A 72,089-nucleotide genomic window follows, 5' to 3' on the forward strand; every position below is an offset into this window, starting at 1 on the left:
AAGGTGTGAGAGGAGGATCCCTCATTACAGGTTTAAGTGAAGTTGATACACCCCTGCCATGAACATTCAGCCTTTGTTTCAAGGCGCGTCATGTACCCGCCTTGGGTGCCACGTGATATTATAACCCCATGAATTTTCCCCCGAACTAGCAAACCAAGACCTTACCTTAGTGTGTAATTTAGGATTAAAATATGTGTTTATAAGGCATCTTTGACAATATACCGAAAAGTGTTCAGGTGAGAACCATAAGAAACAAAAGTTAAAATTAAGGATTGGAAACTGTAGGCCTACGTGATGAGGAGCGGCGGGGCAATGCCCTCAGTCTTCCTCGTTTTGCCGTCACCTCAGGTCAGTGTCCTAGCGGGCTATATCCCGCCCTATAATTAAGGTTTAGAAATAGAAGTTATTACAGTTTAAAGCTTTGCCGGATATATAAGTGTAATAGGAATGTGTTAAGGGGTGGGATGACCGCCCGTCAGGCATTATTTCTCAGTCTTCCTCGTTCTACCGTCACCTCAGGTTCCATGCGGTCGGAGTGCCTTGCCGCCCGGCCGCCATTATCCCTTTGAGCGTCACAACAGGTGGTGACTACTCCCCGCTATGCCAATCCACTGTGAACCTGTAGATTTCCAGCACACCACTCCAAATGAATAGTCACAAATAAGGAGACCGTGAGAAACTCTGCGGTCGTCACTAGGGGCGACCTATAATACCAGGCGTAGAAATAGTGCTGGTATGCCTCTAGGTGAAGCCCTCGTCTTTACCCACCGAGGGCGGTGTGCGAACGAGGTGCCTGTTGTGTATACCTAAAAGTCACAAGGAGTCCCATACTTGCAGGTATGGAGTGTAACATATGTGTTGAGATGGTGCTACTATGTATGATAACCGACGGTGCTATATTCCATACAGGTGGAGCAGTCTGATGTGTTAAGGGATAGTGTAAGAAGGAATGACCGAGGTAAGGGGGTCACAGATTGTTATGCAATAAGTAGGTGGACGACACGCCATCAATGTAAGAGTCTGGGGCCCATCTGGGTAACCACATTTTCGTTGTTCTTCTGAGGAAGGCCAATTCATGTATGTTTTTTATCAGTATGTTTCATAAGGAATAAATCAATTAAGACATGTTATGGTTTCACCCTTCTTTACCCTTATCGATCTGGTCAATGGAAAACCTAACCCAATGCCTAGTCCACTCTGCACGCTACCTAACGAGCTACATGCTGTCCAGAGGGGGTCTGGTGGCAGCGACCCTTAGAAATTAAGATAAGAGTTAAGTTATCCCCTTAGACTTAGTGACCCCAGAATCTGGCAGTATACACCAACCAGGTGTACTACCACTGAATGCTAGTAAAGTGCCATGTTGTTCATTCCAAACTAACAGGATATATTTTATAATATCTTAAATTTGGGATCTTGTCGAGTGTTATATAATCATCTGTATTGGCAATGAAGTAATATAATGAGTGTAATGTTGTAATCAAGAAATGATCTATTTTGCTATTAATGTAAAGTAAGGCCTAAGTGGTCCAACCTTGTCTGAGTGTAATTAATTAACATCTTTTTTACTCCATCCGTTAATAAATATTGGATAAGGAAACTACAAGTATCACCGCTCTATTTCTTCTACCCATTGGTTCTCAGAAAATAACTAGTAACTCACGTGCCTAGAAACTCGCTAACACGCTACCTAACAGTTCACTAAGCTATGTTATATTCTAATAAAAGTCTGGGTGGTGGCAGGCTACTGTTGTAAGTAATAAGTGTTATAATAATAATAATGATATGGTTTCCCAGACTAATCCATGGTTTAGAATATACCTACAACAAAATATAATTGATAGAAGTTAAGGACATAGAATTCAGAAAATACAATAAAATATATAAAACAAGAAATGAAAAAAAAATTAGACTTAGAAAATATAAGCAAAGAAATTTAAGATCAATACTTATATAAAAAAAGGACTGAGAATAAAAGAATATGAGTATATAAGTATATTGAAGAATAAAAAGAACAAGTATATGAAATAGTATATTGTAAGGAAAGTGGCACCTTACACTGTTACTTTTCTTTTTCTTTTGTCCTCTTCACCAAATGATCGGCTCGTTAGCCGCTTGAGCGATCGGTCACGTCTCTGTTACGCACTGTTGGCAAGTACTGGGCATGCACCGGCTCCTGAATGTACCTGAACCTGCTCCAGTGTTCGCCAAGTCTGGTCTTGAAAGAGCTCACACTCAGTGCCGTCAAAACACTTTCTGGTAGATTGTTTCAAGAGTTCACAACTCTCACTCCGAAAAAGTTTGCCCAAACAGTTTTCTGGACTTGCGGCTTCTTCAATCTTGAGCTGTGACCAGTTGTGCGGCGAGCGTCCGCCAGCTCCAAGTAAAGACACTCGACTGAGTAGTGCCCCTTGAGATGCTTATACACTTCAATTAGGTCGCCCCTTGCCCGTCTGTAGTATAAGCTAGGCAAGTTCAGGTGCTCCAATCTCTCAGGGTAGTTGAGGTGCCGAAATGCAGGCACCAGTCTGGTGGCCCTCCTTTGAACATTTTCAACCAACTGACAGTCCCTAGCATATCTCGGGGACCAGACGGGGTGACAGTACCCCAGATGGGGAAGCACTTCACTCTTGAAAATCGTTACAAGGGACGGCCCGTCTAGATATCTGAACGACCTTCTTATGAGACCCAATAATTTATTTGCCTGATTTACCTTGCTCTCGCAATGGCCCGAGAACTTCAGCTCATTGTGAACATACACACCTAGGTCCTTCGCACATTGTCTCAAATAGTGCAGTTTCTTCATCATGTTGGGACATATGATACGCCTCCTTATCATTGGTACGCCCGAGGTGCATCCTCTTACACTCCGTGACATTGAATCTCAGCAGCCATTTCTTCAACCATTCTTGGAGCTCACAGTGATCCTTCTGCAGCTCTTCACAGTCCACTTGGTTCTTGATTTCCTGAAATAACTTGGCGTCATCGGCAAACATTTGTATGGAGGAGTGTATACAACGTCAGGCATGTCATTTATGAAACAAACAAACAACAGCGGGTCCAATACACTGCCCTGTGGTACCCCGTTTGTGACAGGTACGCATGATGATTTTGTGCCATAAATCACCACACACTGCTTGCGGTCATGTAGAAAGTCTTCTATCCATGCAAGGATGTTTCCCCGAATTCCGTACACTTCCAGTTTTATTTTCAGCTTTTCATGGGGTACACTGTCGAAAGCCTTGGCAAAATCTAGATATATATTGTCGATATTACCACCCCGTTCCAGAATATGGGTCCAAAAATCCAATACCTTGAGCACTCCTGCTTAACATACAGGAGTGACCTGTCATAAAACCGTGTTGGCAATCCTTTACAAGGTTGTTTCGTAGTAAATGTTCCATCGCGGCATCCCTAATAATACTCTCAAGTACTTTACATATTATGCTGGTCAGGCTCACCGGTCTATTGTTGTTCGTGGAGTGACGATCGCCCTTCTTGAAGATAGGACTCGCATAAGCCACTTTCCATTCACTGGGGACCATTTGTTCATCCAGGCATTTATAAAACAGGATCTTCAGGGGCTCTGCAAGCTCGTTGCACAACTCTCTTAGCACTCTAGGATGCACCATGTCAGGTCTGGGACTCTTATGGACCTTTAGCCTGGACAGTTTATTTCTAATACCCTCTTCTGTGAACACAATGTGGGTCAGTGCTGTGTCGAACTGTCTATCCTCAAACCTCAGGAAGGTTAGTTGCATCCTCTCTTGTGAACACCGAGGAAAAGAAGCTTTTCAATGCCTCAGCTTTATCCTGGTCAGAATCTGCGTAACTACCATCCACCAGCCTCAGGTCTGATACTCCTACTATCGTTTTCAATTTCGACTTTGCATAGCGGTAAAACGCCTTTGGGTTTGACTTGACCTCACTTGCAACCAGCCTCTGGAACTCCTTTTCAGCCCTTCTAAATATACAAGTTTTTTATATTTTGCAAGGCATAATGAAGGAGTTAAATCAATCAGTAACCTTAACATAAGCATTTCAATGGCAAAAATATGTCTAATGAATAAGCAATTTGTTTTACAGTATTATAGCCGGAATTGCATAATGGAAATCTTTAATTGTCACACCTTTTCTCCCATTCATAAGCACAACACACAGCCCAATAAATGAGTTCAAATTATCAAGGAATCTTACAAATATATCGACACAAATTTGCATCTGGTAACAAAACTGTGTTTAAATATTCATGCATAAGGCACAGCTCATGCAAGGTAAACACAACTGCTGTACAGCACTTGATAATTTGAAAATATATTTGATTTCTTTTTGTTTACACACCTTATCTACTGCAGCTCAAACACTTTTAGGGTGTGATAAATAAAGAAATCTTCATCAGTAGTGCATATTATCTACAGTACTGTACATGTACTGTACTTTCAACCTACATCTAAAATCCCTAAAACATAATGAGGTCTTGTATATATTTTGTTAATTTAAATGTTGGAATAAAATATCTTTACTAATATTGTGTGAAACAAGTTATAGCTTGCAACTTTAGTTACTGCTAAGAAAGTTATTAGCTTATCAGATATTGATAAAGCAGCTTTCTACGGATAACCTGTTAATATTAAGGCATATGAACAGGTAAAAATGCAGTATACCATATATATTTAGTCATTTAACATTACTTGTAATTATTACATTTATATTTATGGATTAAATTATATTGACACTAATGGCCTCTGGTTTGCTTCAAGAGGACCCAAGTTAACTCAGCTGTGAATGGATATTTGACTTTAATTAAGGAAGTGACGGGTCATTTGCAGTGTGAGCCACTCTACGTCCTTGTGAACTGAGGATTAGTATTGTATGTATTCATTGGCTAAAGTATTATGAAGCCTAGCTACCCAACACAGTGAATGGTGTCCCTGGCAACCCCTTTCCAAGGTTCCACAGACCTGTCAACATGCATGTGTTGCATTGTTCAACCATTCACATACATACCATACTTATAATTAAATTACAGTACAGTACTGCAAACACCTTTACTGTTTACTCTGCCTCAATGTTTAAGTGATTTTGACACCTTTCAACTTGAGTAGATGCTCAAGTTATTATACAGGTATCTGAGATGGAACATCAGTGTGTGTGTGTTTAAGTTTACACTGCAAATTTTAAAGTGCGAGTCCGGTTTACTGTGTTTAACATGAAGCTGATTTTTAAGAAAGAAGTGAATGGGCATACTGTACTGTACACGGTTATGGTTATCAGTTTTATTAATGACAAATACCTCTGTAAAGGCACAAAGCATAATGGGATTTTTCCTTTATCAAGGGGGTAGCTGTCATATTAAGCTTACTAAATGGAAATGCAAGACATTCAATCTTGGTACTGTATAGCATTCTGTGCATGATTCCTGTCACTGGTTGCTATTTTAATCATCAGCAATAAGACTACTGCACATGATTTATTAAATAACATGTTTTTTTTTTACATTTTGTTATGATTACATCACCATATTGAAAGGGTATCATAATATTAAGAGAAAACGTTTATAATGTAGTTAAAACTTACATAAATTATATGATATTTTAAATAATATTCTAGCCTTCTTAAACTAATCAGAAATACAGGTAATAACTTGACTGGGTTTATTAAAATCAGACATTATCATTCTCTTGTGAGCTCTTCTGACTTTCTAATACAGTACAGTACCTGTACAGGGTACTATATTTTGAACTCATCTATTAATTTACATATTATACATAACTAATAAGATATCACTTAAAAATGTACAAAAATTAGATTTGGTTCTACACTGTCTGGCAAAAGACATGATCATGGTATTTTGATGAATGTGGTGTTCTTCCATCTTGACACGAGCTTTCATAAATTTTTTTTAATTATTAGTATAATAGAACTGTACTGTAATTGTGATATCTCCATTAGCCGGAATAATTGGTGTAGAACTCTTCCAGGGATGAGAGATTTCCGGGTAATGAGACGACTCTCTCAAACCCCTGAAAAATCCCACATCCCTGGAATTTTTCTGGGTACTATAATGAGAAAGGTTTCCGAGAGTCTAAACATTATTTGGTCCACGGAATTTCAGGGGAAAAATGGAGTTTCCAGAAGTTTTCTTGGACTTTTCCAGAAAATGCACCTGATTTTCAGCCTCTGAATTTGCTCCCAGAGGCTCCCCCCCCCCTCCCCCCCAAAAAAATAAATGTGCCTGATTTTCAAACCCCAGAAACTTTTTCACAGACTTGGAATTGAGAGAATTTTTCCAGAAAAACTCTGAGCCAATTTCAATTCCGGGTATTGGAGAGTTCAAGCTAACGGAGATATTACTGTACAATATACTGTACTGTATTAAGGTGCTTTAGCTGCCAGGATAATTAAACACCATCTACTAAACCTTAATTTCTATAGTAGACAATGAAGAAGACAATCTATTTAATGTGCCTTAATTTCATAAAAAAATTGCCCACTTACAGTAGCAACTCTGTAAACCAATAAATTCATGTAAAAAGGGTTGCTATAGATATCAAGAACCTTCCATTAAATAAAACTATTGGCACATACAAGGTAAACTACATAAAGCCATGGATAGAATCAGTAGCTGCATTCATCACTGCATTAAGCTAAGTGACTAGTTGCAGTATAGTGGAAGAGCAAACAGGGATGAGAGGAAACAAAAAAAAGCAATTTAGAGGCCATAATTCATTTTGTTTGAACACCATGAGTTGTAGATGAGTGTTATGTTAGTTTCTGTGATACATGGTGGGTGCAGCAGTTCAATTTCTTTTAGCTAGAATTGGAGTAAGCTAGAAAAATATATCATATTTATGACAAAAGTACACAGTATAGTAAAAACCTCGTAATTCATTCCCCTCTAATTCAAAATCACTCATAATTTATACTGTTTTGCTGTTACAAAATATATATTACAAATTCATAATATTTAGTAAAATTTCACAATACAAGACGTTTTGAAATACAGTACAGTAATTATGATTATATATACAGTAGTACCCCGCTTAACGCGGTCAATTGAACCCACAGGGTACCGCGTTAAGTGAAAACCGCGTTAAGTGAAAACCGCGTTAAGTGAACAACAGAACATATGGGATTAATTCCAATAGAGACTGGCCGGACCCCCAAACTCTACTTTTTCCGACACAATACCTATGTTCTAGTAAAAATAACATCTTAATTTTATGATGGTACATGCACACAATTAATACTTAAGAGAAATAGAGAAATACAGTTGCCAAGTTAATGTCCATTCAAATAATGGACTCAACTCCCTCCCCCTCTTCTCACACTACACTGCTGGCTCTTCCCTCTCTGAGAAATTTTTGGGGGAAAACCACTAAATTTTAATAAATAATACCTCAAACTAAAGTTAGGATAATACAATTGACATTGCTGGATTCCTTGTAAGACCAGGAATATTTTGAATATAAATGTCATATATTTTGCACAAAAGATAACATATTTACTCAGAGTAAACATTATATCTAAAATTTGTATGTCTAATGCAAAATCTATGATGTTTATATTCAAAATGATCACCAAATTGTAAGAATTCCAGCAATGTAAATTATATTCTGGCCGGGTAATTTGTATGAATTTTATGAGCTAAAACAAATATCTTCAGTTAATAAAAAAAAAATATTCTTCACGACACTATCTGTCAATCAAAGTACCCCACCTTGCCTCCCCCCCTCTTCCAACCACGCCAGGCGGTCAGTCCGTCCCAACCCTCCCCCCCACCCCCCACCAATCCTCCCTTCAAGAGATGTTGGGTGAAAAAACTAAATTTTAACATTTAGTATTAAATAATACCTCAGATTAAAGTTAGGATAATATAATTGACATTGCTGAATTCCTTGTAAGACCAGGAATATTTTGAATATAAATGTCATATATTTTGCACAAAAGATAACATATTTACTCAGAGTAAACATTATATCTAAAATTTGTATGTCTAATGCAAAATCTATGATGTTTATATTCAAAATGATCATCAAATTGTAATAATTCCAGCAATGTAAATTATATTCTGACCGGGTAATTTGTATGAATTTTATGAGCTAAAACAAATATCTTCAGTCAATAAAAACAAAAAAATATTCTTCACACGGTAACAGATGGTTGGTCGGTCCCTCCCTCCCCCCACCCCCCACCAACCCTCCCTACCAGATGTGTGGGAAAACCAGAATATTTACCTTTTTAGTAATAAATAATACCTCAAACTAAAAATAGGATAATATAATTGACATTGCTGGATTCCTTGTACGACCAGGAATATTTTGAATACAAATGTCATATATTTTGCACATAAAATAACATATTTACTCAGAGTAAACATTAAGTCTAAAATTTGTATGTCTAATGCAAAATCTATGATGTTTATATTCAAAATGATCATCATATTGTAAGAATTCCAGCAATGTAAATTATATTCTGGCCGGGTAATTTGTATGAATTTTATGAGCTAAAACAAGCAGGCAGGCAGGCAGGCAGGGATGGGGATGGGGCGAATCTAAAAATAGCGTCTCCAGCCAGACACACTGCGCGTATACGTGGAAAAAACCCCGTGTTACGTGAAAGTTCGGCTCTGGCGAGGCACCACGTATACGTGAAATCGCGCTAAGCGAAACTGCGTTAAGCGGGGTATTACTGTGTATGTATATATATATATATATATATATATATATATATATATATATATATATATATATATATATATATATATATATATATATATATATATATATATATATATATATATATATATATATATATATATATATATATATATATATATATATAGTCAACCTTCGCTTTACGCGGTCCCACTTTACGCGTTTCCACACGTTTACGCGGTACCCTGCCGAACACGGAATGCTCACTTTCCGCGGTGTGTGTACCCTTTTACGCGGAGCAGCGCGAGCAGGGTGCGCACAAGGTCGCCCAGTCATCAAAACATTACCTAGTTCTTCACCCGCCACCCACCACAGCTCGCCCAAGTCAGTGATAATGATAGTGAGGATATGAACTTATATGGACTTTGAGGGGTTTGACAAAGAGGCTCTGCAAGCCTCTGTGGTGGATAGTGATACAATTGATACAAGTGATACAGGTGAGGGCCAATAATCTGCCCTCTGCTTCGGAACCAACCCCCCATCCCAGTGTGCCCAGCCATCTTTTCTACTAATGTAAGTGTTAAAAAACCTAATATTATTGGGCCAACGTGGGACCTAAAGGTGAACCCATAGCAACACCATCACCTGTATTTTTAAACTTTTTCAAAACTTTTTTAGGCTCTGATGATGGAAAAGGATTATTTCCGAAACGTAAGCAATTAAAAGAAGCCCTACTTCAAGATGTTTGTGTTTACCCTGGTTCTCCTCTTCATTATAAAACTACGCTTTCCACGTAACAAGTCCATTGCTGAAGTTATATATATATATATATATATATATATATATATATATATATATATATATATATATATATATATATATATATATATATATATATATATATATATATACAGTATATATATATATATATATATTTATTTATTTATTAAAATTTTCATATTTGGTAAAATTTTGGATTATGGGAGAATTACGAATACAGTATACAGTATATGATGCACATGTCACCGTGGGATGCAACCGCAGACCTCACTGTAAGCAAGTACAGTGCTAGACGTGTGTCGGTCATGGTCAGTTGTGGAAAGTACATCTACAGTCTTCTGCCCAAGCCTTTTTCCCCATCATTACCGAGTGTTTAAGCCATTATATCTGATAACCATGGACCAAGTAGTGCTGTACCTCAATCTGGTACAGAGGTACTGTGCTCAGAAACATTTAAATTTTGATTGGGGCAGGTAATGAAAAAGTACCATTGTTATGTTTTCCCAAGGGAGAAAGTGTCCCTCACATTCCGCAAAATCTCAATTCGTTAAGGCTAGAACAGCCCAATATTAAGCAAAAACCATATATATATATGAAGATAGCTTTTCACAGTAAAAGTGGAGTTACATTTCCAGCCACAGCCAAAGTCCCCATTTTTATTGACTTGGAACAGTATACAGTACTATAATAAGGCTTCATGTACAGTACTGTACAGCATAATTACAGTAAAAGTCCAAAAATCCGGATGCCAGAAATCCGGACCACCCGAGAATCCGGACTTTTCAAAAACTATTTTTTTTTTTTTTTTAGCGGGCTTTTGTGTGTATGTGCGCATGCGTGAGCGCCACAGCTGCACAGCGACAACAGGCGACCTCGTGGTCGCCACTTTAAAACGAGCAATCAAACTGTGACAACATACCGTATATACTCGTCTATAACCTCCCCTCGTTTATAGGTTGACCCTGATTTTTTGACCAAGAAATCGTTAATTCATGATATTCCTCGTTTATAGTTCGACCCACGTTTTTGAAGGTAATGGAACAACAAAACCTTCAGTAAAAACACTACATCCTATAAACCGAGGCTCGCCGTGCCTGAAACACGAGTGCCGAAGGCAAATTGTTTACCATTTATTATTACGACACTTTACACTGAAACGCGGGTAATTTCAACAAAAATATTGTATATTTCCATTCAAATATTTATTCAAGTCAATTAGGAGGGAATATTATTGTAATACAGTTTCTTAACTAAACCATTTGAAAAGCGATTACGGTAACATCTTTTGAACGAAAGAAAGCGAAAGTCATTGTTTTCGTCACAATTTGATCCCACTTTCCACTGTAATACGTACGTAATTTCAGCAGAAATATTACATTTCCGTGAATGTATTATATCAAGCACAGTATGAATATCATATCATTGTAATATAACAGAATTTTAACCGAAAACTATTAAAAAAACGAGTAACATCTCAAGAACATCGGAAGCTTAGGTAAAGTCTTTTGTTTTCGTCATGTATTTTATCCTATTTTACATTGAAATACATCACGTTTCAGCAAAACTACTATATATTTCCGAGAATATATTCATTCAGGCGCAGTTTAGGTAAAATTTACGTGTGATGTAATAATGTTTTAACTGAAAACGATTCGAAAAACACGTACCCTCTAGCCCTGTTCAAGGAGAGGACTGGGAGAAGCTGTTTGGTGTTGCAGACGATGAAAAGGAAAATGATTTTGATGGATTTTAATGAAAATATTCAGAAATATGGTATCGTAGTATTTATTCAAGTCAATTAGGATAGAATATTATTGTAATACAACAGTTTTTTAACTGAAAACCATACGAAAAGCGATTACGGTAACATCTTTTGAACGAAAGAAAGGGAAAGTCATTGTTTTCGTCACGATTTTTTCCCACTTTCCACTGTAATACGTATGTCATTTCAGCAAAAATATTACATTTCCGTGAATGCATTATATCAAGCACAGCATGAATAGAATACCATTATAATATAACAAAATTTTGAGTCATACTCTTTCCATTTACAGAGTACTGTACAAGCCCATAATAATGGCTCCTAAAGTAGATAAACTTCGTTGTGTGAAGAGAAAGAAGAACACGTTGAAATTGAGTGACAAACTTGAAAAAATTAAGAAACTAGAACATGGTGTGAGCAATACTGTTCTAATGGAAACATACGACATTGGAAAGTATACAATTTATGATATAAAAATGGCAAAGAATAAAATTCTAGAATTCACAGCTTTTTCATTAAAACTGCTCGTTTTGATAAATGAAGCACGCTATATTTGCTAATGAATAAACTATCAAAATGTACCTGTTCATCTCTTCTTTATTCCTCCTTAAATTTGAATTTTAAAAGTACTGCCTGAGAATCCGGAAAATCCGAAAATCCGGACCAACCCAATCCCCAAGCAGTCCGGATTTTTGGACTTCTACTGTATGTTGATAACAGCTTAATTACTAAATCTGTCACTTTTATTGAATGAATATTATAAATGAGTAAATTCAATTCACAAATACTGTACAATGTTGTTTTCTGCATGAGGAGAGGCTGGCATGGAGGATGTTGTACTGGTGCCAGAAATCCTGAACAGACGAGTTATCAGGCCGTCAGTTGCTTCAAGCAATTAAGTTAATGTCTGCCTCAAGTACATTTTAAATGTTATAATTACTCCCTCATCCATTGTAAGAGTTAGGAGTGGTATTTGGCGTCATTCAATCACACAGCTCAGTTAGGTGCATAGGTTGACCAGGGATAGATTAAGAATTATTAGGGCCCCGGGCAGTCCTTCCTTCCCTACTCAACTGAAGACACACAAATTCAGAGAACAAAAAATAACAAAGATCAAAGATGAAACAATGAACATAAAGCTGTGTCTAAACAAATTAATAATGTATAAGCAAAATTGCCAGCCTTTACCTCATCAACACATTACAAATTAGTAAGTTATTTGATAATGTTAGATATTATACATTAACTTTGCCTAGTATGACATTATGGAGTCAATAACATATCGAAAGATATGGTAAAAGCCATGAAAATAATCCATTCAGTTGATCCCTGTCTATTAGTGTCTGTTAGCCTGGTGGCCTTAGGTGCAGTGTGTGTGTGTGTTCAGATGTTCATTGTACTATTCCTACTTGTGGGGTGCAGCCAGATGTCACTATTCTTGCTATGTAGGAGTTAATTTGAATCATATGACCATGCAACGTATTTCTTATTTACTCGGTAATAATTAGAATTTCTGATGTAATGCTAAGTAAACAATACAGAAGTAATATACTGTACTGTTGTAGTGATAGGCTCTGTCTAACTTGGGTTTTGGTCTGCTGGCTGCCCCCCACCCCCTTAATCCTGCCCTGAGGGTGACCTGGATCATTATTGATGAGCATTATGTACTTAAAACTTAAATTAAAATTATGACGGTAGTGCTCCACCTGCATACATATAGTACACAAACCCGTCTTCAAAGAGTTGTGCTGTTAACCAGCACAACATTTATGGTGACTAAGATCCTTTAAAGCCCAGGGGTTCCAGGAATGATACTCACTTAAAGGCTTGTTGTGTAAGAAATGTTTTCTAATGGTATATTATGTGCAAGGAGCATTGTGTGAACCTTAGCTTAGTATACACTCCTGTATATGAAATTTGGGTGGTAAAGAGTACACCCTGTATTGTATGTGCAAATCCTGTTTTTGTAGAGCCAGTATAAATGAAAACAACCTGTGAGTGTGTTGCATCAGCACTTGAATCATATGATTCTAAGGGAGTCACATAGATGATGGCAGTTTTTTATTTTACCAAAGTTTGTGGTCACAGGGCCCTTGTGCACCTCTGCCTATGGGTCTGTAATATACATGTAGATGAACATTGGATTGTATTTAAACTACTGAACATTCTAAATAAATAATAACACTAAATGTGAACCATAGAAAGCAACAAAAACATTCCCAAAGTGTTTCACTGAATATTTTTCATCTACTGTATAACTCACCAACACCACAATTTATTAAGTTTGGTTTACTATTTTTTAGAGTAAAGAGGTTTTGCCTGTCTTAATACAGTAAAAGTCCAAAAATCCGGATGCCAGAAATCCGGACCACCCGAGAATCCGGACTTTTCAAAAACGATTTTTTTTTTTTAGCGGGCATTTGTGTGCATGTGCGCATGCGTGAGCGCCACAGCTGCACAGCGACAACAAGCGACCACGTGGTCGCCACTTTAAAATGGGCAATCAAACTGTGACAACATACAGTATATACTCGTCTATAACCCCCCCTCGTTATCAGTCGACCCTGATTTTTGACCAAGAAATCGTTAGTTTATGATATTCCTCGTTTATAGTTCCACCCACGTTTTTGAGGGTAATGGAACAACAAAACCACTAAAAACGCTCTACGTCCTATAAACTGAGGCTCGCCGTGCATGAAACACAAGTGCTGAAGGCAAATTGTTTACCATTTATTATTACGACACTTTACACTGAAACCCGGGTAGTTTCAACAAAAATATTGTATATTTCCATTCAAGTATTTATTCAAGTCAATTAGGAGGGAATATTATTGAAATACAACAGTTTTTAAACTAAACCATTCGAAAAGCGATTACGGTAACATCTTTTGAACGAAAGAAAGCGAAAGTCATTGTTTTCGTCATGATTTTATCCCACTTTCCACTGTAATACGTATGTAATTTCAGGAAAAATATTACATTTCCGTGAATGTATTATATCAAGCACAGTATGAATAGAATATCATTGTAATATATCAGAATTTTAACCGAAAACTATTAAAAAAACGAGTAACATCTCAAGAACATCGGAAGCTTAGGTAAAGTCTTTTGTTTTCGTCATGTATTTTATCCTATTTTACATTGAAATACGTCACGTTTCCACAAAAGTACTATTTATCTCCGAGAATATATTCATTCAGGCGCAGTTTAGGTAAAATAGACGAGTGATGTAATAGGTTTTTAACTGAAAACGATTCGAAAAACACGTACCCTCTAGCCCTGTTCAAAGAGAGGACTGGGAGAAGCTGTTTGGTGCTGCAGACGATGAAAAGGAAAATGATTTTGATGGATTTTAATGAAAATATTCAGAAATATGGTATCGTAGTATTTATTCAAGTCAATTAGGATAGAATATTATTGTAATACAACAGTTTTTGAACTGAAAACCATTCGAAAAGCGATTACGGTAACATCTTTTGAACGAAAGAAAGCGAAAGTCATTGTTTTCATCACGATTTTATCCCACTTTCCACTGTAATACGTACGTTCAGCAAAAATATTACATTTCCGTGAATGCATTATATCAAGCACAGTATGAATAGAATACCATTGTAATATAACAATATTTTGAGTCCTACTCTTTCCATTTACAGAGTACTGTACAAGCCCATAATAATGGCTCCTAAAGTAGATAAACTTCGTTGTGTGAAGAGAAAGAAGAACACATTGAAATTGAGTGGCAAACTTGAAATAATTAAGAAACTAGATCGTGGTGTAAGCAATACTGTTCTAATGGAAACATACGACATTGGAAAGTCTACAATTTATGATATATAAAAGGCAAAGAATAAAATTTAGAATTCACAGCTTTTTCATTAAAACTGCTCGTTTTAATAAATGAAGCATGCTATATTTGCAAATGAATAAACTATCAAAATGTACCTGTTCATTTCTTCTTTATTCTTCATTAAATTTGAATTTTAAAAGTACTGCCTGAGAATCCGGAAAATCCGAAAATCCGGACCAACCCAATCCCCAAGCAGTCCGGATTTTTGGACTTCTACTGTATATATAATCAATACATAGGAATGTTGTCATTCAACAAATACTGTACAATATATGTATACTTTACATGCAAATATGATTCATCCTCAAAAATAATATTCATTTAGATATACAGCTCCTCCCCGACTTACGACCTACTTGACTTACGCCCACCCGCACTTACGACCTGCCTCAGTCGTACCAAAATTTGGTCAAATTACGTATTTTCGAGTCCCAAAATCAGTACAGACAAAATTTTCGTTTGTAATTCACTTTAAAATGGCTGGCAAGCTTAAAAGTGAGTGTTTTGTGGTGCTGAGAAGAAAAAGAGACACCCATTTTAGATTTTCTATGTATTATTTAAGCATTTCCGACTTACGACCTGGATTTGGGTCCCTAACCCCGCCGTAAGTCGGGGAGGAGCTGTAGTACTATACTTCCCATGTTGGTTATCATCTCCATTAGGATTTAAAATAACTTAGTCAATTTACACCTAAAACCATATGATTAAATACAATAAATAAATAAGTCATCTAAGAATGCTAACACTAATTTAATAAAAAAGTGAATTCAGTGATCTAAATGGTTTCATCGATACAACACTTTTATTTGATGATCACAGTGCCTTCAAACCCAAACAATTATATAATTGTATTTTACTAACCAATATATATCAAGTCCATGCTATACATATATTTTGATACAAAACATCATTTCTACAGTTTTAACATTTGGCAGAACACATACCAACAGTGGCAAATCAGTAAGAAGCAGAATGCTCCTTGCCTAAAATTCCAGTAAATGAAAGTACAATAAGACTTCACTTTATCAGACTAATTTGGGCCGAAACTTAGTTGTTGTATTAGATTTTCAGCAACTGTAATCTCTTGCAATGCAGTTATTGCTTAGGTACGATACAGGGGATGCTTTGATAAAAATAGTCTCGTTAAAATAAAAGCACAATGACATTCAAAGAAGTATTAAAGTAATAATCAAACAAATTATGTAATACGTATACAGTATTCTCTTCAGTTGTACGGGCCCAGTCCTGTGCTAACATAGGAGAGACATCTTGGTGTTAAAGGTCTAGTCATAATCCTGCTACTAAACTCCTGAACAGTTATTGGAGTAATTTTTTGAAGTAATAAAACCTAACTTTTACATTTTATTATAACTGTACTGTATTTATATATTTATGATTTATATCCCCATATACTGAACACAACAACAACAAAAAATTCACATGAACTTGGGAGCTACAGTACTGTACAGTATTACCATTTTAATCCCCGGAAGACTTAAAAGTATCAATACTGTATAAGTCCAGCTAAATTTTTTATGTGTGGATAATAATATAAATTTTTATATAAATATGATATTTTTAACAAGTACACCTGCAGTAATTGTTCAGATATGAGCTGTTGTAAAGTCTCTTCACCAAGGCCACCTCTTACTATGACTGAAGTGTGTGTGTGTGTGTGTGTGTATATATATATATATATATATATATATATATATATATATATATATATATATATATATATATATATATATATATATATAAATATATATAAATATATATATATACAGTATATAAATATAAATAAATAAATATATATATATATATATATATATATATATATATATATATATATATATATATATATATATATATATATATATATATATATATATATATATATTAGTACTGTATGCTGAATAGATATCATTTTAAGTTTATATTTCTACATTGGAAAGATGGGACTATAACATAAGGTTTCAAATGGTATAGAACAGGTATAAAGGTAAGAAACTTAGTAAAAAAAAAAAAAAGGATACTGGGTAATTGGTTCCAGCTCACCAAAAAGTACATACATTATACAAAGTAAAAAAAAATGCAGTAAAGTACTTTGAAGTGTGTATGTAGAAGGTTCTTGGTTGATGATGATGGGAATTAGAAGTGGGGGTGGAGGAGAAGGGAGAAGAGAAGGAAGTGGGGATGGAGGAGAAATCACCTTTCGGGGGGACCTTTGCTTGATGCCGTCATTTCACCAATAAAATTTTAAGTTCACTAGGTGTAATTCAAGATTATCTTATTTAAATCAACACTGCGCTGCACTATATATTATCAATATGTTACATAAATTTCAGAATGACCAATAATTTCAATGAAAAATGCAAAAAATATTCAAGACACCAACAAAATAGATGCTCACTCCACTGTCAACAAAACCCAACTGACGCCTTGTGGCCGAGTCAAGCTGCTGATGGGCGAACAAAGAACTAGTTCCCTGTACTGCATATATTATCAATATGTTAAATAAGTGTTAAAATGACTAATAATTTTAATATAAAAAATGCAAAAATATTAAATAGGACAACTTTCTTGATATTTATTCCACTGGAAACGAATGTAAACATAGAACAGATTACTGAATTGGCAGACTAGCCCATCAGCTGATGCTCACAATAAAACGTGATGTTCTTAAGGATTTCGTTAATTGAATTTTTGTTCGTTAACCGAATTGAAGATTCTTATGGAAGGTAATTCGTTAACCTAACCGTTTGTTAACCGAGGGACCACTGTAGTGATAAAACTCATTTCCAGTATTTCAAGAATCTGGTAATGTAAAGTCTTACTGTCCCATAAAAAATAAGATAAAAACACCATGCATACACGTCATTCAGTGGAGGACTCCCACTAATACAGCTTGGTAAATGTAAGTCCTTTTAAAAGAACTACAGTATTATGATGAAAATTTGCGTCGGTGAACAGTGTGAGAGCCTGTACCGATACTTTTAGAATTTAAGATTGAAATCTGATATCCGGCTCCTCCTGCCAAGGACTTGGTAGCATTACCAAACTGTGTCCTGTGATAAGGGATCCTCTCTTTTGGCTTAACTGATTTGTGTATCCACAATATGATGAATGCAGTATAGTGTGGGCTAATGTATAATGCAAAAATAATAATAAAATCTTATAAAATTTAATAAAAAACTTTATCTTTGTAATTCAGTGCATCTATTACCTTGACAAAATGGGATGGTTTTGCATCTGTAAAGTTTCTCCATAGTTTATATATGGTACTGTACTTTATTTACTGAAAGTCCTCAGGGAAAATAGTAACAGCATTCTGATAAAGACCATATTACAACATATGGCAGTGATCAATATCCACTGGATTATATAATCAATAACATAAATTAACATGGAACTACACTTGTTACCTAACAATAAGTCACAGTGTAAATAAAATATATTATGATCTCTGCGGTTGAGTAGCAGATTTTTTATACAATGACAAATACCGGTAATGTTAATGCAACATGAATATCACGGGTGATACATTTCTACACTTCCAATATAACTGGTATATGACTGAAACAACAGTAATATTCCAACATCTATTATGATACATTAACCTGAAGGGGCAAATGATCAAAGGAACACAAACTCTTCAGAATCTTGAGGGAGTAGTGGAGTGTCTCCTGGCATTGAGGCGGCCATTTTGTCCTCCGTACTAACTTGTCGTGTGCATGCATCAGTATCTTCACATCGACCGTCCAAGAATTCAAATATTGGATATTCAAAGCCTGGCTGCTTGGGTGTAATAAGCTGTAATGAAAAAATTTGGAGTTTAGTTTGTGCAGGTAAAAAATGTATTCACCCACATTCTCCAAATACACCTGTGTCTTCCCCTGGTATTTGGCACAACATTCCAGACCTTAATAGTATAGAGTTCCTAAAGTTGGTCTTTTTTATATAGTTGGGTCAGGCTGTGCAGATTAGCAGTGCCCAGCAGCCTGGTTGTGTCTGGACTAGAGGCCGGGCAAGTGATTTTTCATGTCTGTGTGCTTGGCACTTGCCTAGCAGACAAGCTAATAATATTTATAAAGGAAAATGCAATAAATACAATGCCTAGATGGGAAATTGTCAGGTTAGTGCATGACCCCACCTAACCACACATGTTTAACCAGGGAGATCCGTCTATGTGCTGCTTGTCAGCAGCGTACCAGGATAGTGACCTACGTCGGGTGCAGGTAATTTATCTTTACATTAAGTTGCCTACTAGGCAATTGGGGTCAAGTTGTCAACATTTAAAAAAAACTACCAAGCTGAAGGGCTGTAGGTGTGAGGTAACAGGAGATATGAACCCACATGACAAGTGTTTCTGCCACCGACACTAGATTATTTGTGCGCACGCGGGGGGAGGTTGTCACATCCTGTTGGTGTAAAGTGAGGTGACAGAAGTTATGAAATCAAATGACAAGGGTTACTGCTACTTACACTATTTAGACAAACACAAGTGACCTGTGAGTTGATATACACAATAAATTTGAATGTTTTAAGATGTGTATTTAACTTTTCCCATTAAAAAATCTGGGCAAGCAAATTTCCTCCAAAAATTTGTCAGGGAAAGTAAAAAAGATATCCAGGCAAGCAAATTTCAAAGTCACAGCCTTAGTTGGGTGATCTACACTGGGGTGTATTTCAAATTAACAGTTCATGTACAAGGTAACAATTATTCAAGCTACCCGGTGGAGGGTATCATCAGGATATAAGTAGAAGATTTAATCCAAAATTTCATTCTTAGCTGAACTCCTAGCAAGGTGGTTTAGATATCCTTCCTCCTCTTCCTGTGGGTTCCATAAAATTTAACCTGGATCCAAGATGGCTAACCTGTAAGAGTTGTTAGGTTATGTGTATACACACTAGTGTTATGTCACTACTTGACCATCTTCTTATGATGGGAACTTACTCTTCTAGTCCTCCCTTTCTAAGGATGACATTTGTGATGGATACAGCACACTGTATACTAAGCCTTTGGTATACATGGAGGTAGCATGGCCAGTATTGCTCTCGACTGCATTCACTAACCCAAGTTGTAAACTTAGGTACCCATTTACCGTGCCCCAAAATCAAACCATCAACCCCTGGAACAGGTGGGGAGTGTTGTATCCACTCGACCAACATGCTCCACATTTATGATGAAGAGGCACAAATAATATTTTGATTTTTCCAAGAACAACTTAATCAGAGGATAGTCACTCATGCATAGGATTACCTGTATCTATGACCTGGCAGGCTTATTTTGGGTATTGTATTTATCAAACTGCCTAGCTATAGGGTTGGCTATAATATGGGATTTGAGGCTCAATCCTTCAGTCAAATTTGGAGATAATAATGAACCAGCTATTTGTTTAACACTTATATGGTTTTGGCTTCATAACAGATAATGTATTTCTGAGTTATCATCGATATCAGTGAAGGCCTCTTAAATATCCTTGGATTTTCACATTTAACCCAACATTTGCATTGAAGTGACTCGCATTAAATTCAAGCTTACGTAAGATCTGTAGATCAACACCATGTGGGAGAACCTGTGGTATTCAAGGGCGGATCCAGGTGGTTCCTGGGGGTCTGGACCTCCCCTTTTCACCGGAAAATTCCAATACAGTGGGGTATGCTATAATGAATCTAATTGGTTCTAGAACCTTGTTCGTTATAGCATTCGTTTGTTATAGGATTAATCTGTTCCAGGCCCCCAAATACAACCACTTAACACTGAAAAATATAATATAAAATTGTAAAAATTGTAAAAAAGTGCATAAATATGCATCTAAACCCCTGAAATAAAGAATATTATTAATATTTGTAATAATAAAACAATAAATTAGAAAAAAAAAAAAAAATTAAATTATGTTCGTTGAAGGAGTTTCGTTCGTTATAGCATTCTCAATTTTATAGGTAAAACCGTTCGTTATAGGAATATTCGTAGTAGGATCCGTTCGTTATAGCATACCCCACTGTACTTTTTCTTTCATGCAGTATTGTACTCAGGCATTTTTGTATAGTAAAAAGTATTTACTATTGGCTTCAGAATATCTCCTAATATCAAGAGCACATGGCTTTAAAATGGCCTCAAAATGCCCATGATATTGGTCAGATTTCAAACAAATTTTGGGTGGGTTTGCTGCGCTTGCCGTGTTCCCTCACCCACAACTTCTTGGATCCCCCCTTTTGATATTCCAGGATCCGCCCCTGATACCACACTTGCTTTCTTAACACATCCTGCAAGAATACTGATGTTATTGTGCAAATACCTTCATATTTGCCACATCTATCTTAAGGGGAACATACGGCTGAAACAAGAAATTAATTAAATTGATCAATCAATATAAATCTCCTGTCAGCAATTAAAGACACCAGATACATTGTTACTATACCCATGAATCGGTTCTGCCTAATCCCTGATATCTGATTTTCCCCTTATATTCTTATCAATTTTCAAAATCATACTTCTCTACAACTTCTCACTACATTATGTTGAAATTCATGTGGAATATAAGTAATTTACTCTTCTTGAACATAACATTTCTGATTATCGCTTTCATATTGGGTGCATGAATTTTTTTCCTAACTTACCATTTTTTCTTCCAAATATTTAAAAGATAAATCAGCAAATAATAAACCAAGTCAAATATAAAGAAAATCTATATGTTATACCATGCACAATATGTTATTCTACCACTTTGTTTTTGTTTTATTAGAATCGGCCCATAAGTGGCCGAGCCTTAGGGATTTGAAGGTTAGAAAAACTCGTTCTCGGATACGGGCCGATAAAGATGGCGTGAGAGCTACTCAAGATCGTACCTCACTCTCGCATGTTTGATGGGTCACTGACTCTCGTGACGACGGTCTCCTGTGGTTAGCGAGCTGAGAAAGGCGTCAGATACTGATTTTTACCAAGTGATTGGTATTAGTGGTATTACTTTGCACCAAAATATTATACATAAATATTTTTCTACAGCTTTTCATCTCTAACCAGAAGGGCCCTCTAAATGAAGGGGGAGTAGAACAATCATGCACAGCTACATAAATATTACGAATTATGCAATAAAAATACGTCAGCATATAGCCATAGGCAACAGCTTTCCTCAGGAATTTTTTTGAATACGTATATTCGCAATTTTCCGATTTTCATTGTATTTTCAGCCAGATGCTCCCCTTAAGCAACTCCATTTAGCAAAGTATTTGTCACCAGATACAGTACATCTTTAATTTGTTCAGTATAGTCAGGGACACCATGGGAAGGTAAATCAGTTGTAATAAATCTTACTTATATAGATAGGTACATTATACAATACAATATACAGTAACTACATACCTGGTGCATCTTTATAGATAATAATTTAGATTTTTTAGTTATAGTCTTAGAATTTTACTTATGTTAACGGTACTTTAAAGATTACCTCTGGGAGTTCCTCCATGAGCCGTAGAAAATCTGTTCTAGAGTGGCAATAGAAGCCCAAAGTAGCTGAAGGGTCCATGCGAGAAAGTGCCATCTTGCGAGGGGAAGAACAGTGATAAGAGGATAGAGAAAAATGTGGCTGAGTTACCATCACAGCATCTTGACACAGGTGTGGGTCCAAATGGATCAGCGAATCCTCTGAAATTATCAAGTGATTTAATTCATTGAGACACTAAAATACAACAGGAACATCACCTGTCCCTATGCTTCCATCAAGCTGAATGGAATTTCACTGAAAATTGGTCAAATTAATTTACAATTTTTCACATTAATGGACATACTATATGAGTACAAAAAAAAATAGTGAAATTTGTGCTGCATACATTAAAAATATGAGTATTATCTGTGTTGCGTGATGTAGCAAAGGGATTCAAAGCACAGTATGTGGCATACCGATTAGAAATAAGAAAATTTATACACTGTGACATACCAATTAGAAATAAGAAAATTTATACACTAAGTCCTCGTTTAACATTGCCCCCAAAAACGCTGTTTCGTTATAACGTCGCTACTCTTTAGATACCCATGATTCCGACAACGTGCCGACCGATTCATTATAATGTCGTCACGGACTGCTTTGTATGGCGCATCACCCTCTCTCATTTTGGCGCGCTACGCTCGCTCACGGAGCGTCACAGCATCCCCAATCTTTGTTAGGCTTCCACAGCGTACGTGCATGCTTAAGTGTTTTTGCTCTAAATACTGTAACCATTCAAAATGGCTTCCACGTGCCCATCAAGTGCTAGTGATGCTAGTGTTGTGAAGAAGCAATGCAAGACCATTAGCCTTGCTACAAAAATGGAGGTTTTAAACCATTTTGAGAAAGGTGAATGTGCTGTGGACATTGGTGTTGCACTAGGCCCTTCCCCCACAACAGTGCGTACTATCTGAACCAGCACAGATTAAGGCTAGTGCTGGAAGTGGTACTTCTATGAGTATAACAAAGACAAGTCGTGCCCGAAGTTCCGTGATTTGAAAAGATGGAGAAGATGCTGGTTATGTGGATAGAGGATCAGAATCAACGCAATGCCCTTGTGAGCCTTATGGTGTTCCAGCATAAAGCAAAATCCTTGTTTGACAACTTAAAGGCCACAGAGGGATTGAAGGATGAGAACTTTACGGCCAGCCGAGGATGGTTTCAATGTTTTAGGCATCGTTATAACTTCCACAATATTAAGATGACTGGTGAAAGTAGCTCAAAGATTGTACGCAACATGGAGGAAACTTTTCGTTGTTATAATGATATCTACAAGGACAAATAGAAGAGGAGCACAAAGCAGTCAACGCTGGATTCATTTTTTCGTCGTCGGGAGGCAGAAACCGCATTTTCACAACAGCCTGCAAGTGAGGAGGAGTGAACTGCAGCCGAAGGGAAACCCCAGTCAGAGCCACCCTCCAGGTCTCAGTGACTCGCCACCCTCCTCCTCTCCACTAGCCACCACACATGTGCTCCACCTCTGCCCATCAGTGAGTACAATACAAAATGATTTAGTTTATTAATCTTTTTGGATGTATAATAAATACCATTTCTATAAAAATTCCATTGAATTTATGTACAAGTAATGCATTTTATGGGGGGAAAGGGAGGCTGGGGAACGTAACTAGAGTATTATCTATTTCTTATGGGAAAAATTTATTCCTTTTACGTTGTTTACGTTAAAGTTGTGTTTTTCAAGAACATAACCACGACGTTAAGCGAGGACTTACTGTATTATAGAATTAAAGATACAGTTTTTAAGTTAATATCAGTACAATATTTAATAAATTCAATGCACTTATTAGCTAGATAATAAAAAAAAAAATTATTCAGCTTAATCAAGTACTAATAAATAAGGATAAAAAAAAAAGTGTACAGGTACTGTATTTCATATATATTTTAAGTTTATAGCTTGGAAGTAGCCTTACCTTGGAATCCCACAAAGTAGAGTGAATGTTTTGGTCTGCCTCCAATAATTCCAACACAGAGCTCATGAGTGAAGAGGGAATATAAACATGGAGCATATATAGGATTTAATGCTTCACCTCCTAGTCTAACAGGCACCATGATCAACACAGATCTCCAGTTGTCACACTTTGCACATTGCTTGAATGGTTCACTACTATCTAGTCTAACCCTTTTCTCGTGACTTAATTTCTCATTTAATTTTGTACCACTGCTAACCGTTAGCGATATATCAGCTAAGGGCAACTGGTAATTCTCTGTGTGTTGTGTATCCCTCGTGCTGCTTCCATTCTTAAATATTTTATTGTTATGTCCAATATTTCTTTCCTTTGAATTTTCAGCTCTCATAGTATGACAGTATCTGTCCTCACTTTCTTTGTTTCCATTGCTTTGTCCATATACTTTGGGATCCTTTTTGTATACCTGGGAACACTCAAGGTCCACAGTTAGAGGTACCGACGAATCTTCTTGTTGCAAGTTAGGTGTCCTTTTGTTACTATTTTTTTGCAAGTTAATGAGATCCCCTTTGTTACACAAACATGAAGTGAAGCACAGGTCTAGCACATCTTGAATATATACTGTAACAAAATAGGAAAAAATAGTTACTGGAAACCTCACAAACCAAGATTATTGCAAAATTAAACCTACGATGTGTAAAACTATGATGATTATCCAAAAACATAAATTTCAGACTCCTTTTACTGCCTTTTGTAAGTACTGTACTGTAAAGCAATTTTTTTAAGAGATGAGAAAATATGTTTCTAAAAAGCATTATAAAATGACACCCAAGTTTACTCGCAATAAGTTTAATCTTGAGTTTATAACTGATTTATATGAAAGTTAAAAAACTGACAAAACTTCAACCTATGCTTAACATTTTTGCCTTTATTCCAACTGGGACCAACCAGAACTGTAAAAGGTGATAATTTTTACACAAAATAACTGGACACAGTGTTCTTATCCTTGTGTCATTTTTCTTGTAAAGATTTACATGATCGTACAATTTAATGGCAGCTTTCATAAGGGTGTGCATACCGGTGACAATTACTAAAACAGCAAACTCCTGAGGATTTTATTTACAAAATATTTATTAGAGTTTTTATTGTAACTACAAACCACATTCAGTAATACCAGATTAGAGATAATTTACATTGTAAGCTTATGAGACAGACACAACTGATCATTATTCCAAAGGCATTAGAGGAGTACTGCACAGCATTTGTGCTAATCATAATATAAATGTTTCCCTAATGAGTTACATGAAGGGCACCTCATGACAAATTTGATTAGCATTAAATTTTCCAAAGTTAGTTAACACACTTAAATTTTAAGTGACTAAATGCTAAAATATGTAAACAATTGGTTTAAATTAAATACTGTCTACAAGACATGTAACTCACCGGCACAATCCTGGGCAACATAAACACAAATTCTTTGTAAATCTGGGATATACCTGGAACCCATTTCAACAGCATCTCTGGAAATTAAAAAACAACCTGAGCTTTTTAGGTAATTCTGAAAGTTACCATATTTTATCTTATCTTAATATAAATTAAATCAATCAGCACACAAATCCATAAACCCCATTCAGTTCACATTCTATTTCACCTTTTTCTATATAACTTCAGCTCCTCGTTATTTTTTTCTCTTATTTAATTCTTGTATACTTAACATTCCTTTCTGTAACCTCCCTCTTGAATGTGTACACAACCTCACTGCTAGATCCCTCACTGTTATTACCTTTTCCCTCCACTTCATCAATACCCTGATTTCTCATTCAGCCTATTTTTTTATATATATTTTTTTAACCTTTACAAAGGGTAGTACAGTAAAGCCTCGAATAACGACGGTAATGTGTCCTCCAATATTGCAGTGTAAGGTGAATCATCGTATCCCGAATCATTATTTACTATTAAAATAAAGCAATAATAATGAGATGCGTTCCCAAGTGTGACCTTTTCATATCTTTTGTGTGGCTTTTTATTTCTTTTCCCCCCAAAACAATAAAATTAATGAAAATTGCAAACTATATTCTTTAAATAATGTTTCTCAATGCACCTTATACAAGTAAAATATAAATGAATAATAATAATAAGAGGAGATGGGATGCCATTGTTTTCATTTGTGTTTACAGCCGGGAGTCCAGGACGATAGTTCTACATGGGAAAATTAAGAAAATAAGACCTTGGTTGTAGCTGCAGTAAAATTAAAGTAAAAAAATGAATATATATGTTTTAAGTAATGTTATTTAATGTTAATAAATGGAATAATAGAAGTAGCTAACCACTAATGGCAAAGAAAAAAAAAGAGATGGATTGGGAACGCCAACATACACGTGTGCATTTAAGGAAACCGCATAATTTATCTTTTTAAGAACATGTACAAAAGATTCATTATTGTTTATGACCGAATATGTATTTGATTGAATTAATGTTTATATATATATGAAATGAACAATGCAATTCATTAATAATACGTAGAATATTAAAACACACACGAGGAGACAAGACGGCATTGTTTTCATCAGTGACGATGGTTCTACATAAGAAACCGAAGAAAATAAAACCATGGATGTAGTGAAGTTAATTTTAAAAAATTGAATACCTTTATGTATGTTTTAAGTGATGTTATTTAATGTTAATAAATGGAACACTAGTAGCTAACCACTAATGGTAAAGAAATAAAGCGAGACGATTGGTAACGCCAACGTATGAACAGTAAGTGCGTACATGTGAAAACATATCGCCATTTCTCTACATATGAATATGAAAGCGACACTTATTTACTGTTCATATATGTTTTAAATAATATTTACGAATGTAAAAGAAAAATTTTACTCACCAATGGTGATAAAGTCTAAAACATAAGGACAGCCAATGAATATTGTGCGAGTTTTTACTCAGATGACGGAGTCATCAGGTTCAAATCTGGCTGAAGCTGTAGCTTTCCATAAAGCTGTTGCTGAAACTGTTACTGAACCTGAAGTTGAAGCTGCTTATGATGCTGAATTTGATGGTGTAGCTGAAGTTGATGGTTTAGGCCTTTGAATAGTAAAGCTGTCAAAAGAACCTTGCACAGCTGCTTTCTTTTCTCATTATACATTTTTATGTAGAGGTCATTTGTGTTTAATTAAAATTTAATGCTTTGTTCTGTTAATGTATCCACTTCAGAAAATATGTTCATTGCTTGCTCCATATAATATCCACAGACCTCTCACCTTTTTCATATCGTTTTAACACATCTAATTTCTCGGCTAAGCTTATACACTGTCTATTAGCTTTTGAAACAACACTACCATCACTTGCTCTCTTGCTCATGTTGAATAAGGATGTAAAAATGCTGTAAGAAACCTGAGAAAGTTTTTCTCCTGTTCCAGATGCGTGAAAACAAAAGGCCTGCCAAGCTTCGACTGTTGTTTACCACTCATTAGCCAGGCAGCTTCTTTGCGCAAGGCGCTCTTCATTTTTTTTACAGTAATTTTTTTTATAATACATATCGGGATTTAGTTATTATTTATATGAAAATGTAATTTTATTTAATTTTTTATTATACTTTGGTCGTTAATATGAATGAAATAAGGATGTAAATTGAATTGGGTCCTAAATTTACTAGGGTATTAAATATGAAAAGTTGTTGGTCGTTATGTTGTAATCGGAGGCTTTACTGTACTGGTCAAAGATGAAAGTGCACTATACATTTCTTTGACCTCAATTTTGTCACCCCAAAATTCTCCCACCACCCACAGCTCATTGCCAATCAGTGTTGTCAAGATTCAAGGTCACATGGTAGCTCACTATGGGAATGGACAGTTATTTGCGAAGAGTTGAACATAAAATAATTATAGTGATTTAAGTGAGGAACTTTATTGAATTCTCCTTACATAACCCATCAACAACTTCATCAGTTCACTACTATGACACCAATTAACAAGCCATGCTTAGCTAGCACAAATTTTGCCTCTTGATGCCCCTAACCTCTCACTGGTGAGGTATCCCCTATATACACAGCCAGTTAAAAAGAGGTTTTACTGTAGTATATCATCACTTAATTGTACCAAGAACTGACTTACTTAAATATGTATGCTGCAGATGCTGGTCCATACCAATCACCAGCTTTCTTTCCCAACTTTTCGCCAAAGTGAACCAAGTTATGAAGTGATAACGGACAACGTGATGAAGGGGAATCACCCAACCAGCGCACAATGCTACGATGAACCAATTCGTCTGGTCCCTCTGCTGCATTCTTGTTGTATCTCCAGTCTGTAGTAAAAAGTAAATACTTTAACAAAAGTACTGTATCTACACTGTCATGTAATATGCCTACATTATAGACTTAAGAGTATACATAGAACTTATCATCATAATTTGGCAACACCAGTGCTCTGGGATGGATGAGAAACAAATTGAAAACAAATACAGTTGTACCCCACTTAACGCGGTCAATTGAACCCAGAGGGTCCCGTGTTAAGTGAAATCCGCGTTAAGTGAACAACAGAACATATGGGATTAATTCCAATAGAAACCAGCCCGACCCCCAAACTCCACTTTTTGACGACACATAACTATGTTGTAGTAAAAATTTTATCTTAACTTTATGATGGTATGAAAAAACAAGTAATATAGAAGAGGTTGGGTTAGGAAAAATAAAGGTTAACATAGGAAAAATGAAGGTTACGTTAGAGAAACTAAAAGTTAGGTGGAACACTTACGGTAGTAGAAGAGATGGGTCGGCATACGGGGATGGAGGCTGGTTCCGAGGCAGAGGGCAGATTACTGGCCCTCAGGTGAATCACCATTACTAGGTGAATCACCATCACTGTCACTTACAGTTGTCAGGGCTTCCCTGACAAATCCCTCAAAGTCAACTTCACTGTCACTATCACTGGCATGGGCTGGCTGTGGTGGGTTGCGGGCGAAGAACTCGGTTATGCTTTTTTGACGGCTGGTGTTTATGTTGTCATGATACACCATGATGTACGGCTCCATAGCCTGCACCAGCCGGGTATGGAAGACTTCATAGCGGTCATCGTCATTGTCGCGGGAAAGGACGGACTTAATTTTCTCTGCAAACTCTATGGCACACTTAATATCACTATGACTTAAACTAGGTTCTTCGGAGAATGACGCACCTTCTTCCTCCTCTTCACTGGCGTGTTCTTCTTCCAACATCTCGTCGGCAGTCACTTCAGGATCTCTGATCACCTCCAGGATGTCTTCGTTGGTGGTCTCGGAGAAGCCTTCAGCTGTAATATTGAGTGCAGCTTCTCTGGCAAGGTCCACTGCTACTGCAACAGTCTGACCCTCACCAGTCACAGGTTCACTCCTCCTCTCACCTGGTATGCCATGCAAAACATGTCTCCATGCGTGACGAATCGTAGCAATAGTCAGCAGATCCCATGCCTCCACCAAGAAGTCTACAGCTTGTTTAACGTTAAACTTCTTCCAAAATTGTTTGACGAGAAGTTCTTGAGTCACCACCTCTTGTTCCTTGTCCTCGTCGCTTTTGCTCTCGCTGTCGGTGTCACCCAGCTTACGCAACTCATCCTTGGTGTTGGTAGAGTCGTTCAGGAGCTTGAACTTCTTTGCAGAGTACGCAGCTTTCACATTGCAGATCAACTCCTGGTCCATGGGCTGGATTAATGACGTAGTGTTGGGAGGAAGGAAGACCACTTTTACGTTGGGGTGACGATCCATAAGTAGGGGCGAGTGTCCAGGTGCGTTGTCAAGGAGCAACAAAATATTGAATGAAACATTCTGTTGCTCGCAGAATTTCTTCACGTCGGGAACAAAACAGTTGTCAAACCAGAAGAGGGACAGAGAAGAGGACATCCACGCCTTACGTGCGGTTAGCCAGTGGACATTAAGCTTGTTCATGTCCATATTCTTGTAGGCGTGCGGCTTGCGGGCTGTGTGAATCACCGATAACTTTGGTTTACAGGTACCGGAGGCATTGGTGGTAAACAGGACGGTGATGCGTTCCTTCTGCAACTTCCGACCCCTTACCTTGCTGGCAGACTGGACAACGAAGGTCTTGGAAGGTAACTTTTTCCAGAAAAGACCAGATTCGTCCATGTTAAACACCTGGTCGTCAGTGTACTGTCCTTCCTCCATAATCTCACGTAAGAATGGAGGAAAATCTCTAGCCGCCACACGGTCAGCACTCGCTTCCTCACCACCAATGTTGATGTTGGTGATCTTGTTCCTCTTCTTAAACCTATGCAGCCAACCAGAGGAAGCATTGAAGGGTTTGGGCTCTGCAATTCCCAGCTTATGTGACACTGCTGCGTATAGCTCACGTGCGTACTCCTGCACTGAGAGCGTGTCCACCGCCATGTTGCGTCGCGCCTGACGAACCAAATAACTCACCAGCAAATTTTCCACTTTTGCCAGCACCCTGTTCTGGCAATACCTGATAGATGAAGCACCTGCAGACTTTGTGATTTTCATGTGCTCTTTGATCTTGGCTGCATCCTTCTTGATCGTGCGAATCGTAGATTCGTTGACGCCATGCTGGCGCTCGAGATCAACTTGCCGTGTTCCTTTCTCAAATCTTGAACAATTTGGTACTTCACCTCGTAGTTTAAGGAACGTCGTGTCTTCTTTGGCTTAGTGCCGCTGGGTCCAGGTAAGGAAAGGTCTCTCTCTGGTGGTGGTGGTGGTCCGGCGGAAGCCATTTTACGGAACAATGGATGCGCGTTTACACGGTGTGGCCTTGAGGGATGAAACTGCCGCGGCTAGGTCAAGCATCGTCTCTCCCTCCCTCCCTCCCCGGGGTGGTCACGTCATAATACTTTAAGCCAATTACAGCTAGCAGCAGAGGGGGGTAGGGATGCATGGCCAATCACAGTCCGATACGTCATATGACGTCAGTGATAACGCAACAAAGACACACACTGCGCAACCTTACCGCGCCGCTTGCCCAAGCGGAGGGAGGAGGAGGGAGAGGCAGGCAGGCAGGCGGGCGGGTGGCGCGTGGGGCAAATCTAAAAATAGCGTCTTGAGCCGGACACTCACCGCGTATATGATGAAAAAATCCGTGTTAAGTGAAAGTTCAGCTCTGGCGAGGCACCGCGTATATGATAAAACGCGCCAAGTGAAACCGCGTTAGGCGGGGTAATACTGTAAATAAATATTGAAATGAAAACTCTTGTACTGAATATTATATGTTGATTGTGAGGAAGAAGTGTGCAAATATGCTCTTATACAGTATATGCATATGTCTAAAAAATAGAGAGTCAGACTAGGGAATGGGACCAATTAAACCATACTGTCAGTGTCCGCTAAACATACGTGAAGCATTCCTAAAATCCTGTACAGTAACTGAATACAGTACATATTAATCAGACAATAATTTTGCACAGAAACCCACATTATAAATTGAGATATGCTTCAGAACATTCTGCTCAAAAGTTTTATTTATCCTAAAGGAGCAACTAAACTTAAAACAGAATTAAAAGTTTCTGACCTTAAATTATTGTATCCACTTGCATTGGACTTGAAGAGTAGTTAAAAATTAGAAGAAAAATACTGTACAGTACTGTATGGAGAGAACAGGGGAAAATGGAATTCAATGGTAGTTCCCTTGTTACTATGATGTGCTATCTTTTTTAATTAATATTCAGTTGGTGATATTTTGTAGATTAATCCATTTGTCCAAAGCTTAGCAAACTGATTAATTGGTGCAAATACTATTTTTTTATTGTTTTGAGATCATTTTAAATTAGCAATTATTGTACCATTTTACAGTGGTCACTTAGTAATATCTTATAAGATTTATTGTGGTGTTGGTACTTTAATCAGTCTAGATGCTCTCTATCGCTACAGGGCAGTTCACTAATACCAAGAAGTCACTTTAAACTTGTGTTTGCATAAATGCAATAAGTTTTATTTTTGAAGTACTGTACTGTATCTACCTACTTGTCATAATCGAAACATTTCTTTGATGGTAACTTAAGAAAATATATCAGAAGACTTACAACTTATTTACTGTATATTTTAGAAGAATGTATGGACAACAGTACTGTATATCCACATGGAAATCCTCATGGACATTAATTTTGTGTGTCTTACACTACAAAATTATGTTCCGTTAAAACCATTTCAGAAGAGATAGAAGACACTTTAACATCTAACTTATACCTTTTGTGAGAAAATGTCGAATGAGAGCATGGCCGAGCATCATCTGGCCTGTCCTTAGCATACAGCCCCAGCCACAGTCAGTTGTGAGGACAGAGTCATGTAATGTGGGGAACTGTCGCCGATAAGTGCACCACACCAAGCTGTTGAAGTGCCGCTTAAATGCTTCCATGCCGTGCCTCTCAACCTCTGAATCAAGATTAACAGATAATGGGATGCAGTACAACCTTAACATAATTACAACTGTGATGACTACATCAATTTCACAAGTTTCCTTATTACACTGTTATTATTGAGTATATTTCTAGCGTAACTCTATATCCTCAGCCTGTCATCAAAGAATCTTACCTTCCATAGCATTCTCTTCATCTACCCCTAAACTCTTATGATACACATAGCCTAAGAGGTAAACTGGTGAGTCTTTTGAGAAATTAGTCTTCAGGTTCACTGTCCAACCTGTAAAGAAAAGTTTAATCAAACTTTGAATGTCTAATTATTGTATGCATACAGTAATTTTATTCACCATAATAAAACACAGTACCAAGACCTCTTGTACCAATTTACTGATGCTCATTAGACACTATACTGTACATGTACTGTGACTAAAATTGCAGAAAGGCAAATAAATTGGTGAAGTTATAGACTAAAAATTGGGAATAACATCATAATCAGGTTCAATCATGGACAATTATTACAATTATTACGATGATGATCAACATTTTACAGCCATTTTCCACATTTGTGTGGGTCAGCTGCATTTACTTGATGGCAGTTGTTGGGTAAAACCAGAAAGGGATGTCCCACTCCCCTGGCTCTCCATTGCAAACCAGCCCAGAAAGTGCAGCAAATACCTGGGGATGGGCACAGCTCTGGTGACCCGGTTGCCATTAGGCACGTTGAAGCAAAGTTTTATTGCTAGATGACCTACCTACCTAGTGCCAAAATGCAGGTGAAGCAGGTTTGCAATTCCCTGAGGTAATCAGGTAGTTGCAATCCTGCATGAAAAACGAAGGGCAAAGTTGGGTGGGTAAATTCTCATTCTAACTAATCAATTGGCGAGTGATTATCAAAGTAAGTCCGGCACTGATACTGTATAAGAAAAATCATAATAAATTGTAATTAATAAATAAATATAGAAAAAATTATGAATACTGTATGTCTAATACAAAAAACAATACTGTATAGAGTCCTGAGAATGACCTTTGAAGTGTCATATCCACAAATATTCAACTTTTGTTGTGTTATGAGGTGAATATAACAATTTCCATATTCATTAGCTTTCAGCCATCAGGAAATATTTACTGTATAATATAAACTGTAGCAACTGTATAATAGTGTACTGTATATAGAATTAGAACATGATTAAAATATTGCAATACTTTTTAATTGCAGCCAGTTAAAGTTCTATATTTATATAATTCCAATATCCTTTAAATTAGTTTTACATGGTACAGTATATTTCTGCTTTGCAGATATTCAACACATCTACTGGTCGGTATATACGGGCTCTCAAGTATAAAATACCTGCTATTTTTATTTGAAAATTCAGTAATTGCTGTACAGGTACTGTACTTTATTTTAAAAACTAAAAAGACTATGAACATTATTGCTCAAAACCTTTTATTCAAAATGAACCGATTCACACATGGTGTAATACAACTTACCATATTTAACATTATTCCATAAGCCCATCATCTTCGTTTTGACTGAGGTTTCAGTCTCAGGAGTTGAACCAGCACTCTTTGAATGCTGTTTTTCAGGCCCTGAACTGAAATAAGATTTAAGAAATGAAGCAGACATGGCCAAAGTGTGCGATGGTGGCAAACTTCGTAATTTGCTGCTGGTGCTGTTCTTATTTCCATCACTGGGCATACTGGTTTGACCTCTGCCTGCAATTAGTTCCACACTCAGAGGTAAATAACTGTTGGCTTGATTTGTCCGTGTCTTCATAATTGGTGTTAAGGATGGGTTTTCACTGCTTGCCAAAGCCCCATCTTCAAGTTGGGGCACTGGGAGAGGTTCCGTGAAGTTCATCTGGAAGTTTTTGGAAGTCATTTTATGTTCAGGTGGCAGTTCTGGAACTGACACACTCATACCACCTGCAGTTCGTATAAAATATTTGCTACGCTCATGACTGGGACTCTGAGCCTTTGCGAGTTTAACTCTTGTTACTTTTTTACTCTGAACTGATGGTTGTCTTGATTCTTTACCCAAATTCCTGGAACTTGGTTCATCAAAATGGTTATGTACATATACAGAATCTGATGGCCATCTTGGAGCCTCGGTACATTCTTGGGCCATGGGGATGGGTAGCACTGTCTGGTTATTTATATCATGATTATTGCTGGATGATCTTTTGTGTTGATGCTGAGAACTTGCATGCCTACTGGCAACAGATTGCATGCTGGGAATCATTCTTCATTTGGGGTGTCACCCAGCTGGTCCAAGGGAGAATAAAGGTAAATCAGTATACTAATTTAACCTTCATATATTTCCATCATCAGGGTGACCCTAAAAAAAATAAAGTTGTATCAGTATACAGCAGCTTCATCGATTGGTCTATTTACACCACCATGTAACTCCCAGGGAAACACGTATATTGCCATTTACAAAACCAATCAGTGTGTCCATAAACATACAGTACTGTAGTTATCACCTTTTTATCCTATAATCTTTACTCCTCTCCTGCTTTTTTATATATTGGGTAGATCAAGAAGTACAACAAAGACTTGGGAGTGGTGTAAGACAAGAGTAGAAAGTACAGTTACAAGAAAGAGCAAAAATTAATAAAAAATTTTACTCGTATGCTGACAGTGGTAGATGAAGTATTTGAAAAAAGTTTTGAATTCAAGTATAATGTACAGTACAGTAGACCTTTGCCATTTGCGGGTTTGCGATTCACAATTTCAACAATTTGTGGTAAGCAAATGGTGGCTAGCTTGCGAACCTTTTCCCGCAGCGCAACGAGTCACCCCACGCACCCGCGGAGTCTCATCTCCCTCTGTTCGCGCTCAACCATTGCCTGTGACGCAGCATCTCATGTTGTACTCTCAAAACTTTGGTGTTTATGTGAAATGGCCTCTAAAAGACTGCCTAGGGTCAGTGCTAGTGTTGCTAGTGGAGTGAAATGTAAAAGGCAGAAGTCAGTGATTACCTTGAAAAAGAAAGTTGAATTATTAGATAAGTTAAAAGAGGGGACTAGTGCTGCCATGGTTGGTCGGTTGTTTGGTATGTATAGGTATACAGTAATGCGCTAAGGTAGTATAAGTTGCTATTTGCCTATTTGTGCCATTCTTTGGAACCTAACCCCCACGAATAACAAGGGTTTACTGTACAGTATTCTTACTAAGGGAAACACTTGCTAAAGTAAATGTAGAAATACTGTACTGTAATTGAGGCATGTGGGCTTCTCCCATAAACAGGGTTACAACCCCCCATTAGTGTCTTCCCAGTGAGTAGAACTCCCATACAAAAAGTAGTTCCAGCATCTTAATAAGGTTGAATAATCTCTTATATAATTTTTTTTTATTTATTTATTTTTTTTTTATTATTTATTGGGCACTCCCCTACATCCTTGTGTAAGGTGAAGCGCAGAAGCGTTTACAGAGCCCAACAGGGAAGCATGCTAAGTTCATGCTTGCCTTTTTTATATCGCTTTCCTGAAAGTTATGAGTTTTGTTTCCTTTTTAAAATTGTAACCTGAATTCTCTTGGCCACAGTATGGTAACATATGTAAAATTGGTTGTGTCACGTTTGGTAATGCATCATTTGTAATTTTGAATATCAAAATACAATAATGTTCAAAAAAATATAAATATTTTCCCCCCAGTTGTGACTTGACTAAATTACGGTAGGTAAAGCGAGGTTGGCTGATTATGTTTTATCCAGAAATATGGCAGCTAAAAACTATCTACAGTAGTTTTATGTTATATGAAATTATACTGTACATGTCTTATGGTGCTGACACCCTTCAACCTACAGGGATGATGGATTTTAAGTTATGGTTTGTTGTTCATTATCAAATACTGTACAGCACTTACTGTAGCTACTGTAACAGATCTATAGACCTAACTTAACCTACAGAAATCACATCAAACTCAGTCAGTTATCCAGAGATTTTGTATACACTTGACATGATGAATGGTGCTTAAGGGGTATCTTTCCAAAAGTGCCGCACAAATATCCACTGACTATAAAGTATGACCCTTTATCCCCATTACTGTTAAGATTCAGTAGAGGATAACCACAGAACTCTATTATGTTTTGATTTGTATATAGGGAGACACAGCAAAAATATACTGTATATACTGTAGTACAGTGGGTCGGGTTCTGTTCCTGAGGATGTTCATAAATCGGATTTGTACGTAAGTCAGAACACATGATGTATGCATACCATACTTACAAAACAATGCTTAAAATCCCACTATATCATAGTCTAAGTTTTTATATACAGTATACAGTAGTCTGGTTTTACGCGGATATTTTTTATGCGGAAGGCCATTCATGCGGCAAGGTGCTGGGAGCGGACGTCACCGCTGACGTCGCAGACTGTGATTGGGCCACGTATCCTTACCACCCACGCACCCCCTCCGCCGCGCGCTGTGATTGGTCTAGTTATCCTTGCCACCCCCGCCACCCACGCTCTCCATCGCCGCGTCAGTCTCACTGTCCCCGCGTATATTCACTCGTGCCCAGGAACCGGTTTTGTTTTTTCTTTCTATACAATGGCTTCCGCTGGACCTCCCCACCCACGAGAAGCCCTGAACTACCTGGCCCAAGCCGCCCCAAGTCCAAGACGGTGCGACGTGCCTTAAGCTATGAGGTAAAGTACAAGATCGTCCAGGAGTTAGAAAAAGGCACGAGACAGGTGGACCTGGCCAGACAATATGGACGAGATGTTGGAAAATGATGACATCAGTGAGCAGCGAGGTGGAACAGAACAACAAGAGCAGAAACTAACACCTGCTGATGTGAAGGATGTCATCGAGTTAGCTGAGAAAATGAAGCTCATGCTTGCCAAAGACCCAGTCAATCATTGCTACGAAGTGTCTAATAACCTTCTGTTGTAATCCCTGGAGCCCTATGTTCAGCTGTATCACGACCACATCAATGCTAGATGTCAATAAAACCACCGAGTTCTTCACCCGCCAACCACCACAGCCAGCCCAAGTCAGTGATAGTGAGGATGTGGACTTTGAGGGGTTTGACGAGGAGGCCCTTCTAGCCTATGTGTAGAATAGAGAGACAGGTGAGGGCCAATAATCTACCCTCTGCCTTGGAACCAACCCCCCATCCCCGTGTGCCCAGCCATCTCTTCTACTAACGTAAGTGTTATAAATATTATTGATATTTCTCTTATATATTAATTGTGTGTGCATACCATCATAAAATTAAGATGTTATTTTTACTACAATGTACGTATTGTGTCGGAGATAGCCAAAAAAACGGGTAGTCTGGCGGTCGGCCCAGTCTCTATTTCAATTAAACCCATAGGTTCTGTTATTTTATTTACACGTTTCGCTTTATACACGGACCTCCATGGGCTTAATTAACCGTGTAAAACCAGACTATACTGTACATCTAAAATCATTTAATTTAAGACAAAAGAAGAAATAGAATGACAACATACAGTAATGAAAGTAAAAAGTAAGTCATCAGGTAAATAAAATACTGTAAATTTCAAGTTTAACCCCGTTCGTATCGGCGGGCATTCATAAGTTTGGGACCTCCTGTATACTACAGTATTAGGGTGTGTCATACGGAGGCGAATTTTTTTTTTTGAGTTTGAAAAATCGGCCCATGGTATTAATGATGTAGTTCTATGTGCAGAATCATGTGATATCTTCAGATTTGAAAAGTTTTCATTTTTTGCTTGGTAAATTTTAACTTGAAATCTTATGAAAATTCAGTATTCCCACCCTTTTACCAACACCACTAAATAGCTTATTTAAAGTAAAGTAAATGTATCAGGTTAATTTATGAGGATGAAAATGATCCAGAATAGTGAAACGAATGATCTTGACACATTTATTAAATTTAATATTCCTTTAGAAAACAAAATCATCAAATACAAAAACCGGTTTTACTACTACGACCCGGTGTTGCTGCACACCATAGAGAACATGTCTTTCTTGCTTCTGTTTTACTCATCACCTCCCTGCTGACCACCTGAGCTCGGATGTAGCCTTCCCTCCTCTCCTGGCTGTACACGTGACTGCTGGCCTCGCTCACTTGCTGTACACAACGCTCTATACTCTGGGTGTGCGAGGGCCAGGCAGGTACATGCATGGGGTTGTCCAGGAAAGCTCTGACTTGAACATTGGTGAGGCTGCAAGAGGGGCTCACTGCCAGCCTGGATGTTATCCAGATCTATGAGATCAGTGAGGGTCTTGGCACCTAGATTGACTTCAGGAGTCTTCCTGACCCTGAAGGAATCTCACCAACTGATTCGTCATGCCCAGATCCTCTCATAAGTCTCATATCCAAGATCTTTTTGACTGCCACTCTTCTCTCCTCCTCATCCTTACTGCAGAGCATTGTCTGCAGAACTCCCTCGGGATGAGCATACCAGGAAGATCTCCTCACAGTCTGCTCCACAATCTGAACAACCTTCCTTGGCTGACTCCTCAGGAGCTCAAGCTGAAAGAGAACATGCCTCGGACCTTCGGAGAACGATGACTTGACCTTGGTGTTGAACCAATTTGGCAAATAGACACTCACGATGAATTGGACAATAAGTCTCAGGTTGTGAAGCTGGTCCCCCTTTCAGTTTATGATGAGCGACTCAAATTCTGCAGAACCTGAGAGCAGTTGTGAGCCACCTAGAATGTGAGACTGGACCTATCTGCAGGTAAGCAAGTCTATCAGGCATGACCCCAGTTTTGATGGCACTGCAAATCATGTAACCATAGTACTGGTCAGTACTCAGGTCGTCAATGACAGTATGTGCAAGCTCAACGAGTGGAGGGCCAACAGTGATTTTTTCAAAGCTCGGATTTATTTCTAACTCAGTGGCAGAGTCCAGCATCTGTTTGAAAGAGTCTTGCCATCCAGCTCCTGGATCAGATGTCTGAGTGGCAACTCGTTGGTGTGGAGGTCACAAACAATCCAGACCAGCTTCCTCCCAATCTTCCGCTCTATCCACTGTATGACCCCCCCTTGCCACCCTGTGTTCGTGTTGGTGCTGTCCCCTCCAATGGCCTGCAGGGTCTGGTCTACGTTCCTCTCTGAGCCAGTTCACAATGTTATCTGCCACTATCTCAGCTGGTTTCCTGATGCTGGTTTCCTGATGTCATCTTTCTCTGAGTGAAATGCCACAAATACTTCCCTCCTGGTTCACTGCAGCAGGAGTAGTGTTCCTCCTTCACCATGGCAGGGAACAACTTGTCAGAATCTCCAACTTTCATGAACACTTTAGTGTCATCCCTTCTCCCATCAAAGAACAAACAATTGATTCCATTTTCTCTTATCCCCTTATCAAACTCCTCTTCTAGGTTACTGACAAGTTTCTCCTGAGCTCTCCTTACTTTGTTATGATCTATCACCAGGTGAACATCATCAGGTGTTATCAAACCACCGTCAACCCAGGCAGCTGTTGCTATCTCTGCAGTTTCTCTGAGACCAGTGTGGTGTCGCATGCTGGCCAGAGCTATGCTCGGGATATCTTTCCTATTTCGAATCTTATGCCTGGAAGGTTTGGGATCATTATTTTCTGGGTTAGGGACAAAGTCACCATTCTCCTGGTCAGCACTCGGATCAGCCATGGGGAAGTCATTAAACTCTGAATCAGCTTGACTCCAATCATCGGCCTTTTTTACCTCACCCTGGGCCTTCTCAAGTCTCTTTTCCTCGGCAACTCTTCTCCTCTTCTGTCTCTCTGTGGCAGCCTCCTGTCTCTTGGACTCCGGAATATCTTGGCTAGAAATCATGAGAGCCCCTATACTGCCATTCTTCTCTCTCTGTGCTTTGACAAATGCCAGTTCGATCACAGGAATCTTCAGTTCACGCTTGCAAATACAGGAGATGTGGGCCTCGGATTTACAGTCACGATCGCATCCAAACTCAGGACAGAGAACAATTGGGCACTTGCAAGTAATTATGTCAAATAACTGGTCCAATTGCTTGGCAAAGCTGTCCTTAACTGCAAGTTTTCCTCTCCCAAGAGAGATATCTCTTGCCTTTTCCCAACTGGCTAGCAGTCTCTCACTAATCTTCTTCTAACTTGTTATGACTGGAGGCTTGAACTGAGCGTTAGCCAGAGTGTACTGTGCCAAGACAGCTTTGGTCATATCATTGGCAATGTCTTTGTTTGTGTAAGTTCTTTGGTTCTTTTCACTGATTTGCCTGATTAAAACACCGTATCTCAAAGCATCTCTCAATGTAGGCAACTCCGACTTCAGGAGCTCTCTCCCAGACCCAAGATAGTGACTGAGATGGCTGGATTTTTGGTTCCTCGTCCTGACACAAGCAGCCATCGCAAATATTATCAACTTATAAATGCATCAGAATCTGAAACAGAAAAAATATTGTTAGTTGGGTTGTTAAAGAATGAAGTCAGAAAGCAATGTTCACTATTTAATTGTAATGCACTAATGCAGCTGTACGTTAGATTTTCGATAAATTTCACGCTAAAATTTACCTAGCAAAAGGTTGCAAAATATTGAAACTGAAATTATTTTCTGTTTATATACACTAAAATCTACCAAAAAAGTGATGGGCCATTAGTTTTAGCTGATCTTCCCTCCTATGTACAGTATATAGGATGATAGAAAAAGAATAATAATACTTTAGTATTACAGTTTTGTTGCAAATTTATAATTTCCCAAGTTATTTAGATTTTTTTTTTCACTGAAGAAAGTACAATCAGCCAATCAGTAGAAGTCACAGTGTCATGGTATATTTCTGAGCATGCTCAAGAGTTGGAATTTGTCAGTCGTAAGATGACCTCTCGTGCAAAGGGTGATATTTCTCAGAATTGCAAACCCATTTGACATTTTCAAGGCTGATTCATGTTCTGCAAACTTCCAAAGTGTGGTGCAGACTGCCATCATCGTGAAGATAAACATGTTGGATTTTTCACAAAATGATACAAAATCGACAGGACAGAGGTGAGGGTAGGCCACATTTCGTTAGGTTTGGTCTGGTCTTTTTTTGTCATGTTTTTACCCCACAATTTTACTTTTACCCATCCACCTTATATGTCTAAAGGCCCTCTACTTCAAAGTCCTGCCCACTGTGTGTGATCAAAATAAATTGTACTTACAGTAAGTGAGATCTTAAGTGAAATCGAAAAATCAAAATACAATACTAACTGGAGAAATATATATATATGTAACAAAAACATTATTGAGTAAAGTATTCGGTAAAGGTGGAAAGACCAAAAATAACTTATGGAATTGAACCAAAATTTCTGGAGATAAGATTTGCATGATACTGAACACAAAAATGGAAATGAGAATGCACAGAACCTATTAGAACCTGATCTAACCTACCTAACCTGTATATTGTTGTTTTGATTTTCTCACTATCATCTAAACATCATCTCCAGAAAAAAATTAACGAATTCAATCTAATATAAATCATAATAAACACACCCGATGAGATCGTCATTCATTTCTTGACGTGTAAAAAAAGACCGTAGATGCTCTTGCATAGCAGACATGAACCAAAACATGGTCTCCACAGGAGATCCGACGACAACGTAGTTATTGTAGGGTAACTATTTTCCTTCTTTGCCTAAGAAGGATGTAGAGACTTGAAATTACTGCAATATAATTAGTGTTCACAGTGTTTTTACCCCGTTAATTCCCTCTTCTTACATGCGCTGCCCGCTAACAAGTAATTTATGATCATAGGATAGGCTAAAAAGAAAAAAATACTACAATGTCACTTCAATTTTATTTCCATAAAGTCCTTCTGGTGCTAATGGTCTTCTCTACCTTTACCAAGTACTGTACTGTTAATTTTTGTTCTATCACCTTATATACAATTCATTATAGAGTTCCATGTTGGTCCCCTAATGAATCTTTACCCCTCTCACTCTTAAAGGGGACTTTTCTGCTTTCGGAATTGTCTATCTTGATTTAATATCAAGTGCTTATTTACAGTATCGTGGGTCCGACTAATTACCCAAATGTACCCAAATGTAGCCGCAATGAAGTCAAATAATGGTCCTACATGAATAAATCGGATTGTCAATCACTTCTCGACTAGTATTTGGTGTCACAAAGTAAAAAAAAAATTGGAAAACGTAATTTAATTTGAGTTAATAGATCACGTGCATGTACCGAGGGAGCGAGTAATTGCCCAAATGTAGCCGCAATGAAGTCAAATAATGGTCCTACATGAATAAATGGGATTGCCAATCACTTCTCAACTGGTATTTGGTGTCACGAAGTCACAAAAAATTGGTAAACTTAATTTAATCTGAGTTAATAGATCGAGTGCATGTACCTAACCTAACCTAACCTAACACAACTCAGATTAAATTAAGTTTACTAATTTTTTGTGACTTTATAACACCAAATAATAATCGAGAAGTGATTCACAGCCCGATTTACGCTTGTACGATCATCATTTGACTTCATTGGGGCTACATTTGGGTACATTTGGGTAATTACTCGCTCCCTCGGTACATGCACGCGATCTATTAACTCAGATTAAAGTAAGTTTTCCAATTTTTTGTGACTTTGACACCAAATACTAGTCGAGAAGTGATTAGCAGTCCGATTTATTCATGTAGGACCATTATTTGACTTCATTGCGGCTACATTTGGGTACATTTGGGTAATTAGTCGGACCGCAGTATCGTAGCTAATGAATTCACAAATTTCACTCCAAAAGTGTATTACTTGGTGCTCCTTCACAACATATGGTCTCCATTTCTTTGAAGTATCGACCAGAGAAAGGTATAACTTCAGAAAAGAACATATTAAATTCAAATGTTACCATGTAAAGCTGGATAAAAGTCACGACAGGTGAATCCACAGGTATTTACCCAACAATAGGAGGCTTAAACCTGACCTCAATTATTTATGGGTTTCATCAAACAGACACATTTACAAAAATTCTCACAGAATTCTCATGCTATTGTATAGTGAATTACCTTAAAAGCGTTTATAATAAGCTGCTACACTTGTCCTTTCTCTTCTTGTGACTTGTATCTACAATGCCCCAGTTTATATTCAAAACGTAGCCTCGGAAGGTCCGCCACGTACCAAACGCTACATAAATAATTACTGTTTCTAAGGTCATGGGAATCTTACCTGGTCGGTCTATTATGTGTCATAAGGTAATGAAGCACAACAAACCAGGTGACAAATCCTATCATCTGCTTGCCACTAGGACTAGTCTGTCTGTCATCTGCAGAACAAAAACACTACCTGGTAACAGTGTTGCCAGATATTTGTGACCAAAAGTAGCGGATCTCAATGAAAAGTAGCCCAATATATATATATATATATATATATATATATATATATATATATATATATATATATATATATATATATATATATATATATATATATAGAGAGAGAGAGAGAGAGAGAGAGAGAGAGAGAGAGGAGAGAAATATGAAGATAGATATAGATATACTACCTGTAAAGGTATAAACAGACAATTTATAGCTTTAACTCACCACTTATTTGCTGCTCTTTTTCTTTGTATCTTGTTCCTTTTTGTTCTAATTAAAAGAGCTTTCTTCTTGTCTCTTGTTTCAGTTAAATTAACATAACTTTTCTTCTTGTTACTTGTTTTAATTAAATTAACACAACTGTTCTTCTTGTTAGTTGTTTTAAATTAAATTAACATAACTTTTCTTCTTTTTAATCTTACTTAAATTAACACAACTATAAATCTTTTGTAAAAACACACATCACTTTTAGGCAGATTGAAATTTCAAATTTATAGATCTACACTGTTCAGTAGGTCTTCCTCTTCTGCATCTACTTCCTCTTCTCTATAGATTGATGAGTCATTTTTCAGCGTGGAAAATTGGAGGATCAAATGACAACAGCAAGTTCCATTTAGTTCAAGGCTTGTTTTATTCTTAATATTGATGTTAAGAACTCAGCCCCATTCTGTTCCTCAAATTAGTTTTAACTGATGTAACTCTCGAAAATACCCGTTCAACTAAGGCGTTACATATTGGCTAGCTGTAAACTTTTAGTGCAAATTCTGCAAGCTCTTTTAACACAAGCTCTCCCGCAGCATTTTTACTGTGATTGCTTTCGTCCAAAATAGTGATCCAGTAGTTGGTATATTTCCTTAAAAATTGTGATCCCAATCAATAGTTAAGGTTTTACTTTTACTTTTATCTTCTTCACCACTCATCGGCTCGTAAGCCGCTTGGGCGATCGGTCACGTCTCTGTTACTTTTCTTTTTTCTTTTGTCCTCTTCACCAAATTATCGGCTCGTTAGCCGTTTGGGCGATCGGTCAAGTCTCTGTTACGCACTGTTGGCAAGTACTGGGCATGCACCGGTCCCTGAATGTACATGAACCCGCTCCAGTGTTGGTCAAGTCTGGTCTTGAAAGAGCTCACGCTAGGTGCCGTCACAACACTTCCTGGTAGATTGTTCCAAGAGTTCACAAATCTCACTCCGAAAAAGTTTACCCTCACAGTTTTCTGGACTTGCCGCTTCTTCAATTTTGAGCTGTGACCCCTTGTGGGGCGAGCGTCCGCCAGCTCCACGTAAGGACACTCGACTGAGTAGTGCCCCTTGAGATGCTTATACACCTTGCCCGCCTGTAGTATAAGCTAGGCAAGATCAGGCGCTCCAACCTCTCAGGGTAGCTGAGGTGCCGAAGTGCAGGCACCAGTCTGGTGGCCCTTTGAACATTTTCAACCAACTGACAGTTCCTAGCATATCTCGGGGACCAGACGGGGTGGCTTTTCTCTAGATGGGGAAGCACTTCACTCTTGAAAATCGTTACGAGGGACGGATCGTCTAGATATCTGAACGACCTTCTTATAAGACCCAATAATTTATTTGTCTGATTTACCTTCTCGCAATGGCCCGAGAACTTCAGCTCATTGTCAACATACACACCTAGGTCCTTCTCACATTCAGCCTCAAATAGTGCAGTTTCTTCATCCCGTTGGGACATATGATACGCCTCCTTACCGTTGGTACGCCCCAGGTGCACTCTCTTACACTTCGTGACATTAAATCTCAGCAGCCATTTCTTCGACCATTCTTGGAGCCCACAGAGGTCCTTCTGCAGCTCTTCACAGTCCGCTTGGTTCTTGATTTCCCGAAATAACTTGGCGTTTTGACGCCACTAACTCTCAATTTCAGTTATCTTAGGCTCATCAGCAAGTTTACGTGGGAGCTCTGAGAATGGAAGACGTAATTGACTTAGACAAATATTTAGTAGGAAACACCCCAAAAGGGTAGCCCAATCCGCTCCTTTTCGCCCAATCTGGTAACATTGATACCGCCAACCTTTGACGTCGTACGATATTTTTCTGAAATTGTTTAACTTCATTCTGGGTTATGCATTGTCATACAATAATGTTTATTGATAAAACGGTATTTATCTGCTTTTGAACGAAATATTAATGATCACGTAATACTCACGCGTATACCGATGACAAAAATTACTTATGTGCGTTGTGGTCGTGTTCTGTAGAGGAAATTTGTATGGTTTACAGGTTTGTTTTCGTACAGTTTATTGGAAAAAATCTTTAAACGGTGTGTTGCACAACGTTCAAATGAGGATACCCAAATGTCTTTGAAAAAAAAGTAAATATTTATATAGTAGCATCATCACAGCATATGATGAGCGCATGTCTGGCCACCAGCCACGTCAGTGCTCTAAGCTTAGCCAACTTTTCTCGCTTGGGGTTGCCTCCCCGTAAACTGCGGGGAAATGGCGTAGACTGTGTTAACCTTTATGTTTTTATTTATATTTCATCATCGTCATCATCATCATCATCATCATCATCATCATCATCATCATCATCATCATCGTCATCAAAAGCCTGTAGTTATCCACTTCTTGATGAAGGTTTGATTCTTCACAATGTTGTCTTCTGTCGTAAACCTACAGGTCCATATAGGGAACTGCCTCCAATTTTTTTCTTTTATCAATCAATCCATTTGTCAATTGATACTTTTTTATGAATGACACACACACATGCATATATATATATATATATATATATATATATATATATATATATATATATATATATATATATATATATATATATATATATATATATATATATATATATATATATATATAATGTGCGTTTACGTTTCTTACTCTTCAGTACAGAGCCGTAGCTTTAGCAGCGTCATGCCATTGTCCTACATTGATATTATCCTTTCATATATTATAAAGACGTGAAATCGTAGAAGAAGAACTCGTCTTATTACGCCTCAGGTAGGTAGGTAGTAAGCAGCTATCAAACAGGGAGGTACTGTAGTGGATACCCTCCCCTACAACTGCCGACTGATCATCTGCCGTTCGCTTACCAGCCAATCAGCTTAGAGCTTTTTCCACGTTTAGAAGTTTAGAAGCTCCAAAAGTTGTTGGTAGCCTAGCGGGCTTACAGCCAGCGACGTCGACAAACTAAGGCGCAGGTACGGACGGAGGAGTACTATCGCCGACTGAGTCTTGAGCTTCCACGTCTCAGCCAGGATCAGTGCTCCCGTCCTCTCTCGCGTACTGATCCCGAGCAGCCGTATAAATATGCGTAGGCGTACGCTCTCCTACCCGCGACCCCCGCCTGAACCGCCAACCCGACGCCCCGAACCACGACAGGCTCCGCACAGAGAAAGCGGACCAGCTGCTGGCCTTCCACGAAGCCCTGAAAAGCAAGAACAATAGGGGGCAGGGAAAAAACACTTTTATTTGAGTTGCAGGCTGCACTTTTCAGGCATCGTTTGTATGGCTGTAACAAACACCTGTGCAAAATTTCATGCCATTTCATGCATACTTACCCTGCCGCATCGCGAACGACTTTTTGTCAACTTTTAGTGTATACCAAAAATTAGGTGTCATTTAATGTTTTCCAGGATAATGATAAATTTTACATGGGTGACATCGATTTAATTCACATGTTATTTTACAGGTACACCTTATAGAAAATCATTACAAGTTCATATTGAAATTCTTTTTTGTGCGGAACCTTGGCATCATTTTCCTAGACAATATTCTTTGCCTAATATATCCATCTCTCGATTCGTATCCCGTCACTTCAGTGCAAGCTTCAGTCATCACTTTTATGCCTCTCTCGACCGCCTGAGTGCTGTTTGGCCACTTGGGCACCACTAATGGTGTCTCAAGAATGTCTCAAGAATGTCATTAACCCTGAGAGAAGTAATGTAAGGAGGCTCAGTCTTGAGTTCATTCCTCCAGTTAATCATGGAATGATAGTTTTTTGCTTGCCACTTTAGTTTCGGAGTCACCACCTTTCTCATGTTGACTACAGGAGGCACATCCTCATTCCCATCTCCATCTTTACCCTCCTCATCAGTATAGTTTAACAAATTCTCGTCAACAGCAGCATCAGAATCTTCCTCCTCCTCTTCAGATCTGCCAGTGCATTCTTCCTTTTGCTGATTCTCCTCTCTAATTTTTCTTATCATTGAGACAGCTTTTTCTCTAACAGTCATGTCCTCATCTGCACACATACCAAGAAGAAGTTGATCTGTGTGGGCGAAGTATGCATTTCTCTGGACAGCCTTCTTCACTATCGTCTCCTCCTCACTATTCAGGTGTTTCATATATAGCAGGGACTGGAATACGTTCCTTGAGCCGTGTGTTACGTAAGGGTGTATCTTGATGTAAAACCACATTGGAGCACTGAACTTTATTATTGTAATGACAATTCTTTTCAACTCATGGCTGGGTCTTGATGTTGCTACATACAGCCTGAGGATTCTACTCCATAAGGTGTTCCACCTTGACACACAGGGAGGACCTGGCTCAATAGCAGCCAAGTCATCTTCAACAACACCTGTGATAACTCCTTTACAAATCCTATACAGGTATTTCTGATCCCCAGACAGAAATCACTGACTGACTGGAACTCAGACAAAGACTCCTTGATCTGCTTTCCAATGGGACCACGCCAATGCTCAGGACCACTTGGTTTACCATCATAGTGATAAAAAACTGCGCGGAAAGGCAGCTCATTTCCGTGAAGCTGACATATGAAATAATGGAGCGGGTGACCAAGTAACATTTCAAGATGATGAATGACTCCATTTTCTGATCCTACATTTACATTGGTTCCATCACAACCAACACACACAATGGGCTGCTGGGTTAGATTTTTCTCCACCAGAAACTCGTGAATAGTTTTGGCACTCTGCTTTCCGTGTCCAGTCTTGGGAGTCACATGTGTGAGATATTCATTGCCAGGCTCAACCATGATGACATAATGATAATCAATATAGACATAGCACCATACTCATCTGCAACAAGACAACTTAAATGAAATAAGAGATATGAAAAAAAAGTTGATAAACACTGAACAGAACATTGCACCGCCACAGCGGCTGTTTGGCTAGTACTGTAGGTAAATTTAAAAATTTCAGTAGAAAATGCGGCAGACTAAACCTCGACATATCAGCTTCAAATTTGGCATGGTGTCTTAGATATGTATAAGGAACAATGCCTGAAGAGTGCAGCTTTGAGCAAAATTTCACTGCCCCCTAAAGAACAACGTCATCCACTCCACTGCCACCACCTCCAACAACTTTACTTCTACCGCCACTGAGGACGACAACTGGACGAAGGTTGAAAACAAAAAACGCCGATGTGCTTTTTCGGGAAACGAATGCCGTCAAGCAGCCCAAAGGGCACCCATCAGCACCACCAGCTCACCCCCAACGACACTGCCAAAATTCCGGATCTTGAAAACGGACAGGAAAACGAAATATGCCGCCATCACAGAGATGGAGAAACTAAATACACTGGCCAAGTTCTCAGTGTGGCCCAACCTAAAGGGGGAGATGATTATTCACCCCAAAGACAAGGACTCCGCCACCACCGTCGACACTTACCTGAGAAACACCACCACCGTTGCATCACCCAAGCTGGACCCCGCCCAGAAACTGATGAAGTCGGTAGTCCTCCGGTACCCAAAGGAACTACCCCTCGAACCCCTGGAGAACCACCCGAAGATCCTAAAAGCCGAGAGATGCTCTCCCCCGTCCGACAAGACGGCCACCACAAAACAAATGCTCATAACGCACTACGGTCCACCCCCCAGCACCAGAGACCTCAAAACCTGGGGGATCTACGAAGTGAGGCCCTTTGTCCCGGAGCCCCTGCGGTGCTTCAGATGCCAGAAATACGGGCACCATCAGACGAGGTGTAGGTACAAAGAAATCTGCGCAGTCTGCGCGCAGAAGCACGGCACACACTCCTGCCTCACCAAGTTGAAAAATGGGAAAAAATTGCCCCCAAGTGTGCCAACTGCGGGGGCAAACACCACGCCTGGAACCCTGGATGCTCCGAGAGGACAAAGAGGGTCCAGGCAAACCGACCAGCAGCAAGACCGGCCCCCACCGCCTGCACACCAGCCCCACCAAATACCTTCGTGTGGGGAACCAAAAGGCAAAAATAACAAAGCCAACCTCCTCAGCCGGTCAACACCCAAAGTGCAGCCCAGTTTCCTGGCCTCACTACGGCCACACCTCAGCCACCCAAGCAGCAGACAACGACAACCACGAAAAAGGTAAAAGAAGCACACACCAAGGCACCAGAAGGAATGATACACGTATCAGACCTAGCCAAGGTACTGACAACCTTCGCGGAGGACCTAGCCGGACTACTGGGCCACAAGATCCAGCCCACACAGCTCCAAATACTCATGGGGAGCGTCGTCGGGCAAGTCGCCACAGCTCCAGCCACCTCAGTGGAGGACGCCATGCCGGTCCCCACTCGAGTGACAGCCGAGGTACACTCTACACCGAAAAAGGCCACCAGAGAACCCAAGATACCGACAGCTCCCAGAAAGAAATTGGACTTTTCAGCTCACCTGAACCGAACCACGGCCCAGAAGGCAAAAACCACCACAGAACAAGAAGATATGAACCTGATCCAGTCGGAATCGGACCTGAACATATCCATCGAGGACCACCAGAAGTCCCCGATGAAACAGTGGTGGAAAACATCAGCAACATGGAATGCTCAGGGCATCAAAAACAAGAAACACCTCCTGCAAGAAGCAGCAACCAAGGACAAGCTTGACATAATTCTGCTACAAGAAACACTTCTACAAGAACACCACTGTTTCAAATTCAGTGGTTACAAGACATACAGGAGGCATTTCACGCAGGCGTCAACAAGAGGATGTATGATCTTGGTCAAGTCAAGCATACCCTCCTCCGAGGTCATGCAGCAATTGCCATGTGGGGAAAACATTGAGACACAGGCCGTCAAAGTAACCCTCCAAGAACGGGAATTAACTGTTCACAACATCTACAAGAACCCAAGGGGCTCACTGGAGAAGACTCAATTATTCGCTTCAGCCGCTGACCACGCCACACTCATAGGAAGGGATTTCAATGCACATCATCCCTTCCTAAGCTCGGTAAGCCCCACAAATGAAGACGGCCTACACCTATACACCACCTTTCAAGACACACCCGAGATCTGCCTCCTGAACACCGGAGAGCCCACCCACATTAGGGGAGGAAGGCTAGATCTAACCTTCGTCTCCAGTGCACTACAGCCTTCGGCCTCCTGGCAGCTACACCCCACGCTGACCAGCGACCACTTTGCCACCCTAACAACACTGAAGGTGAACAAACTCCCCACTCCACCCCCGCCGAGATGGAGATACAATGTCCAAAAGGCAGACTGGGAACTCTATAAGAAACACCCGGCAGAGTGGCGCGCAAAATCACAGCCGGCCGGCGCAGCACCCATGGACGAGACATCCTTCCACCAACAATTGGTCGAGGCGTTTCACCAAGCGGCAGAAGAGGTTATTCCAAAAACAAAACCCACATCAAGACAGTACAAGGATTACTGGTACTACTGTCCCAGGGTGAAAGAACTCACCCACAGAGTGAACATGGCCCGAAGAAACTACAGGAGACATCCCACGGAAACAAACAGACATCTCCTGCAATTCATAGTTAAGGATACCAGGGAAGAGAAGGAAGAAATCAAAAGCGTAAGCTGGCTCAAGTGGTGCTCCGAACTGAACGAGCACACCGCCCTCGGCAAAATGTGGGCCCAGAGCCGAAGGGCATCTGGGAAGGCAACACCACCACCACCACCAACCCATCCCAACCCAGAAGAGGAAGCCGAGAGACTTGCAAAACTGTTCTCTGACCGAGCAGCAACGAAAAACCTCCCGAGACAGGCGGAGGAGACACAACGGCGTCTGCGACAGGCCAGACTCCAGATGATCGAAGAGGCCTGCAACAGTGAAGATGACACCGACAGACCCTTCAACCAGCAAGAACTCCAGAAGTCGATAAAACGAAGCAAGGACACAGCACCAGGGGCCGACAGGATAACCTACTCCATGCTTTCCCATGCCGGAAAAGCCGGGCATGAGGCTTTGCTATAAGTCATCAATGCTTCGTGGACAGCGCAAAGACTCCCACCGGAATGGAAGAACGCAGATATACAGCCCATTCCGAAGCCCAGAGAACCAGACAAACCGAGACCCATCTCCCTTCTCAGCTGCATAGCGAAGACGGGAGAAAGAATGGCTCTCAACAGACTGAAGTGGAAAGTAGGCAGCCCACACCCTCACATTTTTGCTTACACCGAGAACACCGGCACAGGCAACAACATCGTCGAGATACTCAGCACAGTGGACAATAAACCAGCTTTGGTGGTCTTCCTCGACCTGAAGAAGGCCTTCGAACTAGAAAATCCACTGGCCATTATAACGACGCTCGCTGAAAAAGGCGTCAAAGGAAGGTTGCTAGGGTGGATCCAGAACTACCTCACACAGAGAGAAGCAAGAGTACGCTTTCAGGGGGCAACCTCAAGCTACAGGGTCCATGAAAACGGAACCCCACAAGGAGGCATCCTCAGTCTAACGCTGTTCAATGTCCTGATGGAAAATCTTGTCAGACTTCCTTTCAGACAAACAGCCAAGCTCCTATGCTATGCAGACGACTTACAGCTCATAGTAAGAGGAGCAAACAGACTAGACAACACGCAACACGCACTCCAACTTATAGAAGAGGAGTGCAACAGACTTGGACTCAAGATAAATCCAGCCAAGTCGAAAGCGATGGCCATCTGCACAGACACACCAGACAAGATGCTCTCCGTAGAAAACACGCCGGTACCCTGGACATACACCCACCAGTGTCTTGGAATCTGGTTCGACCAGAAACTCACTTTCAAGCCGCAACTCGAGTATCTCAGGCACAGGACGAAGAGCAAACACAATATAATGAGGTCGTTCACCAGCACAACCGCAGTAGCGAACATACATGTGCTCAAAGCCTACTACACGGCCTCCATCAGATCGCTGGTAGATTACAGTGCTCCAGCACTCATTGGACTGAGAGAAGACCAGATAGCTAAGCTAGAAGTTATCCAAAATAATGCTCTCAGGACCATGCTCGGAGCACCCATGTGGACCAGAATTTGCAATTTGCAAATGGAAACTGAACTACCACCCCTGGCAGTACGAGTCAAGCAGGTGACAGCCGGTCTCCTCGCTAAAATCTGTAGATCAGATAAGCTCATAGCTGCCAAAACGCGAATCAGTGCCTCCATCCACCTCGACCGCAGAGTGCGAGGGGCCACCTGGTCGCACGAGGCAAGCAAGGTCATCCGACACCTGCAAGCAGAAACACTCGTCAAGAACAACCAAGATATACGAGACAGTGGTTACGTAGTTCCTCCACCATGGAGCCCTCCACCAGCCACATTCAAAATTACCGAACTAGGTGATAGCAAAGCCAACCTCCAGAAGGAGGACCTCAAAAGAATAACTCTGGAAGCCATAGCCACCGAGACACCGGCTGATGCAGCATCATACTTCACAGACGACTCGGTGGACCCAAAACATCATACATCCGGAGCGGCCTTCTACACCCAAGGTCAGACCCTCCTATGGAGACTTTCTAATGACTGCTCCACCCTACAAACAGAGTTGGTAGCAATTTCAAAGGCCCTACAACACGCTGCAACACAACACAACAAGTCCATCATAATTCACAAGGACTCGAAAACGGCCATGCAGGCTCTGCAACACAGTCAACCAAGAGACACCGTCCACATCATAACCTCGATCCTCGCACAGCTACAGGACTTCCAAAGAAAAAACCGCCCAGTCGTCTTACACTGGATTCCCAGTCATGTAGTGATCGGGGGAAACGACGTGGCAGACGAAGCAGCCAAGGCAGCCAAACGTTTTAGAAGCGTACACATTCAAGTTCCAGCAAGCGTGCAACAGATCAAGAATCACCTCAGAAAGACTAGCAAGCTCCACATCCAAAAGAGCTTCCTTCACGCATTCATCACTGGTTCCCAATCAGCCAAATGGTACCTGGCGGCTACAAAAGGGGAACCACCTTTCGCTGACAAGAAAACACCAAGACAAACCCAAGTCAGCCTTCATCGACTACGACTAGGGTACAAGTGATCCTGGCAGACGATCGGAAATGACGTCATGGAATGCACCTACTGTCAGGAGCCAGCGGCCAACCTACTGGAACACTATCTCCTCGACTGCGAAGTCACACAAAGTCTCCGAAACAGAATTCAAAACTTCCAAGAAGCACACACAACACCAGCGGCCACTCTAACCCGAAAGGCCAAAACAACCCACATTCACCACCTTCTCCGGGTCATCACACGATACCCACCACCCAGATAGCTTAGAAAGTATCCTCTCCCAGCAAGTGCGGACCCCAGTTCGTGGGGCGCGCCACTCCGAAACTGACCACGTCCAAGAGTGGGGGTTGGTGGTAAGCGTCCACTGATCGGGGGTCCGCTCACACTTGCAACCTGCAGTATCCTTTCATATCTGCAGGCAGGACACCCTCCAATCCCAAATCCGGTCTGGCTGCTCGAGGAGCTCCAGCCGGAACCACCAAACGGGCCGCCTATAGGCAAAGGCCCGTGTCGGACTACGGTCCAACAATCTCAACAACAACAACAACTCCACACAGCAACTCCCTAGCACTGCACTGTGCATATAATATATATACAGAAAACGCATTGTGAGTATCTATTCTACCTCCATCCTGAGTGTGAGATATCTTACATGTACGTACGTATGTGAGCCCATACAAAGAGATAATAGACAAGCAAATAGAATTTGACAACTGGCCACATACAGTACGCTACAGTACTACCGCCTGGGAAGATATTGGAAGCATAATGTGTTGTCTAATGGTAGACCCTGCTGCCATATGGCATCACGAAAATTGTGACCAAGTCCCAGGTTGATGAGCTGACTTTCTGCCTCATTTACACACAATTGCAGGGTCTCAATTGTTTCTCTCTCTTTGACAACACAACATACATATTATTATTATTATTATTGTTATTATTATTATTATTATTATTATTATTATTATTATTATTATTATTATTATTATTATTATTATTATTATTATTATTATTATTATTATTATTATTATTATTATTATTATTATTATTATTATTATTATTATTATTATTATTATTGTTATCATTGTTATTTTATTATTTTTATTTTTGCGTTTCTTATAAATTTTACTTATCTGAATTATTATTATTATTATTATTATTATCATTATTATTATTATTATTATTATTATTATTATTATTATTATTATTATTATTATTATTATTATTATTATTATTATTATTATTATTATTATTAATATTACATTTTCGCCCCCCAGGCCCAATGTGGGTCAATGACCTGTGCCTGGGTGGCCAAATCCCCGTAAAAAACACAAAAACAAACAAAAAACAAAACAAAAACAACCTAATACAAAGAATTATGTACTGTGTACAGTATATTGGTGCGGTTTTTCGTGGCCAGCATACGGGTCTAAATCATACAATATTTCAAACTGCATTTGGAACACGTCTTTTTCTATGTTTAACTCTATGCTGAATATGTATGACTAACTTAAAATCACCAGCAGATTATACTTCGTAAACCTTAAATATTGTACAATGTATTGCTGACCATGAACAAGTGGCATATCGTACGTTCTTATAATTATCGTATCCAGTATGAATACCTGTTCGGCGAACAGTGTTCGTATTGTAGAAAAGTAAAAGGCTGCTCCTACAAGCTACCTATCATTACCGTACGATGGTAAATAATCTACCCCAGTAATTAATTGGTAAGAGGTGTATATACTATGCTTATAAATAAAGTTATATGAACTTCCGCTATGGCATCTTGCAGGTCACAACGGGAGAAAGTGGGTGAAAGGGTTCAAGGGCTTCAGAGCGTATACTTGTACTTGTATAATTCGCTAATTATTTAGTTTGTCTCCGGCCATAGCAGAAGGTAAATTGCTATCTGATACCGCTTCATCAGACAATGGAATTCGTGTAGAATCATACCCGGTGCAAGTGTCCCCGAGAGTGCAAGTTTTCAGAAGAGCTTTAACTGGTAATAACCTGAGGAAATTACTTATGGCGGGTGCCCTTTTATTCAGTAACCACGACATGGACGCTTTTTATTATCAGCGGTAAATGAATTTTCTCATACCATTCATTTAAAATATATAATATATATCTCGAGGCTTGGCAGAGTTAAGGTAGGAGGAAGTAGAGGACAAAGTTTTTCCCCACCGTCTCAGGTAAGAGTCCACCCACCTGTATATTATGGACTGTACTTGTTTTACCATTAACCCAGAAGGTTCACGACCGTCTCAGACAAAATGAGAATGATACTGTACAATATACATTCAAGGCCCACGTCCATGTAACAAGGACCCTTAAGAAAAGAAACCGATAAAGTGTTAGTAATGTACACTGATGCCAGAAACCTTGTGAATAAATTTGAAGTGTTGTGTTCATATACCCCTGTAGGTGCACACAGAACAATCGGATAATAATGTGATTAATTATTCTTTGTTACAAGGTCTTATTTTTACTTTATCCTCTTCGCCACTGATCAGTTAGTTAGCCACTTGGGCGGTCGGTCACGTCTCTGTTACACACGATTGGCAAGTACTGGACATGTACTGGCACCTGAATGTATCTGAACCTGCTCCAGTGTTGGTCAAGTCTGGTCTTGTACTTACAATAAGGTAATATTCGTTTTCTGTACAAGGTATGAGAGATTCAAAGAAAATGGCTGGGATTATTAGAATGGAAGACTATTATAAAACACATTTTGAGAGAGTATTGTGGGGTTCGGGATGTTTGGTTCACACTCAGGATGGAATGGAGAAAGGAAACTCACAATGTGCTCTCTATATACATGTTGTATAGGATTTACAATGCAGCTTGGTGCTGGGAAGACAGCATGGTTACAAGCGTGCTGTAGAGAGAGCTGGTTGGTGAGGACGCTCAGAGAAGGACAGCTTGTGGGTCGCCATGCTCTCTGTATACATGTTGTATTGGATGTACAATGCAGCTTGGTGCTGGGAAGTGGCAGCGTGGTTACAAGCATGATGTAGAGAGAGCTGGTTGGTGAGGGTGCTCAGAGGAGGACAGCTTGTGGGTCGCTATGCTCGCCGGCGGGAGCGAGGGCCGCCAGGCAGCGGCGGAGGAGGTGGTGTTGCTTGCTGCGGCTGTAGCTAGAAGAAGAGGGAGGGCACCACGAGGTCAGGTCTTAAATAGCGGGGGTAGGCGTGGCTTAGTAGTTGACCTCCGTGATGTATGGCGGCGCTGGTTGACCCAGACCACGAGGCATACACTGGGGAATTCGCGGGGTCGGCTACTCAGCAACAAACAGCGTTTGTAGGGGAGACATCCACTACAATCCAGTAGTGTGTCTTAGTGTGGGAGGAAACGACATAGGTAAGGTTAGGAGTGAGGAACTTTTCAAGAGGTATAGGGAGGCGCTGGGGAAGATTAGAGATAGGGGAGGGATCCCGATAGTAAGTGGTGTCTTGCCTAGAAGAGGGGTTGGTCGTGAATGGCTGTCCAGGGCAATTGCTATTAATTGCCGACTGGAAAAACATTGTGCAAACAATGGTTGGGCATTCATTGATGACTGGCAACGATTTTATGGCAACGACTACCTGTACTGTCGCGACGGAGTACACTTGTCTCGTGAGGGGGTAAAGACGTTGTCTGCATCCCTGGAGCGTGAAATTGTCACTCCGAAGGGGGGGTTTCGCCAGTAGAGAGGGGTCGGGGAAAATGGGAGTCAAAAAACAAGCAGGTCCTGGGAAGTAGTGAAACAGAAGTAGATAATGCTGAAAATATAGTTAGTCATAATAACAAACATCAAAGTAATAAATGTAAAACAGATAGAAACGGAAGAAATATATTGAGTGTTTATTATACTAATAGTAGAAGCCTGTGTAACAAAATGGACCAGCTCAGGGCCATTGTTAGTAAAGAGAACATAGATATAATTGCAATAACGGAAACATGGATAAATTCAAACAGCAAGCATTTTTTAGCAGAATTTCATATTCCAGGATATAACCTATTTAAATTTGACAGAGTAGGAAGGAGAGGTGGCGGTGTAGCAGTGTATATCAGGGTGTCATTAAAAAGCTGCAATAAATCAAACATTAAAACAAATAGCGACAATGAAAGTATTTGGGTAGAGATTGGTGAGGGCAGTGAATCCGTAGTCATTGGTGTTATATATAGACCACCTAATTTGAGTAGGAACGATGGTAAATTGCTATGGGAGGAAATAAAGAAGGCATCTGATAGAAACAATGTATGTATTCTAGGCGATTTCAACTTTTCAGGCATAGATTGGAAAAATCAACTTAGCGATAATGAATCTGAAGATTTTCTAGAAGTAGTACAAGATAGTTTTTTATATCAATTCATAAACTCGCCCACTAGAGGAAATAATATCCTCGATTTAGTTCTCAGTAATAATGAAAATCTAGTAAAAGATGTTGGGATTGGAGACGAACTAGGAAACAGTGATCATAAAGCCATATATTTTAACATAATATGGGATGGCAGGAAGAAGGAAAATTCGGCCTTGATCCCGGATTTTAGGAAGGCTAATTACGGTAGCTTAAGGAGAGACCTAAGGGATGACCCTATGGTCAAAAGATTAATCCCCCCCACACCTCCGGAAACTGTCAACTTAGGACGGGATAACCCCGAATTTAATTTAGCAGCTACTTATGAACAATTTATTGCGACAATCAATAATGCCCAAAATAAACACATCCCTAAAAGAAAATTCAGATCGATACGGAACCAACCAAAATGGATGAATAATAGACTCTTAGATCTTCTAGGGAAAAAGAAAGGAGTATATAGAAAAGTTAAGAAAGGCGAAAATCACTTACTTGGTTACTATCAGAACCTAACAAGACAGGTAAAAACAGAAATTAGGAAAGCAAAGAGAAATTATGAAATCAAGGTAGCAAACGAATCGAAAAATAACCCCAAAGCTTTTTATCAACTGTATAAATCAAAGGTTAGAGATACAATAGGTCCCCTTAAAACTACGACAGGAGAAATGACTGATGATGAATTAGAAATGTGTAGTACGTTAAATAGTCATTTTCGCTCCGTATTCACAAATGAAAACCTAGCACAGTTTCCAGAAGTTCATAAGGTATATAACGACAGTATAGAAAATATGTTGATGAATATCAATATTACTAGTAACGATGTGCTTAAAGTAATTAACAAACTGAAGCCTCATAAATCGCCTGGTCCAGACGAGGTATATGCTAGAATATTAAAAGAATGTAGAGATGAGTTGAGTAATCCATTAGCAGTTTTATTTAATAAGTCATTAGAATCGGGCCTAGTGCCAGAAGCTTGGAAACTTGCAAATGTAGTTCCGATTTTCAAAAAGGGTGATAAATCAATAGCATCAAATTACCGTCCCATTAGTCTCACGTCAATCATAGGCAAGTTGCTAGAGTCAATTGTTGCTACAAAAATCAGAAGCCACCTTGAAACATTCAACTTAATTAATTTTTCTCAGCACGGGTTCACCCAGGGACGATCTTGTCTCACAAATTTGCTTAGCTTTTTCTCAGAAGTATATGAAGAGGTAGATAATGATAAGTCATATGATATAATTTATTTAGATTTCAGTAAAGTATTCGATAGAGTCCCTCATGAGAGATTGATAAGGAAGGTAGAAGCACATGGAATAGGTGGATCAGTATTAAAATGGATTAGGTCATGGTTAACTGGTAGGAAACAAAGAGTCAGCATAAATGGATTAAAGTCAGACTGGGGTGCGGTCAAAAGCGGAGTTCCCAGGGATCTGTATTAGGCCCTCTGCTGTTTGTTATATTCATTAATGATCTTGATTTAGGCATAACTAGTAGGATTAGTAAATTTGCAGATGATACCAAAATGGGGAGAGTGATAAATTCAGATAGTGACTTTGAACACCTTCAAAGAGATCTAGATACCTTACATGAGTGGTCAGTAGACTGGCAAATGAATTTTAATACTGATAAATGCAAGGTACTACAGATAGGGAAGACGAATACAAACGTTAAGTATAAACTAGGTAACACGGAAATAGAAAACTCAGTTTGTGAAAAAGATCTAGGTGTATTTGTTAGCAACGACTTGAAACCTAGAAAACAATGTATTAGCGTTCGCAACAAGGCAAACAGGATTCTTGGGTTCATATCTAGGTCTGTGAGTAACAGAACTGCTGACGTTATCTTGAAACTTTACCTAGCATTAGTGAGGCCACACATGGATTATGCGGTTCAGTTCTGGTGTCCTTATTATAGAATGGACATAGATTCTTTGAGAGAGTACAAAGAAGAATGACAAAAATGATCCATAATATTAGAAACCTTCCATATGAAGAAAGACTGAAAAGCTTAGGCTTACATTCATTAGAGAGGCGTAGAGTTAGGGAGATATGATAGAGGTGTACAAGTGGGTAAGTGGGATTAACAAGGGTAAAATGGAAGATGTTCTGAAGCTCAGTAATAACGAAATAACTAGAACAAATGGCTTTAAATTAGATAAATTCCGATTCAGAAAGGAAATAGGCAAGCACTGGTTTGGTAATAGAGTTGTGGATATGTGGAATAGGCTACCGAGTGCTATAGTAGGATCGGGGACGCTAGGGAGCTTCAAGACGAAGTTGGATAGGCACATGGAAGTGCTGGGATGGGTGTGAAAGGGATCTGCCCAGTATGGGCCAGTCGGCCTCCTGCAGTATCCCACTTTCTTATGTTCTTATGTTCTTATGTACAATACTCCCCCCTTCCCTCCAGGCGGTGTAGGAGACTTGTTGTCTGCAGGGTTGCATGGCACATGTGAGGCAGAACGGGCAGTGCATGCCACATGTGAGCAATAACGGCGAGGGCGTGGATGAGCTGGCCGCTAGAGGAGACAACTGTCTAGATACACAATATCTGTGGGAGTAGAGAGGGAAAAAAAGGGTGTGTGGAGGCGATGAATGTTGTGCTTCCCTCACGGCAGGTACAGAGTCGTCAGATGCGCCTGCCGGGGTGTGTGGGCCTGGGTCAGGAGCAGGGGCTGTGTAAGCAGAAGCGGATGGGGGCTCGTGACAGCAGCTGGGTCCACGACAGCAGCAGGGTGCAGGACAGTAGCAGGGAGTACCTGAGGGAGAAAAGAGGGGTATGTTGGTCCGCACTCAGGCGCATGGGCCGCGTCGGGAGCAGGGGCTGCATCAGGAGGAGCGGCAGGGGGTACTGCTGGGCCGGTGGCAGTGGCCGAGGCAGGACGGGTGTGCTGGGGTCGGTAGGACGTGGTGCTTGGGGCAGGAAGAGGAGTTGGTGTCTGCTTAGAGAAGCAGTGCTGCTCTAGGGTGTCTAACCTGCGGTTTAGAGATAGTAGCTGTAGAGCCGATGAGAGCTGCTTCTGGGTGGATAAGCCAGTCTTCCATGTTGCTTGAAGACTGGGAGTGTGATCTGTTTCTCCTCCATGCTGTGTGAGTGCGAATCTCCGGGGGTCACCATTTGTGGGGTATGGGATGTTTGGTTCGAGACTCAGGATGGGATGGAGAAAGGAAACTCACAATGTGCTCACTGTATACATATTGTATTGGATGTACAATGCAGCTTGGTGCTGGGAAGTGGCAGCGTGGTTACAAGCGTTGAGTAGAGGGAGCTGGTTGGTGAGGGTGCTCAGAGGAGGACCAGCTTGTGGGTCGCCATGCTCGCCGGCTGGAGCGAGGGCCGCCAGCCAGCGGTGGAGGAGGTGGTGTTGCTTGCTGCGGCTGTAGCTTGATGAAGAGGGAGGGCACCACGAGGTCAGGTCTTAAATAGCGGGGTAGGCGTGGCTTAGTAGTTGACCTCCGTGATGTATGGTGGCGCTGGTTGACCCAGACCACGAGGCATACACTGGGGAATTCGCGGGGTCGGCTACTCAGCGACAAAGAGCGTTTGTAGGGGAGAAATCCACTACAGAATATGAGTCTACAGTCACTGAATGCCGCATAGATCTGCGGCTCAACTAATTCAACACAGATAGGATAGCTACTTATGTATTAGGATATTTAATATTAAGGTAATAAAATGGCGGCGAAGGTGTGGCTATTGGGGGAGGCTGGAGGCCACTATAAAAAAAAAAAAATAAGTAGACTGGGAGGGATGGGACTAACAAATCCAGAGGAGATTGCTGCCACTGAACATCAAAATTCACTTAAGCTCACGGCAGCCCTCACGGACCACATAATAGCCCAGAATGAAACAGGGGAAGTGGATACCAGCGAAGTAAATAAGATTCATAGGTCCATTACGACAGATCGACAGCATTGCCAAAATGATAAGTTGTAGCAACTATTGCTGCAGGTACCAGAAAATTTGAAAAAAAAGTAGCTATAACGCAGGAGGTGGGCGCCTCGAACTGGTTAACTACGTTACCAATAAGGGCAAATGGTTTCAGTCTTAATAAACAAGAATTTACAGATGCCATTGCTCTAAGGCACGGTCTGCTAGTAGAAGGTTTGCCCTCCCATTGCGTGTGTGGCTCTTCCAATGATGGCGATCACGCCATGGTGTGCAAGAAGAAGGGCTTCATATGCATGAGGCATGAAGAGGTAAGGGATCTCACAGCAAATATGTTGAAGGAAATCTGCCGGGATGTCATGGTAGAACCGACCCTCCTTCCATTGGATGGTGAGATCTGCCAACACAGGACTTCAAACACATCTAACGAAGCCCGTGTGGACGTCAGTGCTCGAGGATTCTGGACGCTGGGACAGCGAGCTTTCTTCGACATCAGGATTTTTGATCCCATGGCCGCATGTCACTGTAACCTTGCTCTCGATGCTGCACATAGGAGGAACAATTACGACAAGAGAAGGGCATATGGGGAGAGAATTCAAAACGTTGATCAAGGCAGCTTCACTCCTCTAGTGTTCAGAACCTCTGGTGGGATGGGACCAAGTGCAAGATGTTTCTACGCCAGACTTGCGGAGTTGATCTCCGAACAGAAGCAGCAGCCCAGAAGTTATGTTACAGCCTGGATGAGATGTCGACTGTCTCTCTCTCTCCTTCGGTTGGCTTTGCTCTGCCTCAGGGGAACGAGAGCTTCTGCCCTAACTCCGACAACTGCTGCAGATATTGACTATGAGGCTACTGTCACTGAATGTCGCATAGATCTGTGGCTCAACTAATTTAACACAGATAGGATAGCTACTTATGTATTAGGATATTTGATATTAAGGTAATTAAATGGTTGCGAAGGTGTGGCTAATGGTGGAAGCTGGAGGCCACGTTTAAAAAGAATTTCACAGTGTGTCGATGAACGTTTGATGTCACCTTGAGCATCATCGCCAACGGCTCTTCTCATTCCTTACGACATTAAACGCAAATATTGCTCGTGTTCACCGGCGATCTTCAAGTAAGCCTGTGAGTGTTTGAATGGTGGGTGGCTGGAGTTGCCAAGTGTCAGTGCCAGTGTGTCGATAGGCCTACCCTAGCAGGTGTGGCATCGCGACTCTCGCCCCTATGGGGCCGAGTGCCTCGCACGGTCAGTCGCCTCAAGTAACGGCCACTCCATGTAGTGTCGGCTGACCAAGTGAGTATATATAACTAACGTTACATCAGCGAGACCATAGAAATGGTGGCTATCTCTACCAAAGTGTCATAATCAAGTGTTAGGTGTGACAATTCTTGCTCCCAGTGGATTATTCTCATGTGTGGATTATCGTCCACATGGGGGGTGCCCGACACAACCACACGCGCGCGCATGCCCTTACTACACGGACACCACAGGCTAGGCCGTCACCTCTGTGCCTCATACGCATAAGATCTAGTTTCTTCGTCCGTATGGGCCCAATAGCAGAGGTCGGAGGCGGAAATATCTGTCGCCCAAGGTGCTGGTCACTATGCCTGGCAACAGTCTTTGCTGCGTCTGTGCTAGCCCGAACCAAACTGCACAAACTGTGTTTGTGCGAGAAACAATCGTTCATGTGTGGATTGCAGGAAGCTAGACCAGTGTCGGAACCCACGTGGCAGGGAGCCGACACAGGCGGCCACAGTGGATATCGCCGGACCCAACCACCCGATGATATCCCAAATGATAGCAGTGAGTCTACTCAACCCGAAAATGTAGTACTAATAAATGCTGCTCCCTCAGTAGCAGGTGTCCAGGTGGAGAATGAGAGACTGCCGCCTCAGTGGAAAGGCATGTCGATGGAAAATGCAGGTGTATGGGTCAAAGAAACCTACTCAGAAATTGTCAAGTGGTCGCCCGCTAACTTATTTGAACCACCCAAGTGTGCGGCCACCAAAGAAATGATTCGGGAGATGACTTTCTTCATGACCGATTACACTCAGGACCGCTTCCTCGCTCCCCTAGCTCTTCAAATACTGGCAATAATACCACATCTATTTTGTCAGAGGACACACACAAAGGCTAAGCACAAAGAAAATGTGGCAGCAATGAAGAGAAGATCGACAATGTGGCGGACTGGGGCCCTAGATGATCTCCTATGTGAAGCAAGAACACTGCAGGAGAGACTAAAATCTACGGGGGACGGAAAGCAAAACACCGATGACGTGGCAAGAAAATTTGGAAACAAAATGCGTGTGGGAAAAGTGTCTCTCGCGGTAAGATCTCTCACTCAGGAATCTTCCGGTGGGGTGATGCCAATAAACAGAGCGACTTTTAACCTACTGAAAGAGAAACATCCCCCTGCAAGTGAAGTTGAAGGCATCAGGCTCCATGGTGACTATATCCCACCAAATGCTGTCCTGTTCGAGAAAATAACAGGAGAGATGGTGTGGAAAAAGGCACTGAAGACTCGTGGAGGAGCCGGCCCTTCAGGTCTGGATGCAAACGGTTGGAGAGTCATCCTCAGCACAAACAAGTTTGGCCCTGTAGCAAGCGATCTCTGCACTGCCATTGCCGCCCTTGCAAGAAAGCTTGCATCCTCTTGCTGCCATCATCTCCAGGCCCTGACGGCCTGCCGCCTTATTCCTCTGGAAAAGAAACCAGGATGTAGACCTATAGGGGTGGGGGAAGTGCTGAGGCGGATTATCGGAAAGTGCATAATGGAGGTGGTAAAGGACGATGTCAGGGCAGCAGCAGGGAACCTACAAGTGTGTGCTGGCCACCAGGCTGGTGGGGAGGCGGCCATTCACGCCATGAGATTGATATTCGAGCAGCGTGATTGTGAGGCCGTTCTCCTGGTGGATGCTTCAAACGCATTCAACATACTTAACCGCAAGGCTGCACTGCACAACATCAAGATCAAGTGTCCTAGCTTTGCTATGTATGTTGAAAATTCGTATAGGAATCCTTCAGACCTCTACATAGTAAACAACAAGGCTCTACGAGGTGATACCATCCTGCAGTCGACTGAGGGAACAACACAGGGGGACCCCGTTGCAATGGCAATGTATGCAATAGGCCTATCAGTGCTCCAACAAGAAATAAAGTTTGAAACAACTGGGGTCAAACAAGTGGCATATGCTGATGACCTCACAGGAGCAGGAAAAGTGGAGGACATCAAAAAGTGGTGGGACCTGGTAACATCGCGAGGTCCACAAATAGGGTACCACCCAAACGCCAGTAAATCCTTCCTCATCGTGAAGCCAGATCATTATGATCGGGCTTTGGAGGTTTTCGGCGAAAGTGAGGTCAAAATAACTAAGGACGGCCAAAGACATCTAGGCGCAGTGATTGGCACTACGGACTTCAAGACCCAGTACGTATCGGGAAAGGTGAATGAGTGGGTTAGCGAAATCCAAGCTCTATCGGAGATCGCTAACACAGAGCCACATGCGGCCTTTGCAGCATTCACCCATGGAGTCAAGCATCGTTGGAACTACCTGATGCGTACCATCCCTGAGAGCGGACCCCTCCTCCACCCTTTGGAAGAAGCAATCAGTGTCAAGTTCATTCCCAAACTAGTGAAACACCCTGACTTAACTCGAGCAGAAAGAACACTTCTTGCACTTCCACCAAGACTGGGAGGGATGGGACTAACTAATCCGAGGAGATTGCTGACTCTGAACATCAAAATTCACTTAAGCTCACGGCAGCCCTCACTGACCACATAATAGCCCAGAATGCAACAGGGGAAGTGGACACCAGCGAAGTTAATAAGATCCGTAGGTCCATTACAACAGATCGGCAGCACTGCCAAAATGACATGTTGCAGCAACTATTGCTGCTGGTTCCAGAAAATTTGACAAAAAAAGTTGCTATAGCACAGGAGGTGGGCGCCTCGAACTGGTTAACTACGTTACCGATAAGGGCAAATGGTTTCAGCCTTAACAAACAAGAATTTACAGATGCCATTGCTTTAAGGTACGGTTGGCCAGTAGATGGTTTGCCCTCCCAATGCGTGTGTGGCTCTCCCTATGATGGCGATCACGCCATGGTCTGCAAGAAGGGGGGCTTCATATGCATGAGGCATGACGAGGTAAGGGATCTCACAGCAAATATGTTGAAGGAAATCTGCCGGGACGTCATGGTAGAACCGACCCTCCTTCCACTGGATGGCGAGATCTTCCAACATAGGACTTCAAACACTTCTAACGAAGCCCGAGTGGACGTCAGTGCTCGAGGATTCTGGACGCGGGGACAGCGAGCTTTCTTCGACATCAGGATTTTTGATCCCATGGCCGCTTGTCACCGTAACCTAGCTCTCGATGCTGCGCATAGGAGGAACGAGAACGACAAGAGAAGGGCATACGGGGAGAGAATACAAAATGTTGATCAAGGCAGCTTCACTCCTCTAGTGTTCACAACCTCGGGTGGGATGGGCCCAAGTGCAAGATGTTTCTACGCCAGACTCGCGGAGCTGATCTCCGAACAGAAGCAGCAGCCCAGAAGTTATGTTGCAGCCTGGATGAGATGTCGACTGTCCTTCTCTCTCCTTCGGTCGGCTTTGCTCTGCCTCAGGGGAACGAGAGCTTCTGCCCCTACTCCGACAACTGCTGCAGATATTGACTATGAGGCTACAGTCACTGAATGCCGCATAGATCTGCGGCTCAACTAATTTAACACAGATAGGATAGCTTCTTATGTATTAGGATATTTAATATTAAGGTAAATAAATGGTGGCGAAGGTGTGGCTATTGGGGGAGGCTGGAGGCCACTATTATAAAAAAAAAAAAAAGTAGTAGTAGTAGTAGTAGCAGTAGTGGTAGTAGTAGTCGTCGTCGTAATAGTAGTAGTCGTCGTCGTAATAGTAGTAGTAGTAATACTGTAGTTGTCGTCGTTGTAATAATAATAGTAAAATCAATGAGAATGGATGCCCAGGGGGTTATCTAGGAGAAGCGTTTGACATGGATGACCGAATTCCGTTTAAATGAAGGATGGTGGACTGTGCATGCTGGATAAATGTGGGACGTTGGGATGAAGTCCGGATAATTGAGTGACTTTTGTGGGCGAAATTCTGTTAAACGAGATACACAAGAGGGTGAAATCCGTTTTAATGACTGATCGTGGTCGTGGGTAGGTAAACTACGGACATAAAGGGCTCTAATATACCAGCATAACATGACAAAACGGATCACCTGAAGACTAATCCATAGCTAGGGTAAGTTAGGTTGGGTTAGGTGAAATTGGGGTAGGTTATGTTATGTTGGGTTGGGTTAGGTTAGGTTAGATGGGGTAGGTTATGTTGGGTTAGAGTGATTTAGATTAGGTTAGGTTAGGTTAGCTAAATTATTGTAGTTCAGGGTAAGTTAGGTTACAGTTAGGGTGGCTTATTGTAAGCTAAATAAGCTGGGGGGCTGATTTTCAGGTGATCCCACAAAAATTTCGATGCCAGGACGATTGGCAATCAGTCGCCCAGTGTGTGTGTGGGGGCCGGACTGAATAACACTGAATAACTAGACCAACAACAATCTGCATCATTCACTGGGAGTTTCTCGGAGAAAAATAAAGAGAAATATTCGTATATCCGGCTGGGGAAATATATCACTCTTGGTTTTTGTGAACGATTGTGCCAGAAACTAAATCAGAATAACAACAAGCAATAAAATAGAGAAGTGTGAACTCTTTGCTATTGACACTGTTTGGGCTTCACTAACAAAATATAAGAGTAGTAATGACTTTCTCCCAACCAACGGGAGTATTGTGCCTTGGAAATGAAATGGGGAAACAAATTAGGGATTCACTGATGTTACACCGCACCCCCCCCCCCCAAACCTCGCACCGTCCCCCACACCCCTCCCACCCCGCGACCGTACCCCACACCTCCCACCTTCCCTCCATCCCTCCTATCCTACACCAAATTCCTCACCTGTAAATTGGTCCCTCCAATTTAACCCACATGATATTTAACCACCCCGACGCTTACTACAGAGGGAGGGGGGTGCGGTGATCCGCTTTTGTTAATGATGTTAACAATTTAGTACTGGTGCTGAGAACGATTGGTGGTAGACTGAAAAAAAAACCGTAATCTGTATAATGTTAACTGGAAATATTGTATGAGAAATAAAAACAAAATAAAAAAAGACCACAATATTGTATGTGAGAAACAAAAACAAAAGAAAACTAAACGAATAATGATAAACTTGTTGGTGCTCGTCAGTGTTGCAACGAACGATAGATAGATACTGTACTCTTACCCGCCGGATCTAGCGTTATCATGGAGTTGATATCAGATGAGGTGACAGGATACCTAAAACTTCCCATTAAGAAAAAAATAAAGCCTCGAAGATACGGGAAATAACATCGAGTATTGAGGGTGGGGAAGATTGACCTATAATGAATGGTAACAATAACAATAATACCATGTTTCTGAAGTGATGGCGTGGATGAGGAGGGAGAGAGAGAGAGAGATACTAAATGGTGGGTGAAAATAGCCAGTCTCTCGGAAGTTATGAAAGAGACGACGAGATTTTTAGTAATAAGAGACTGAGAGAGACTGGTGATATGTTTTCAGTAGTAGTGGTGAGGAAGGCAGCCCCAGGAGATGTTTGCAATGCTAATGTAATCTTGTATTGCCCAAAACAGTGAAATGTAGCGTTGACTCTCTTTCTCTCTCTCTCTCTTTCTCTGTCTCTCGCCTCCTGGAGTTTACTGCATTATGAACTGAGCTTACTGTGTGGATAACTGTTGGTGAGGGAGATAAAGAGAGGGAGAGAGAGAGAGAGATGGGAAGGGAGGGAGAGAGGAACTAATAGAGAAAGAGAGATAGTCCTCAAAGCATCACACACTCATTACCAACCATCAGCTGTTGTGTGACCTGGCGTGCTCTAGGAGGAATAGTGACGTCATAATCCCTAGAGCAGTGGTTCTCAACCTTGTTTGCCCCATGCACCCCTTTCACCATATGTCAGAATGTCATTGCCCCCTCCTTTCCAGATTGTCTGCCTCAAAAAGTGCATTCCAAATAATATGCATATAATACTGAAAATCCTTTATTTTTTCCATATTAGTACATATACATTTACAATTTTACATGGATTATTTTTATAGTGGAGTTTTACAAATTAAATGCCAATTGAAAATGTTGATGGATTTATAAAACTTGAATAAAAGTAAAATAGTTTTTTATATTTATAATGAATTACTTAACAGACCAAACTGAAGCATAATGCAATAAACAAAAAGTTCAATAGAATACCAGGATATTGTAAATTTGTAATTAATTTTATTCGGATGAAGATTACAGTCAATGAGAAACCTGTGGTTGTTTTTTCTTCGCCAATTCTGGGATACGCGGAGGAGTGCTTGAAAGGGCACAACGCAGGTCATTTTCTACCCCTAATCTACTACGTTGCTTCGTTTTAATTTGCAACAGGGTTGAAAAGCCTGACTCACAAAGATATGTCGACACAAACGGAAGCAATGCACGGATAGCTCTTTCTGCCACTTTTGGGTAGGAATCGCACATCAAGGGCCAAAATTCTGTGATTGATTTCTCATCGAACATATATCTCTTGCTCCCGAATCAGTTTCCCCCTGAAAACCTGAATTCCCCCCCTGGGGGGAATTCCCCCCTGGTTGAGAACCCCTGCCCTAGAGTGAGGGTATCCTGAGTCCTGACGTCATCTCCAGTGAACGAGTAGGACATTTATATTAGTCTTTTAAACTATTTTTTTAAAGGAGAATTGACCATCAGAAATGTTAAATTGGGTACAAAACTTGTTAGATTACCCGAGAATACCTGTAATACGTGAAAATATTTGTATTATTACGTGAGAGTACTTGTACGATGATGTCGTTTGTTTATTTATTTTCTTACTCTTTGCCCTTTACTAACTATCTTGAACCTTCTTCTTCTCTCTCCTCTTTCATCCTTTCTTCTTCTATTTCGTCTTTTATCACGAGATCCTGTTGTACTCTCGTCGAATCCATTTTTTTTTCAATATCTCTCTTGACGACAATATATCTTTTTATCTTTAAATTAATTTGTATATTTATCTGGATAAGGATCACTTCGTTTATGTATCTGTTCGTGGCTTTAATTTTGTTTATTTTGTCTATCTATGAACCTCACTACCAACACGAGGAGGGACTACACAAGACCTATACCAAGCTAGGCTAAATACTGTACAGTATGTCTCTCCTCAGCTGGTGTTCCATTAATCCTCGCTTCACAGTCCCAGGAGCTCGATGGACTCGCGGAACTGACGACTCACTTTTAACCCGAGTTCAGTAATGGACGTGAGGCGTGAGTGGCAAACTGTTGCTGACTTATGCCAACAAACTGGTCCTTTAACGCCCACACAACCTCCACCTACTAACTGCATTTTATGATATATGTATAAATGAATATAATATGTGTTTACTGTACATTTTCCAGACTGGAATTGAGGCCTGTTGGTGCACTAACCTTGGCACTGGTACACTACCTCTGGTACTAACCCTACCACTCCTGGCATTGGCACACCAACCCCAAGTACGCACACTAACCCCCTGGCACTGGTACACTGGCACACCCCGGTACTGGTACACCCGGCACAAGGCTGGCACACTATCCCTGGTACTGGGTACCCTACTGGCACACTATCCCCTGCACTGGCACACCAACCCAACACTGGTACACTAACCCCACTGGCACTGGCACTGGCACACCAACCCGGTACTGGCACTCCTGGTACCGGCACTGGCACACCCACCACTAACCCAGGCACTAAACCCCGGCACTGGTACACCAACCACACACACTATCCCCGGCACTGGTACACATTCAACCCATCCCTGGCACTGGCCAACCCCTGGCACACTAACACTGGCACTGATACACTAACCCAGGCACTGGTAACCCCTGGCACTGGTACCCAACCCCTGGCACTGGTACACACCAACCCCTGGTAACCCCAACCCCGGCACTGGTACACCAACACTGGCACATGACACCAACCCAGGCACTGGCAACCCCTGGCACTGGCACACTAACCCCCCTGGCACTGGTACACTATCCTGGTACTGGTACACCACCCCAGGCACTGGTACACTATCCCCGGTACTGGCATCAACCCTTTGCCAAGTAACACCAACCCAGGCACCGGTACACTACTCCCCGGCACTGGCACACTAACACTGGCACACTATCCCTGGTACTGGCACACCACCCCCTGGTACACACTAACCCACCAACCCTGCACTGGCACACTAACCCCTGGCACTGGTACACTACTCCCTGGTACTGGTAACCCCCCTGGCACTGGTACACAATCCCCTGGTACTGGCACACCAACCCCTGCACCCCCAACCCCTGGCACTGGCTGGTACACACTACCGCTGACACTGGTACACTAACGATGGCACTGGTACACTACCCCTGGTACTGGCACACTACCCCCTGGTACTGGTACACCATCTGGCATTAATATTGACTACCCCTGGCACTGGTACTAACCCCTGGTACTGGTAAACCACTCCTGGTACTGGGTACACTACCCCTGGGACCAGACCATTCTTCGGTACTGGTACACTAACCCCTGGCACTGGTGCTGGCACACCCTTGGGCACT

At 40.6% G+C, this 72,089-nt stretch overlaps 1 protein-coding gene across 3 annotated transcripts; it reads right to left on the bottom strand.

Annotated features, from left to right (window-relative positions):
• Positions 1–18,214: 18,214 nt before the first annotated feature.
• LOC121874119 (cysteine protease ATG4D-like) lies at positions 18,215–44,007 on the bottom strand. 3 transcript variants are annotated; one of them, XM_042378075.1, is made up of 10 exons: positions 43,898–44,007; positions 34,844–35,144; positions 34,298–34,667; positions 32,982–33,089; positions 32,637–32,822; positions 28,568–28,757; positions 25,899–25,975; positions 24,462–25,076; positions 22,498–22,694; positions 18,215–18,859 (listed from the first exon to the last, which is right to left on the bottom strand). In XM_042378075.1, the coding sequence occupies exons 2-10, from the start codon at positions 34,883–34,885 to the stop codon at positions 18,683–18,685; spliced, it is 1,962 nt and encodes a 653-aa protein (XP_042234009.1). In that variant the 5' UTR covers positions 34,886–35,144; positions 43,898–44,007; the 3' UTR covers positions 18,215–18,682. The 3 variants fall into 3 exon arrangements, with proteins under 3 accessions (XP_042234009.1, XP_042234007.1, XP_042234008.1); XM_042378073.1 differs by having other exon boundaries at positions 34,298–35,144; XM_042378074.1 differs by having other exon boundaries at positions 34,298–35,071; positions 43,898–43,994.
• Between the last annotated feature and the right edge of the window lie 28,082 nt (positions 44,008–72,089).

The sequence above is a fragment of the Homarus americanus genome, unplaced genomic scaffold (genome assembly GCF_018991925.1).
Source record: "Homarus americanus isolate GMGI-L3 unplaced genomic scaffold, GMGI_Hamer_2.0 scaffold49667, whole genome shotgun sequence".
NCBI lineage: Eukaryota > Metazoa > Arthropoda > Malacostraca > Decapoda > Nephropidae > Homarus > Homarus americanus.

Excerpts from the sequence above, each read along its gene's own strand:
- LOC121874119 (XM_042378073.1), bottom strand. The coding sequence starts at position 35,048 with ATGATTCCCAGCATGCAATCTGTTGCCAGTAGGCATGCAAGTTCTCAG. Across the intron at positions 33,090-34,297 it reads ATGGAATAATGTTAAATATG|GTTGGACAGTGAACCTGAAG; the intron begins GTAAGTTGTATT and ends TTTTCTTTACAG. Across the intron at positions 18,860-22,497 it reads TCATGGAGGAACTCCCAGAG|CTTATTACACCCAAGCAGCC; the intron begins GTAATCTTTAAA and ends TTTTCATTACAG.